The sequence below is a fragment of the Podarcis gaigeae genome (genome assembly GCF_964106915.1).
Source record: "Podarcis gaigeae genome assembly, chromosome: 5".
In the NCBI taxonomy this organism is placed as follows: domain Eukaryota; kingdom Metazoa; phylum Chordata; class Lepidosauria; order Squamata; family Lacertidae; genus Podarcis; species Podarcis gaigeae.
Window position 1 is genome coordinate 57,825,328 of NC_139681.1, and position 68,566 is coordinate 57,893,893.

Here is a 68,566-nt window from a genome sequence, read left to right on the forward strand (position 1 = left end):
CTAAATCTGGCCAGCAGATCATTTCATTAAAGTTTAATGTCCGTCAATTGCCCGACATAAAAAATATAGACTCGGATCCCATCTAAAATATTAATACTTTAATGCTTGCTGTTAAATAAGCCAGGCCCCCGAGCGCCCCAAATCAATTCGCCATAATGCACTCCTCATTTGGCCACCGGCTCGGAGACATTTTTCTTGCGCTGTTATTAACTTCTGTCAATTGCTCACCCAATTAGTGCTCGCGAGAGGAGGAGGAGGAGGAGAAGGCTTTGGAAAGAGAAAGCCTCTCTCGGTTCCTTTGAAAGCCAACACCGAAAGCGAGGAATGCTGTGAACTCTCCGGGCCGCAGGACTGGAACAGGCAAGGAGGCACTGGCAGCAATCTAAGGATGGATGGATGATGGATGGATAGGAGAGCCAGGAAAAGACTAGCTCCTGGATAGAGGTGCTGACTTTTGTTTTGTTCCAATCCCATGTCTTCATTAAAACACCCTTACAGTGCAATCCTGTCTGTTGAGTCCAAAGAGGTTTCCTCGCTTGGGAGCAGCTATAGGACTGGACCTTAAATCGTTATCTACAGCTGCTGCAGGATGAGAATGGTAGGGAGAGTCTAAGCGCAGGCGATTTGGGAACGGGGTGTGTGCTGTGATAAGCGAGCAAGCCAGCCCTCCTCCTACTGTTTTTCATTGAGGGGGTTGTTTAAGAAGTGTGACTCCCCGACCCCCCCCCCCATGCTAAAATGGCACAGTGCGTTTTGGCACAGCAGGGCTCTGCCATCTCCCCACCTCATTCTGCTAGATGTGTAGACCCGGAGTAAGCGAGGTGTAAAGAGAGCCGGTATCATCCTTGTCAAAAGCTTAGCCTGATCCTAAATACTGCTCTGAAGTAAATCACACTAAGTTCGACGTTGCTGTTTCCGAAGCCATTTCGCGCACTGGCCGGGTGAACAGATTCCACTATGTTCAGTAATTACCTTTAGAATGGCAGCCTCTAACTTCAGTCTGGATCCCTCCCCTCCTTTGCCGGGTCGACTCCTTGTGGGGCCTTGGACAAACCTTTACTTTTGTCGGGTTGCTGTAAATCCCTTGGCAAATTTGTAAGAGCTGCGGGAATGACACACTGCGGGAGCAGGAAATATTAGCGGAATATTTGCCCTTGAAAATGAATTGCGGAGAATTTAGGCTGGTCTGCGAGTTTATAGATCGGAAAGATGAACAACAAATCACTTTCGAGAAGCTCAGAGATAATTGCCACAAAGCTTTGTATCCAAAATTAAGAAACAAATACACAAACAAACAAACCCCTCTGACTTAAATAAAGATGGTGATGGATTGTGAGACACTGGACCAAAACAATAACAATAACAACAACAAAGTTGAAATATTCTGAAAATATTAACGAATTGGAAGCACGGTTGTGGAACGACAGGTGATGTGGTGGGTGACAAAAAAATGCTTTTTATATGCCAGTCGATTATGCGATGGGTTGCTGGGATCTCCGTCTGCCACTTACTCTCTCGTTCTTCATCCTGAGAATATAAACCTCTCTCTCTCTCTCTCACACACACACACACACACGCACGCACGCACGCACGCACAAAACCCATCTCACCAACTGCGATCAGATGCGCTCTGATTTCGTATCGTGGAGTTAAACCTTTCCTTTTTAGCTATTTTATCTTCCCAGGCATATATGCCTGTTGACACGCCAATTTAGCAGACGGAACAGTCCGTTTCATTCAGCTTAAAAACAATCATTTCAAACAGAAATACTTTAGCTCCTTGAAACTGCCACAGAGTCTGGTCAATTTCAAACAGCCAAACGGACTCTAGAAGAAGACGGAGTGGGGGTGGAGTGGAGCAAAGGAAACGCCACGTGTTGATTTACAGAGGTGAAGTTTCCGCCGATACCCCCCCCCCTGACACAACCTCCATAGTGAACACATATTTTAAATAAAGTGTAAGCAAATCTGAACAAATGGACAATTGACTCGAGTTCATCTTAAAGGGTTGCTTTCAAAGCCCATGAAAACTGCTTGGCTGTGTTTTATATTATACCGAAGTTTATCCAGGCTCTTAATTTCGAAAAAGAAAGAGCTGCTAACTTGCTTCATTGTTCCGAAATGGATAATAGCTGTACTTATCCAATAATGAGGGACACTTTCAAAGCACATTCTCAATAAAAAGTTTGCATTTTTGTCACCATGGTTTTGGTTTAAAATTATGCTGATTTATGCCTTTGACTTTCACGGCTTACATCTAATAAAATGATTGCACTGAGGTCTTTGTTAAATGGTTTGAGCAAAATAGGGAAAAAATGGTTGCATGTGTAAGGCTACAGCCCTTATGCACTTTCCTGAAAACAAACCCCTGTTTAAACACAATTGGATGTACGTCGGGTGACGAATACAGTTTGGTCCCAAATTAATTTCAGTTCAAGTATAACTGAATCAAATTGAGTAGTAAGGGAATCCCTTGAGTCCAGATAAAAACCTGCTCTCTCCGTCTGCTCTCATTGAAGAGATGGGAGGGGAAGCGAGGAAGTTCCACTTGAGAACTGGAGGCAAACCAGACAGAGTTGACCAAGTTAACAGCAGGACAAAGAACGGGATCTGCATTCTTTGAGAATGTTTTCAAACGGGTTGTGCTGCCTTGCGTAGTTGTAGCGATGTGGATGTGTGCGGAAATAATAATGGCAGTAGCAAATGTTGTAGTGGTGTCGTCGCATAAACATCACTGGGTGGCATTCCTTGAATAATAAGAAAGTGAGAATAGCCCTGCAGGATCAGACCAAAAACTGATCTAGTCCAGTATCCTGTTCTCACAGTGGCCAACCTGATCCTTATTCTGGGATGGCCCCGAGCAGGACCTGAGGACAACAGAACTCTCCTCTATGTGCCTTTCAAATATTTAGGTTTCAAATTGTGCCGACGTGACATTGACTTCCCTGAAACTTAAATCACCCTGAAACCAATAGAATAAATTTAATTCGAGATGATTTTAAGGTTAGTGTCTTTGTTCTCTGACTCTCAGTCAATGAGGTTTTGGTTCAAGTCCCACCCACCCCTTATTTTGTTTGTTTTAGATTGTAAGCCCCTCGGGGCAAGGGACCTGCCTAACCTGTTTTTCTAAAGCGCCATGTCCATAGATGGCGCTATATTAAGAATAACAACATTAGCCTGATCCTGCTTGGGAAGAACTGGCCCGTCCATCGGTAGCCGCAGCTATTAGTAAACATACTGGCATATAAATTTAGAAAATATGCAAACTATTTCCTCTGTGAAAGTAATTCTAAACTGATTTGAAAGGGGAGAGCTGCAATCTGAGGCAATAAGAAGGGAAGCAAGGGGGAACGGAGATGATTCTAGGTCCTGGGAAATGGGGCTCCCAATTTCACTCAGCTCTGAAGGGACCCAGCAAAGCACAGAAACAGGTGTAGTGGAATCATCTGGAATCAGAAAAAAACCCTCTAAGCAAGTTTCCCCCTTCGCCAGTGTAGGAAAATGTGGTATTTCTTACATGTATCCTATTCACCGTGCTGGTTTTGAAAATGTCTGGGAAACTCCCCTCCCTTCTAAAACAATATTTCCTGGACACAATTCCTCGAAAGGATGGTCAGTGTGGTTTTGTGGTTAGAGTGCTGGACGGAAGCTCAAATTCCCATGTAGCCAAGAGTAACCTTGGGCCCAGCACTACCTCTCAGCCTAACCTACCTTCTAGGGTTATTGTTGTGAGGACAAAAACAGAGAGAAAGAAGACCATGTGTGCCCACCTTGAGCTGCTTGGGGGAAAGGTGGAGTGTATACGTAATTAATGAATTAAGTCCTGCGCTTTCTGACCTGGCCTGGAAGCAAGCGCCCTTGCCCTCAGTGAGACAGCGCCTGAATCAATGTGGATAAAATTGGGGTTCACACGCAAGAGACTTTTCCTTAGTTCTGAAATCGTCAGTGCTGCTCAAAACAATCTTCCGTAGAAATATTGGGGGTTTGGGGGGGCTTTTTTATAGGAGCGTTCAAAAGTGCCAATCTCAACCCTTTCCTGTGGTTTTCGTTAGCAGCAGCAGAACTAGCAACAAGCTTTCCATCATAGCTGCGTAGGCGCGATCCTGAACTTTAACGAGTCTCCTTCTTTGCTAGGGGTTGCGATTGAATCTGTAAACGCGTTTTAAAAATGAAATGATAGCTCCAGTCCTCTACACACTTGAACTCAATGGGACTTAATTCTGCGTAGACGTACATAGGGCTGCTCCATAAACTTCTTAAAAGTTTGTGTCGTTGGCACATTACTTTTAGAGGACGCAAACTGCTTGGTGGAAGGGGGGAGTGAACTCCGGGGGGGGGGGACATCTAGAATCCAGAGGAATGATAATTGTCACGTCATTACCTTACCGGTTTTCAGAAGCTCAATACTAGAGCTACTTTTTGAGTCATTATTGTACAGTGGAGAACGCTGGAAGATTTGGGTTGGGGTTGAAGTCCTGTCTCTATATCCACCTTGCCCCTTGGAGGGAATGGGAAAGTGCAGCATATAACATAGTATTCAACTAAGTTTTACCCATTGAAATTAATGAGCACGACTCATTATTTCAGTGGGTCTATTTAATGGACTTGCCACCCCATGACTATAACCTCTGCGTTTTAGCGGATTCGACTTTCTTGTTCTGAGAGCTTCGTGGTCCAACCTGAGAAAACGCTACGGGGGTTACCCTGCCTTTCCTACCAAAGCTCCAGGGACCCCAACTCCTTGAGATCTAAATCACAAGCCTATCTTATTAAGAAGATTGTCGTATTAATAGACTGGGAGGCGGGGGGGGGGGATGCTTCGGTTTAGGCCCAGGTAGGACAACCTCGAGAACTAAAGTAGCTCTTGCAGAATTATGAGGGCACAATGGAAGGATGGGTGGTTGAGGGCATTCCTTGAAGCTGCGGTTCCACGAGGCTGGTAGAAGCTTTGTCTGGGAACCCTAAGACGGAGTTCAGCTGGCTCGGAATCCACTTGTTCGACACACGGACGGTCTGGACTCCTTAAATTTTCTGCGCCTGCCTGTCCACGTGGACAGACCAAACCTTGCACTGGAAACTGAGTCAGCAGCCAGAGCAGATCAGGCCACACTCTGAAATACATTATGCGGGTATAAGTCTTGTTGAAGCACCATACTTCTGAATTTTGAAAATCAGCTTCTAAAAAATTGCCCTGGGACTGTTGAGCTGAAGGGAAGGACATCCTGCCAGGTCGCTGGTGCTCACTCTTCACCAGCTTCATGAGAGTTAGAATCCAACAACACCTGGGGAGCCACATGCTCCCTATCCCTGGCTTAAAGTGGGTGGGGGTGTGTGTGTCACTTGTGCATATCAGATGATACTTCAGAGATTATATAATTTTAGAAGTTGGTACCTGAATTCCCCTCCCCTCCCCGTTGTCCATTGCATTTCGGTGTGAAGATCTGATGAACTCCAATATGTTCATTTTTCTTCTTCCATCTGATCCTACATATATATATATGTGTATGTATGTAAAAAGCAGTAGCTGGGCTCTCAGTTTTGTGGTTTTTAAGAGGTATGAAAGCGAAATTAAAATGAAAGACTCAGGCCTTTAAAAAACTAAACCCACACCCACTAAATCATAGTCAGAGTAGACCCTACTCTAAACGGTCTTAAGTTCATTTATTTTAATGGGTCTGCTGTGAGGACGACTAACAGTATCACGCACTGTGTGGAGAAGTATGAATGGCCGAACACCTCGCCTTCCCACCCAGTTTTGGAGGACATGTTCCGCTTAGGTGGGGTCGTATAGCATGAACCTGGGGATCGGGACCACGAAGTGGCCCATTGGAAAGCCGTCGCCGACCCATCAACTTGACCCTCCATGCTCCATCTTCATCTCGTCCTCCGTCTTGCCCGCTGACTACATTAGCCCAGGCAAGTCTATGGACTGTGCGCAACTTAGCAGACTGGGCGCCCAGCCTCTGCGTGCTGGGCCTGCAGTTGACGAGGATCTCAAGAAGAAGGAAAGGGCCTCTTCCTTTCCTTTCCCCTACGTGGCTTTTAACAAGGTTCTTCATTCCCTGCCCCGCCACCGGCTGGGTCTGGGACGCAAGCGGTGCTAAAAAATAACGGGGCGCAGAATTGCGGCCGCGCGGATAATGCGCTGACTCAGGCGAGAGGTTGCGCGGGCACTTCGCCGTCTCCCCAAGCGCCAGTGCTCTGACTCTGCTGCGCAGACGACTCGTCTTGCTAGGGTCCATGGGTGCCTGGCGGGGCTCCCCGCTTGGGTTTGGCTGGGAAAGAAACTCCTTTTCTTCTCCCTCCCTCCCTCCCTCCCTTCCTCCCTCCCTCCCTCTTTCTCCTCGGCTGTCATTCATCCAGCTTCTCCGTGCTCCAGCCAATGGCGGAGCAGGGCCTAGCAGCACCAGGCTTTTGGCTAACATGATTGATGCCCTCGCAGCTAAGCGAGAGAGGGAGCCCACGGGCGCGCACATCCCCCCACACCCTCCCCCTCCCCCTTCCCCCAGCTTTTCCTTCCTCCGCTTCCATCCTCCTTTTTTTTACCTCTTTGGGATCAAGTGAAGCGCGACCAGGAAAGCTGCGCGTATTTTGAAAAAACCTCTCGCCTGGAAGAAGAAGAAGGGAGGAGGAGGTGGAGGTGGTGGTGGAGGTGGTGGAGGGGGGAGGGTAAAAGTCGCCCTCTTTGGGGTGGCTGTGGGCCCAGCATGGATCACTTAGGGGCGCACCACCTCCACCAGAGCCACGCCGAGCCCATCAGCTTCGGCATCGACCAGATCCTCAACAACCCGGACCAAGGCAGCTGCATGATCTCCAACGCGCGCCTGCAGGACGTGGCGGACTACGGCCTGGGAGGATGCGTGGTGAGCAGCGCGTACAACCCCATGGCCGGCCACTACGGCTCGGCCACCGGCGCCGGCGGCGGCGGCGGAGGAGGAGCAGCAGGAGGAGGGTCGTCCTCCGCCGGAGGTTACAGCAACGGCGGGGCTTGCAGCATGGCTTCTCTGGCGGGGTCTTACAACATGAACCTGGGGGTCGGGACCATGAACGGAAATAACCTCAACGCGGCCGGGGGCGTGATCCGGGTGCCGGCGCACAGACCCCTGACCGGAGGCGTCCACCAGCCTCTCTCCACGGCCGTGCCCACCGTCCCGTCCGTGAACAATCTCACGGGGCTGACTTTCCCCTGGATGGAGAGCAACAGGCGCTACACCAAGGACAGGTTCACAGGTGAGTGGGTCTCTTTCCCTCCTGCTGCACACCTGCACTAGTCTCCCCCGTCGCTCGCTCACTCGCTCACTCGCTCTCCTCTCTCTTCTCTCGCACCCGAAAAACAAAAACAAGCTTACTGGCTCGGAGATGGAACGTCCCTTCTCTGCCCCTAAGCAACAAACCTACCGGGCAGGCCTTGGGCACGATTTGTAACTGGTTTAATGGCATCGATTGGCGTGATTTGTAAATAGCTTTGATGGATTGATCTTAGATTTATGGCCCACTAGAGCGCTCATATATATGCCTGGGATTTGGCGGTAAAAAAAAGAGAGGCCTCCGTAGTAGAGAACTTTAATCACATTGATTATCATTATTAAATTGGCTGTATTTGACAGCACTGTTATCCCGAGGTTCTAATGTTGTTGAAATTTTCAGTGAAGAAGTAGGCTTTCACCCTCTCGAGCTATTCAAGTATTTCTCCCAGAAATGGAATTGACATGCTAATAATCCGTAGTTTATCCAGACTTTGTTCAATGACATTCATAGAAGCTGAGGTCTCCTTTATTTTTATTTTTCAATTGGTGGGGTGATCCAGCCCCAGTACTCACGCGAATGAATTTATAAATGATGCATTCCTACTGTAGCTGAATTCCCCCTTCCCCTCACATGGCTATAGCTCTCTATAGCTCTTAAAACTGTGACAGATTTATTTATTTGAAAGGCTATAATAAATGCTACCACTAATAGCAATAATCACCACCACAACAGTAACTTACAATGTGGTCAGGCGAATAGTGTATGTGTGTAAAATATAACATTTTGGCCAAATAATTATGTTTATAAAAAGTAATAATTCTTCATCTACTGCCGAAAGAACAGCCTGTTTCAATGTTCAAGTAACATTTTAATAACCTTCACGACTGTTTTCAATAGAATATACAGCACACGTGCGCGTGCCTTTATAAAATAATTTCTATACAAATACACATACACATATACATGTTTCCCAGCCCTAGACAGACGGCATTACGTGATGCTGATCTGTAATATAAATAATGAAAAGGGACAGGATCCAGATGCGAATGGCAGGGGCGAGAGTGGCCGATCAATAGTCTGGTCTTGGGAACTACTACGTCTTCCTTTTGCGCCTCCTTTCGGATCCAGTCTTTTCTCGAATCTCTGGCCTGTAAATGGAGAGATCTGCGCTGCTGTTATACATGCACGAAACAGAATGTGGGAGCCGATCAAAATGTATATTAGTTCAGAGGCAGATCCGTTCGAAGGAGAACCGCCACATAAACCGGTGGCTTTCGGAACATCTCGGGGATTTCCTGCCCCGCTCCCCTCCCACTGCAAACAATAACGGCCATAATATTTCAGTTTTAATTTAAAGAGTGAAACCCGAGCTTCATCAATAAAATCCCCATTATCCTTCGCTTGGAGAAGGATAGGATTACCCCAAGGGCTGGCAACTTACCTATCTCCCGGGGGGTTGTAAAGTTCAAACCAATGACTGTTTGGAGAGACCCAAACAAGACAGATGGGCAGATAAACACCCGCGCAGTCGGGGTCTTTCCACCGAATAGAGCGCGCCCAACGCGCCGCGCGCGCCGAGGCCTGCGATCCGCGTTGGGTTTGAACCTCGAACCCTCCGCCCCGCTTCGGTTTCAGGAGGGTTTCCAGGATGTTGTTATTCCACAGCAGGGAAAACGCCCCAAGGTGGGGAGAAACCGGGGGTTTCGTTGGAGGAGCGAGGAGAATCCCAGGAGCAAGACCCGTAAGAACTAGTCTTTTATTACTGAAGACCCAATAAAATATAGAAATGTAGATGTTATCTTGCATTCCCTCCGCAGCCTTTATTTTATTTTATTTTATTACGTATTGCAGCCATGATTTCCAGGCCTCAATGAGACGGCTGCAGTCCGCGTAGCTCTGTGCCGCTTGCTTTTAGAGCACGATTTTTAAAAAGGTTTTTTAAAAAGTGCAGTCTGATTTATTCATTTATTTCAACGAGAGCGCCTTGGGCTCCCTGGTTTGTTCTTCCGACGAGGCTCCTGCAGCAAGTTAGAGGCCTACCTCGTCCTCTCTCCCCTTGCCTTCCGCTGAAAGCATTCGGGCAAAATAGGAAAATTGTTGGCGTTAAACTTGAGGGAAACACGTGTGTGTGGATTGGGAGCTGTGCGATAAAATATACGGAGCGTTTGGTGGAATTTATTTTCCTCGCTTTCCTGTGGAACGCTTCTTTAATATTCATAAGCAGCGCAATAGCATGCACGTTTACTCGGAAGTAAGGCCCGCTATGTACAGTTTCACTAACTGTTAGGTAAAAAGTGCATAGGATTGCAATCGAATCTAGCCATAAATAAAGATATTTTGAAAGTCTCTTAAAGTCTTCGGATTTGCCACTAAATTATAAATCAGCGTTCAGATATCCTAGGACGGGGGGGGGGGGTTACAAACACTAAAATAAACTCATTTCATATTTTTCACCTACCGCCTTCCCCTTACTTCCAACTTATTTCCAGTTCTCCCAATTCAAGCTTACAGTATGTATTTCGCTCCATGCTGCCCCTATAAATGCCTGGAGTATTTTTGTTTGTTTGTAAATTAAAGGAGAAAAAAGTACATTAGGCCTGAATAGAGAGGTGTTGGAGGATCGCGCTGTTAAGTGTCCTATCTAACAGATTAATTCCCAGTCAAACTTGGAACCAGAGGCAACACTCCAAAAGGTCCCCGTCCTCAACCCCCAAGTGACTCTTAAATCCTTTTGTTTTCCGCGTCGGAAAGTTTAATGTAAAAATCTTGCCACAGTGGTTTTTGGAAAACATCTTCCATAGGAAAGACTAATCACAAGGGAGAGGAAAAGTTGAGAAAGCAATCTAAATAGTATTTGGGGGGCTTGCTTGTTTTTGCTCTGTTTTGTTACTTACATAGCAGATTGTTGTTGCCATTTGAGAATGATTTCACGCCAGCATCGGAAAGGTCGGAAAACAGGCCACATTGCATCGATTTAAAATCAAAACGACAACGTATGAAAAATCAAAAGAATATCTTTGATTACGCGGCCCATTTCCCATTCCTTCCCCCTCAAACACACGCGCGACTCATGCCACCCGCTTTTTACCTAATAATCTTCGTCCGTATTCTTAATAGTTTTTACGAGCATTCCTTTAAAAGCAACCCGCAGGTTTCGTGTGCGTGTGAATTGTATTTTTAAAATTAAACAAGCAAGTGCTCTCAGTATTTCATGAAACGCTCTATCGATTATATTGAACTGCATCCGCTTTAAACACAGTAACACCCAAAGAGCAACGTAGTTTTTCGGGGGGGGGCGGGGGGAAGGGAGAAGTGTAGCCCAATTCTAACCACGTTCGTTCTACACTAAGTCCCACGATGGCTGCAGTTCTGTGCGCACTGATTCGAGAGTAAGCGCATTTGCATTGAGTGAGACTTAGTTCATTGGTAAGCCTTACAGCGCAATCCCGCGCGTCTTTCTTCGGAGGGTGTCCCATTGTATTCAATGGCTTTTTCTAGCTTAGGGCTGAGGTTTACAGCAGGGATGAGTAACCTCCAAATGTTGTTGGGTCACCACTGCCATCATCCCTGCGCATTGGCCCGGGCCTGATAGGGGCTCCAGGATCCCCAACCCTTACAACTTTACCACCGCTGCTCATAGCCTGACGCTCTGCACCCTTTTCTTCCGAGGTAATTCGACCCAATGTTTATGACCCAGTCCTACATTTTATTTCGAAATAAGCCCCATTGATTTCAGTGGGCCTTGATTCGTGTGTTGAGAATCACCCGTAGCAACGTTTTCGGGGGGAAATAAACCAAAGTGGTTGGTAGGGAAATTGCCTGAAAGTCAGAGCTGCTTCAGTCTTTGCAAAACTAAAGCCTTCGGGGGCAGGAGCGGGTGCGGTGAAACATTAATAGGATTTAATTGCTGCAGTGATTCGTGACTCCTGCGAGGCCCAAATGAGTTTTGTCCTCATTTCGCTCGCGGTGTTGCTCTGCGCTGGCCTCCGGGCTAGCGAGGCAGCAAAGCTCAGCCTTAGAGGGTAGGTTTAGCCAACGTTTTGCACGATTACATATGTATTTTGAAAAAAGTCGCGCCCGAGTCCCGAGTTACTGTCATGTTGCCCATTCCGGGGTTGTTGTTGTTTTATTGTTGCTTTGCGGGGGGGGGGGGCGGAATGCTGAACCCCCAGAAAGTGACTTCTAATGGACCAACCTGAGGTGTTTCATCCTCGGTCACCTCCCCAAAGTCAGCTAGGGACAAACCCTTCTCATCCTTGATTCCCTATCTGGGAAAATGGACGGAGATGTTTTGTGGATTGTTCCACTGGTCTCAAAGCCTTCGATAAATGTGCCCTGTGGACCATTCAGTCCAGTTTTGTCTTACGTCGAGGGGCGAGGGGGAAAGGGAAACCCCAGTTTCAGTCTTCAAGGGCCTGTCTGCTTGTATCGAGAATATCCCATCTTTGGAACTCCTTTCCAACTCGTCTCCCGGCCCACCAAGAGCCCCCAGATTAGATCTGAAGTCTTTTCAATATCCAGGGGACTAGTCTCGTGGCTAGTTTACTAACTTGATAGATGTCGTCGTAGTGCTCTACATGTGTACGTCTATACCCAGAGGCTCTTGGGGCGATAGAAATAAATAGGATGATGTAAATAAATAAATAAATAAAACTGGAGAAGCTCAGGCAAGTCGAGATCTTCGGAGAGAAATTTGGAGAGGTTTCCACTTTCCCCTTCGCAGGGCTAAATGAAGAGAGGGTGGGGATTTTGGGTCATAGCGTGTCTTGAGGGGAGTGGGGGTGTCTGCCTCTGTGGCTGGGATTTCCTCCTGTGCTCTCCTCGGCCCAGCCTCGCTCTCTGACTGTCTGTCTGTCTCTTTCTGTCTCTCCTCTGCCGACGCTTGTGGACCCCTCCTGATCATGTCGCCGCTTGCTTCTTTGCCCCCACCCCCCACCCCCGCCCGCCCTGTCTCCCCCTCCAGTGGCCCTCTCACCGTTCACTGTAACACGCCGTATAGGTCACCCCTACCAGAACCGGACGCCCCCCAAGAAGAAGAAGCCCCGCACCTCCTTCACCCGCCTGCAGATCTGCGAGCTGGAGAAGCGCTTCCATCGGCAGAAGTACCTGGCCTCGGCCGAGAGGGCGGCTCTGGCCAAGGCACTGAAAATGACCGACGCGCAAGTCAAGACCTGGTTCCAGAACAGGAGGACAAAGTGGAGGTGAGCGGCCGAGGCCAGGCCTCGTGGTGTGTGTGTGTGTGTGTGTGTGTGTGAGAGAGAGAGAGAGAGAGAGAGAGAGAGAGAGAGAGAGAGAGAGAGAGATTCTCCTCTTTGCAAGCGTGAAAGGGCCCTGGGATGCGCCTGGACCTGCCATCTGATCTAAATATGCCCTCCCCCCCCCAAAAAAGGGGGGAGCCCCATTAACTCTGTGGGCTTCACTTTCCAGCCAACTCCTACATTAGGATGCAGAGCCAAGTAATGGTACCTCCGCTCCTGCACTTTGCCTTCCTCTGGGTTTTTTCTTCCTTTTGTGGGGGGTGGGGGTGAGATGGGCCTTCGGGGTTGCCTGAACCTGCCTCTTTTCCCTGAGGTGTGAGCCAGTTGTGACTCAAGCCATTATTGGCGGATGGGATGTGTGTGTGCGCGCGCGGCCGCGCGACAGTGGCGCCATTCTATTGACTCGCAGTGTCTTCCGCGCGCGATGAATGGGAGGCTATTGTTCATGCTCTAAGTGGTTCTCCGCAGCCTTGTCTGCACGTGCAGCTTGCTTAATACATGACGACCCTGAAGTTTGAGTTGGTTGGGAGCAGCGGAATACTTTTACCCAGGAAGTCATATCTGCAAGCGGAATCAGTATTAAGGGACCTGTCTATGACACCTATTGAATTCATGTCTCCCTTATCTATACCAATGTATATGTGCGTTATTTAAACCCTCTGTTATCTCTGCCTGCCGCGTGTTCCTTTCGGTTTTTCGTCGAGCCAGTCGCTTCCACGTTTGACAGCCTCTTGCATTCTTTTCAGTCCCCGTTTCAGACCTCTTTATAAGTCTCGGATGTCCCGAATTTTGCACATCAGACAAAAACGCTTGTCCACAACCCCCCCCCCCCCCCGTGGATGTTTTATGATGAAGCAGATGCTGGCATCATCTATCTGCCTGCGCTCGCCCCCCTCCCCCAAGCCGTGAGCCTTCTAAATTGTCACGTGCATAGCCTGTCTCACAATTCGCCTTCCTTTCAGAGCTAGAGAATTTGATGGCCTGCCACTGGAAGGGTTAACGGCGTTCCAGCCTATCCATTGACCGCTTTCCGGGGGGAGGGAGGGGGCTTGGAGGTGTTCTTGCGCTTTGCCTTTTCAAACAAAAGGATCGGCGGGAAAGGGTCTCGGGCCCGTTGCTATAGTTGCAGAAACAAATCAAGAGGCATTGTATTGAGAGGGTCCAAGTGTACATCCGGCTGTCGGAAGTGAGCGAAGGTTCCTGGAGCCCTGGATAACTTTCTGAAGGAGGCGCTTCGCTAATCTTGGTCATGGCCAGGGCAGCGTGGAGCCGAGGTGAAGGAAGCCCCTGCCAGAGATACTCTGTAGGCGGCTGCATGTTCTTCCTCTGTCTTCAGGGACAGTGTAGAAAAGAGGCCTCATTTTGCACGTGCTCTGTTCTTCTCAACAGAGCATTTAATCGGATTCAAAGTCCTGCCCCACCCTAGGAAAGGAAAGGCGTCGCCCCTGGGTATTTTTGTTTTAATTTGCAGGAGATGGTTAATAGTATTATTAGCACTATTGCTATTGCTACTATTAATAGTGAGAGAGCCGCCTTGGTGTAGTATTGGACGCAGGGCCTGGGAGCCCAGGGTTCAAATCCCTGCTCAGCCACTAACCTCACTGGGGTGATATTGGGCGCACCGCAGCTGTTCAGCCTAACAGGGTTGTTGTGAGGATAAAATGGGGAGAAAGAGAACCACGAATGGCTCCTTGGAGGAACGGTGGAGTGTAAATGAAGCAATACATAAATAATGGGTATTTTGGGGAGAGGGAGGAGCGCGCGAGACCAGCCTGCCAATCAGAAGTATGATACTGAATTAGACTGCAGTCCAATCCGCTCACGCTTTTCTGGGAGTCCCATTTAACGGAACAGAATTCACTTCCGAATAAACGTGCATAGGATGTCACTGTTAGGTTGCAAATCTATCTGGGAGTAAGCACGACTGAACGCGGCAGGACCCATTTCAAAGGAAACCATGGCTAGGATTGCGCTGTTGCGGGTAAGAGAGCAGCAGGGCGAATTCGGAGTACAGTGGTACCTCGGGTTAAGTACTTAATTTGTTCCGGAGGTCTGTTCTTAACCTGAAACTGTTCTTAACCTGAAGCACCACTTTCGCTAATGGGACCTCCTGCTGCCGCTGCGCCGCCGGATCACGATTTCTGTTCTCATCCTGAAGCAAAGTTCTTAACCTGAAGCACTATTTCTGGGTTAGCGGAGTCTGTAACCTGAAGCGTATGTAACCTGAGGTACCACTCTAAATGGTTTGCCCAGGTGAGTTCAAGGGCCTCCAGGGAACCAGCGTTTTTCAGAGTCACTTCCTAGAGAGAGAAAAATAGAATCTTATAATAGAATAATAACCCTGAGAAAGTCTGGGTTTCCAGTTTTAATATAAGAAACTATACATGGGGCGGGGGAGTCTCCCAAAGACTTTTACAGTGGAGGTTACAAGCGCTAAGCGCATGATAAAACGCCAATGCCCTTTTTGAAAATGGGCGTTATGAAACCAGCAAGTTTAAACACGTGTTTGTAGAATGCGGAGTTAAAGCCTTTTTGAGGGGTTAGTAAAAAACAAACGGGTGGCGTGCGGGTCACGGCTGTGCCAATAGCCTCTCCACTGTCTTTCCACAGCTAAAGCTCAATGGTAGAACCTCTGCTTTGCATGCAGAAGGACCCAGGTTTGCTCCCCAGCATCTCCAGATAGGGCTGGGAGAGGGAACTCTACCAGAAATCCGGGAGAGCCGCTACCAGTCAGTGTAGACAATACTGAGCAAGGTGGACCAACGGTTCAAGGAAACTAGGGAAGCCGGGAGCCTTCAGGGGTACACGCTTGCTTCCAGATCACTCGTGGAAGCCTGTGCTGAACCTTGGTGCCTTCATACCTTCTGCCTTTAAGAATATAAGACGACCCCTGCTGGATCAGACCCAAGGCTCATCTAGTCCCAGGGGTGCCAACTTTAATAAAATATGGGGTGGGGGTGGGAGTAAGCCCCTTCCCACATAATCGATCACATGCCGTTGTGCAGGCACACCATTTGAATGGCAATGCCCATCAACGTGGTGGTGGGGGGGGGGAGAGGACGGCCCTCTCAACCTCGGCCGCTAGGCTCTTATGTCTAGTCCAGTGCTGTTAGTATAGTGCCCCCCTCCCGAGGCTCACAAGAAACCAGCAAGCAGAACCTGAGATCAACAGAGAATAGCCCCATGAGCTTACAGAACAAGCTTCTGAAGGCAGGGATGGAAAGAATTCTTTCTACAGGCTTCCTAGTGATCTACAACCTTCCGGATCGCGTGAAATCCTGTGCCCGCAAAGGTTCTCTGCCGCCCTTCCGACGTGCACCTGAGGAAGCCGAGGGGAACAGCTACCCAGCGCGACTCCGCCCCCCGCGCCCGCGTGTTCTCATGAACTAACAATCGGGTTTGAATCTTAGGAACCCGGCGTTTAAAGCTCAGAAAAGTGGTTAGCGGTTTCTTAGTCTTAAATTCGCCAGACTAGACAGCAAACTTTGCCCTCACTGCGAATGTAAAAGCAGAGTCGTAGCTATGGGGCGGCTAGCCAGCTGTTTTGTTTTGTTTTGTTCTGCCCCTGGAGCCTTCAGAGGGGCGCCATTGAGGCTCCCAGGCCCAGTCTCTGTGTGTGCATGCAAATGCGCATGGATATGTGCCAAACTGGCTCTTTGACCCGAGTGCAATAAAGCCTAGTTTCGCCCTTGGTAAAAACAAGGTCGTCCTTTCCCGAGCAAGTCCCCCTGCCCTGCCCGCTTCGTTTTGCGGTGCTGACATTTCACAGCACCCAAGAGATTTCGGCCCTAAAACCCACCGACAGAAGATGTATTTGAACGCTTTCAAATGGGAGCTCAATGCCTTTCACATGAAACATCACTGGGCATGATAAGCAGTTTAAACTTTTTTTTTTAAGTATTGGGAGCAAGGATAGATTTCATCAAAGTAGATTTGACGTTTTTGCTCAAAATGAGTATATTCTGCGCTAAGTGAGCGGGCGGGGGAGGTTACTGTCGGAATTTTGCAGTTCTGCCAAAGAAACAAAAGTCTTACGTCCTCAAAGTGAACCATTATTGTTAGCCATTAAATGGGATTGAACGAACTATGATGTAAAAGGACATATAAAAACAAGAATTTGCTTTAAGTTTACGCGATCCCTTCAGTGGATACTAATTCTCTAGAAATATGAATGTTAAGATAAACAACTTTGTTAAAATACAAATTCTTATTATTTGATTTATTTTTACAACTGAAGCAATTACAATGGGAGAACAACTCTCCGGTTTAGAATAGGGGCTTTGTCCCTATTATGCTCCCCGATGTTGCAAATGTCCCCTCCCGCTCCGCCAGATCAAAATCTGCTTGAAAACTGCACACCTATCACAGGACAAAGCAGAGAGCTTTTCCTTCCTGTAGACCAGAAATCCTCTTCATCCGTTTTCAACCTTTCCTTCAATTTATAGTTTTTAAAAGGCTGGGGGCATAATTTCGCTAAAGTAGAAAAGAGTAAGGCATTAGGGATTCCATTAATCCCCCAATAAACGTCATCTCATAGCTGAGTGCTTGTAAGATGAATGTTCCAAATGTTGTCTGTTAATATATTTTAAAATAGTTATCAGTATGTGTTGAGCTATGTATGTAAGGTATTTCAACTTTCTGGGTGACTTGGAGGCACACTTATTTCTCCCTGGGTATGATTGTGTCAGATTGCAGCCTCACAACCTTTTCAGAACAACAAAACTGATCCTTGCAGTGTAATTCCCTTTACATTGGCTTCAGTAGGGTGAAAAACACTTTTTTCATGGTTGATTCTCTCTCTCTCTCCAATTGTAAACTGCCTTGAGAATTGTTGTAGTTCAAATGCATCCATGAAATTTAATCACTTATTTAGAATTGGGTATAACTAGTGACACAAGAATGGAACTTGATATGTAGCTTTTATTTTATTTTAAAAGCTGAGTAGAATTTATTCACATTGCCTGGTCTTTAGGGCTGTGTTCATATTAAAATATGGGGTGGCTTTCATCTAAGTTTTACTCAGAATACAGCCACTGAAATTAATGCATCTAACTTGCTCATTGTCATTCATTTCAATGGTTCTACTCTGAGTAAAAGCTGCTTGCATACCACCCATGGTCTCATAGAAGACAACTCCTAGGGGCCGAGGGCATTTCAGCCCCCCAATAAAATAGTTGAGGAGCAGGGCCCCCAAAAGTTGATGCTCATTGCCAGTCAAATGGGGTGTGTGTGCCTTGTGAGTGATTATGCAGGATGGGGCTTACCTGCCCCCGCCCCATATTTTATTCAAGTTGGCACTCCTGCATGGTCTCATTAGGCACATCTGCAAACGTAATCCACTTTAGGGCAGACAGGGCAGTCTATATGGGGTTTGCTGTAGTTGTTATTTCACACTGAAGGCTCCAACTTTATGAATGTATTTCTATTTATTTAAAAATACGCATCCTGCTTGTCTCGAAGACATAAACGGAAGTAGCTGAAAACAAAGCACAAAATACAAAATCAGTTCAAGATTGGTGACATGCATTAAGCTGCGATTCAAGTTGCAAAATCGGGAAAGCGACAGCTCTAAAACCACACTACAAATGGAAAATTGGGGGGGGGGGGCTTGGTAGTTCCATCCGCTTGGAAGTCTGGAGGGTGGTGGGAAAGGGAACTCTCTGTGGCAGGAAGCCCCTAAGCTATGGCGCTCCCTCTCCACGAAGGTGCACATGGCCCCTTCATTCTACAGCTTCCCAAGAACGCTGAAGGTGCATATTGTTACCTTGGCCTTTGAGGCTTGAAATGCATATTTTTAAAGGACCCAGACAATACTTCTGATTGGGAATGATTTTAACAGGTTTTTATATTGTGCGCTTACGTTGTTGTAACCCACTCTGAAACCTTATGGTGAAGAGCGGGTGAGAAATCCTATCAACCCACAAATAAACAAACGGAGCCACAGGATCAGAGCCAGTCAACAGAAAGCGAGGAAGCATCAAATCAAAGAGCCTCCTTTTAACTTGCTGCCCGAAGGGCCGAAGTGCTGGAGCCGGATGGACCTCCCTGGGGAGGGCATTCCATAAAGGTAGTATCACAACTACCTTTGACTTGTGGCGCTGTAATATTTTACCGGGTCAGGCAATTGATTAAGCTATTAGAAGCTTGACAGCGGACTGGGCTATTAATGGATTGACTCCAAGCCAAGGTGCAACCTGATCTTCTGCATCGAAGGCAAGGCCCACTTGGGGTTTACTCGTAAGGAAGCCTGCATAAGCTTCCAGGACGAACCTAGGCAAGTTTATTCTGAAGTGGTAAATCCCACTGAACGGACTTACCCGCAAATAAAGTGTGTTTAGGTTTTACAGCGTTTAGCTTACTGACAGCGATGAAACTTAGTCGTGACTCCTTTAAACAGCCTTAGACTTCTCTGGGACTTAGCTGCCGTGAGTCATGTTCCCTAGATTGGGGTGGGTGGTGGTGGAAGACGGCCTTTGCTGCATTTTCACCGGTCCCAGCGCAGCCTGGGCGGGAATCCTTCCCTCGAGACACTTTATCTCGGTGCTAGGAAGGTTTGCTTCTATCTGCATATTTGCAATTAAGGCGCTGGACGTTCTGTGACAGAGCTGTAACTAAGCTGCTCGCTTTCCGTTTGCAATCTTGAAACAAATTGGGCTGGGACGCGTGGCTCTTGCTTCTTCTTCCATCTCTCCCTCACCCCCCCCCCGTCTTCCTTCCTTCCTTCCTTCCTTCCTTCCTTCCTTCCTTCCTTCCTTCCTTCCTTCCAGAAGCCTGGACAGCGCTTCTCTCTTTCTGACAAATTACTCCTTTTTGCCCGCGCCAAGTGATGCTAACTGAGAAAAATGCCCCGCGCTGAAATTAATAATCTGTTTTTCACTAATTATCAAAGTGAGGAAGCAGGGTTGCAATTCTCTCCGAAGTCAAAACAATATTAAATATGCATCAGGAGTGAATTTGTGGTGGAAAGAAAGCGAGTGCATTATTCATGCGGTTCTTTCCTGAAGCGGAGCGAGGCTGTAAAACTCTTTTAGACCTCTCTCCCAGGCGTGGGTGCGAAAGGTGCGCGCGCAGAGAGCCCGATCCTGACCCTTTTCAGCCCCCTTTCGTCATGCGTAAATGTGCCCACCGAAATCAGTGGGGAGTGCCAAGCGCCAAGATTTGCTTCTTTGGCTTTTATCTTAGTTGTGCGGGTCTAGAAAGTACGTTCCCTGACTTTAATTTTTGTTCTAACCGGTGTGTCTTCAAATGAGCTCAGAGCTCCTTCGCTGCTTTGCCTTCGCCAGATGGGCCAGGACAGCAGCACAGCTAAATTAAAAGCAAAACGGTAATTACAAGACAAGCACCCGTTTTTGTTTCGTTTTTTAATTGGGCAGGTCTTCCGCGAAGTAGGTCCCTGAATGTGTTATTAAAGAGGAGCCTGAGATGACTCATGGAAAATTATTCCTCCCTTGCCCGCGCGTTCCTTCAATGGCACGTTTTAAAATCTGATGTCAGGACGCGAGCAGGTGGCAATTAGACGGTGGATAAATAGTTATTTAGAGGCCGAAGTTAAGCAGCGTTCAGGGCCCAGTGCAGTCAGCGAGATGGAGTTGTGCAAGTGCCCTCTCTTCCCATCGAAAACAGACCCTCTTCCCATCGAAATCAGCAGCAGTTAAGCATGCACTCTGCTGTGGTTGGTTTGTGCGCGTTGCTATTTACGTTTAAGAGCGGTTCTTGAGCGACTCCAGCAAGTGCCTTGGAACTCAGTGGAACTTACTTTCTTTTTTTAAAAAAAAAATATTAACAGATTTTTATTGGGTAACAATAATCCATCTAAAGTCTCTGTTTTGAAGTCTTACAATCTTCCATACAGGTCATTCACTTTCAGAGTGAGACTTATACGGTTATAGGCAGTAAGTGGTCGGGAGAAGGGATATTTTAGGGTCAGGCTGTATTAAAAATGCTGTATACCTACTAATCATAAATCATGGCAACTTTCAACTCATCATCATAATCAACAACAACAACAATATACTGTGCCCAAAGGAGCCTGGGATGCAGGTTACCTCTTTGGGCTCCTCCAGCCTGGAGTATACATAATATGGATTTGAAGCTGCTTGTATCTCTCTGTCCTCATCTAACTGGCAGCTTGCACTCTCCCTATCCCATTAAATTTGGATTTTGTTCACCAATGGATAATTCAATAAAGGAAGAAAATACATTTCACCCAACTGAACTCACTGAAGCTTATTATGTGGGTGGGTTGTGGGTTGTTTTTTTACATGTGTGGTAGAGTTTCCCTCCATGGTGTCTATCACTAACCCACCCCCTTCCATTTTGTTTCCATCAGTCCAAAGAAAGGGATGTAGTTTGCCTTTTTGTACCTGTTGTTGCTGAAGGCATGTTCCTGGTGTTTTTGTTTCTGAAACAGTTCTTTTGTGCAGAACTGCTCTTGCAGAAAACATCTGTATTTTTTAAAAAAGGAGGCAGGGAAGGAAAAGGGGGGAAAGGAAGTGGGCCTTTCATGCAAGCAACTCCAAATCCTTGCTTGGCATGGAGCAACACACATATTGTTATTTAAAAAACACACACACCTTTTTTTTTTTATACAAATCTGGTGTATTAAAAACTTGTGTTCCAAAAATAATAATTTTTTTTATAAAAAAGAAAAGAAAAGAGGGAATATGCACAGGTAAACACAGGTTTTCAGATGAGAAGTGGTCGTTTTCTTGTGTTTCTGAGAAGCTAAAATACCTACTGTGATTTGTCACTTTCACTTCTCTGCTCTCTGTCTCTCTCACTCTTTTAGTAGTAGTAGCAGCTATCTATAAATATTCTAAGGCTGCTGGAATCATTGCAGTCAGTAAGTGTTTAATATTATTACCAAAACTGTAATGGACTTTGAACTTGAAGCACTGTAAGGAGAACAATACTAATAAAGATAATAAAAAGGAATCTTCTATAGTTTCAATATAAACAGAGTTTTGAAACAATTTATTACCAAGTGGAAGAGAAGAGGAGGGAGTTGATAGATAGTAGACTCAGTCAGGTAACCTCCTACAACTGATTAGATTGGCTTGATAAAAAGATGGGAGAGTCTCTTTGGGTCATGCAAGAGAGTGAATGAGCAATGGGTGTGAGCCTGGCATGTCCTCATTTGCCATCCTGCTGATCTAAAATGTAAAGGAATGTCCTCAAAATGTGTCACAGTGAGCCACAGTTTAGTGGGCCCACTTCTGGGGAAAGCTAAGCAAGTCTATGCCTCAGTTCCCCTCTCACCTTTTGCAAGCCTGGTTTCACAGTGTAGATATTGGGCAGAAACCTTTATGCATAAAAGAGGCCTGAGCATTTTTACTGGACCAATTTAACTTGGCAAGATCAGGAAGAGATACAGCAAAGCTGGGTCTGTCCTGAACTGTAGGCCTGGAAATTGATTTCAGTGAAGTCTAAGCACATAATATTTAATAGTTTTTAATTGGCTTATTAATCTGGCATCACAACTGATGATCTGGCATCACAACGGATATAATTTTAAAAAATCCAGAACCCACTTCTTAAAGCAAAATTTAGGCAAAGGATTTGCAATTGCTGTAAAAGGGAGAAGGAAATTGGAAATAATGCCACAGGGAAACATCTGACTCACTCTTTCACCAAAGAGAAGCTCTGTTGAAAGTCTTCAAGAACTTGTAGCTCAGTGGGAAAGTATCTGCTTTGCATGCAGAAGGTCCCAGGTTCAAATCCTGGCATCTCCAGGCAGGGCTTCCTGGGAGAGATCCCCTTCTGAAAACCTGGAGAACCACTATCAGGAGACAAGATTGAGTTAGTTGGACGAACCGGTGGTCTGGCTTGTTGAAAAGGAGCTTCCTATGTTCACCACACCAGGCCTTGTTTAGACTTTGTGAAAGAGATGGGAGGTGAGAGATTCTTTATAATCTGTCCAATCTGTTTGTTCTCTCTCTCTCTCTCTCTCTCTCTCTCTCTCTCTCTCTAACAAAACAAACAAACAAAAAACCCAAACCATTCTCCTTTAACGTTTCTTCCTCTTCTTCCTCCATCTTTTCTTCTTTGCCCCTCTCTCTCCTTCTTTGTGTCTTCATCATTCTTTTCCATTGTTGCCTACAATCATTAAGATCAGGCCCACTATCTGTTTGAATTCTCAGTAAGTTCTCATGACGCTCCGAACAGGGATTTGCTGTGCTACTCTTTAGACCCACAATAGATCTGTTGGACTGTGTTCACTAGGGACCTTAGAAGAACCCTCCTGCCTAGTCAACAGTAATAGCTCAGTACAGGCATATATTTCACTTTCATCATGTAAAATTATTTAAAGCAGGTGTATAAATACTTTGGGAAACTTTCCAAGTGTCATCCAGGATATTGCCCTAATGACCCGAGCTCATCTACATTCCGTCCAGTCATAAGTGACATCAGTCTCATTCTAACGCAATGCTCCTTCAGCTAATGTGTTCTATGCGATACCTCCATTTGCATAGGGCGCTTTCAGACAGAAGCATTATGGGAGCTTTACGTTGCAAATGTGTTATTTAGATTTTCTATGCACACACTTGGCACATGAGACAACAACTCACTGTTTTTTAGTTTTAGGTTTCTTTATAGGTATTCTGCTCTTTCCTATCCATATTATGGACTCTTAACTTGGAAGTCCTAATCAACTTTCTGGAACTTCTGATTAAATCCCATTGAATTCTTATTCTTATTCTTATTCTTAAGATCAGGATACTAATATGGATTCAGCTTTGTATCCTGCCCCCTCCCCATTACTTAAATGGGAGAGGAATATGTACTGGGTGTAAATACTTCATATTTATTCATAGATGCTAACAGGCTATGAGACCTTTTGCCAGATCTCCTCTAGTTCAGAGGATTCTGTCCTGAATCTTCCAACATTCAACTTCTTCGGATGTCCCTGAGTATAGAAAGGCTTATACTTTAATCCTTGTTGAATCCATAGGTTCAGGGAGATTAATTAAATTCTAACACTTACTGGGTCCAGGAATTTAGAAGTGTCTACCACCCACAAACTCATAACAATAGTTATCAGAACTTATTGTTGGCATTCTTACTTTTTTTTAAAGCAATGTGTTGCTCAGATTTCTTTTTGGCATCCTGTACTGTCCACTGGCACTTTTGGGGGGCGGGGTGTGTGTGTGCAAAGTTTGTGTTCCTTTCTGTTATCTTCACCTGGACAAGATTTCATTTTTTGTAAAGGAAGCCTTTATGTGAAGGAGATGCGTACCATCTCCACTGAAGACAGAAATCCTTTTCTGATATGACCAAGCTGACAAGAGTAGTTCCCCCAATGTTGATTTAGAGAAGCTTGGCAGTTTAAGAAAATGATTGTTGTGCTCATACATATTACTATGCTACCAGGAAGAAACATTTATCAAATGGTTGCATCAGGGTAGCCATTATTTCCTCCATGTGTACTTCACTGTGACTGCAGGTTCGAGGGCTGGGCTGCGAATGAGGGAGTGTCTTACTACAAAACCTGGGGGACTGATAATTCTCTTCAAGACCAACCAGGGCTTATTTTATTCCACAGAACTGTCACCCCAAATATGCTTTCATGGAGGCCAAAGCTGACATTGAAAAGACTTTTGGGGTTTGAGCGCTGGGGCCGGGGGAAATAACCCTGTTTGCTCTTGAAGAGGATCCTCACTCCCCAGGTACTGTAGTAAGCCACTCTCTCATTCCCAGCACAGCCCTCTAACCTGCAATTGAAGCATTACAGGGAAGTATGCTGTGGCATTGTTGAGTACGATTTTCTCAACCCAATCTGCAATGTGGAGATAAAATCAGTGGATAGCATTGCAAGGTTGTTGCACTCTCTCCTCTGGAGCTCATCTGAACAAGTGTGATGTGGCCTGAAGCAGAAGCAGAGAGAGCCAGTGTGGTGTAGTGGTTAGAGCAGAGGTAGGCAACAGGGTGCCCTCCAGTTGTTGTGGAACTACATCTCCCATCATCCCCAGCCAGGATGGCCATGTTAAGGCAATTATGGAGTTTATTTTATTTATTTAGGTCTTAAATTTTTATACTGCCCTTCATCTGGGGCAGGCAGTTTAAAAACACAAAAAATAGCATAACAACAAACAAAAACAACACTCCACTGCCCATTCAGAGTTTAAAAGGCAATCTAATAATAATAATAATAATAATAATTTATTACTTATACCCTGCCCACTCTGGGCGGCTCCCAATAGAATATTAAAACCACAATAAATACATCAAACATTAAAAACTTCCCTAAACAGGGCTGCCTTCAGATGTTTACTAAAAGCCATGTAGTTGTTTATTTCCTTGACATCTGATGGGCGGGAGTTTTGAATTAGCCAAAGGCTTGGGAATTGTAGTCCAACAACATCTGGAGGGCATCATATTGGTTTCCCCAGGATGTTAAGACTAAGGCCAGGAAGACCTGAGTTCAAATCCTCATTTGACCAGGAAGCTTGCTGGGCGTCGTTGGGCCAGGCACAGACTCTCATCCTGACTCTCACAGGGTTGTTCTGAGGATAAAGTGGGGGCAGGAAGAACCACACATGATCCCTTGAGCAACTTGGGGGGAAAGGCAGGGTGCAAGTCTTATAAATCAAGAGTACTGAAAAATGATACGGTCTGCATCTTTCTCCCAGGCGACAAACTGCAGAGGAGCGGGAAGCGGAGAGGCAGCAAGCCAATCGCATCCTCATGCAGCTCCAGCAAGAGGCCTTTCAGAAAACCATCAACCAGCCCCTCCAAGCAGACCCCATCTGTGTTCACAACTCCTCTCTCTTTGCCCTCCAGAACCTCCAGCCATGGTCAGATGACTCCTCGAAGATTACCAGCGTAACTTCTGTAGCCTCGGCCTGTGAGTGAAGCCTTGAGTTTGCCTGTGCATGGACTGTGGCGTCCCAAAATGGCTGCCCTTACCCAATGCCATTGGGAGAAGATCTATGACCCAGAAAAGGGAGTGGTGAAGCAGCAACCAGATCGTGCCCTATGCAAGCAAATACTCTCTTAGTGGGCAAAATGTTGGCAGTATTTCAATAAAGGGCATCGCTTTTGCTACTCCTTCTTTGAGATTGCAAGGCCCGATTATGAAAATTCATGAAGACTTTTCTGGGGAGAAAAGAACCTTACTGTTGTTCTTTTTTAAAAAAATATTTCCAAGAGAAACCACTCATATAATTCAGTTTTACTGGCAATGTAGGATTTGTTCTCCCATTTAAATATTTTAGACTGATCACTTGTAAGCAAAATAATGACACCAGTTTGAATTGGAAATGTTTTTGAACAGCCTCTGCATCTTCAGCTGGGGATTAGTTTTTGTTTTTTTGCCTCTAAGGACAGTAAGATCCTGCAGATGAACAAGAACCTCCCTCTTTTCTTTTTCTTTTTAATTTTCAGAGATGAATTATTTGGGCTTCTCTCCTTTCCCTTATTTTCTCCCTGCTGAAGGAATGAAACCGGAATTATTGTTGAATGTAAACATTACATTGCAAACCATTGTGTGAAGGTTGTGATCAGTTTTCCTGGCTACCACAGACTCTGCATTGATCAACTTATAGTTTAATAACTCTGAGGCATCTGTGGCATTTTTGCAGGGCTAATGCAGTTTCACTTGATGGATTATTTTGGTATCGTTTATGATGTTGTTCAATATTTTATTTACTTTTGGGTTGAGAAGTCTGCTTTGCCATGGGTGGAAAAGCCCTCTTTTCCCATTTCCTGACCAGCATTTCACAATTTTCTTTTCATCACGTTGAGGAAAAGCTTGTGATTAATTTAAGCACTTCTTATAGCAAACTCCAAGAATATAGAAAAGATATCTACAGCATATAGTTTTCACTTACTTTAACCTAACCATCACTGCCATTTTAAATCGGATGATACACAGAGCCAGGCAATTTATCAGAAAAGAATATTTTCAGTGAGGTTTTGAAATGCATTCATCAGTTCCCTTTTTTATTATTAAGTTATGCACTTATAAGATGGTTTCTTTTTTTGTGTACTCATTTTCTAAAGTGTTTGTGTAATTTATGTGGAAAAAAATGAATAAAAAGGAGGGAAAAAAATCAGTCCAGGTTAGTGGAAAGGGCAAAACAAAATGAAACCCGGACAAGCTGCTCTCTCTCTCTCTCTCTCTGGTTTTTGTGCTAATTCTTCTGGTGACAAATGAGCTCAGAGATTATACAGCAACTGCCTGTGCAAGCTCTGCTTGGAACAAACAGAAAGAGGACTACTGCATGTTCACCAGCATGCAGGGATTATGCATTAATTTTAAGCTCTGATTTTGCAGCCTCAGTGTATAGAAACATAGAATTGTAGAGTTGGACCCCCAAGCCCCCGCAATGCAGGAGTGTGCAGTTGTGTACCTCTTGACAACCTTAAGTTTGTGCTTAATTTCAAGCAATGCTGAGCATGAATGAATGAAAACAAACGTGTAGACTTTCAAATGGGATATAATGAAAGTAAAGCAGATAGGGCAATATGTGGAACTCCAAGGTGGTTGGTTTTTTTAAAAAACACACACCAGATGACTCTTTGAAATGAGAGTCAATCAGGTTTGCAATGCAAATGTAATAATACACAATACTGATCAGAACGCTCTTCCCATTACAAATGTTTTGCCTTCACTTTCCCAACACACGAAATGAGAAGACACCTGCTTAAACAACTTGAGAAGCTCAAGAGGCAACTCAAGTCTCACATGTGAGGACAAAGGGTTGCATCCAGCGGAGGCTTTTTGTCTTGAGGAAACTTTGGTCTTCTAGCTGCTGCAGAACTACAACTCCCATCAGCCCTACCAAACATGGTTAGTGGGCAGGGATGCAACTGTAGTTCAGCAACATCTGGAGGGCCAAAGGTTCCCCAAGCCTGCCTTAGCAGCAGTGGTGGACTTTGGGCTCTCACATTTCAGTGGTATCTTGTGTGACACTAAAATTTGGCACCCCCCCTCGTCCTCTGCTCTAAAGCAGGGGTGGTGAACTGCGGTCTACTCACAGAGTTAAAAACATCTACCCCCTTTTTTAGGGTTCAGGCCAAAGTTGTTGAGCTTTTTTTAGGAACGAGGAAGGCCGTTTGAGCCACTGATCTTCTACCATGGATGTCCAGTGATCTACCAGTTCACGATCCACCTGTTGGACGTGCCTGCTCTACACCATTGTTGTGGCACCTATAGAGTGGTACCCAGTGCAGCTGAACCGATCACACTACCCTAAAACCACTTCTGTTAGCAGGAAGAAGCATTTCTGGTCACACATTTGGGGCCCTAGATTTTCTTGACCTTCTCACTGTGCTATTGCCTGTTCTATTCCAGTCTGCCAAACCTGCAGAGCAACTATTGGGAAGGAGACAATGTGAAGTTTAAGTGAGAAGGAGAATTAGCGAAAATTGTGTATCCTGGCCGGTGACGGAGCTTCATGCTCTGGCACCAGGGGGCGGAGACCAGGTGGGGGCGTGGCTGGCATGTGTCCCAGGGGGCATGGCACGCATCCCAGGGGCGTGGCACCCAGCATGGATAGGGGCAGCTGCGATGGCGCCCCACCGGGATAGCGCTGCCAGGGGCAGTGCGCTCCCCCCGCACCCCTCTTTCTCTGCCAGTGATCCTGGCCTGCCTAAGCAAAGGCAACACTGGATACAATCCATTGTCATTGTATACATTACCCACTGAAGTTGCATGGCTTGGCCAGTACTTGTTAGCATGGGAGAAAACGTTTGCTGACTTACATGCACATCATAGCTGCATTGAAACTTGAGGCACCATATTTATATAATCATTTCCAGCAGGCCAACCAATGGACCAGCAAAGGTAGGATCATTAGTATTTAAGAATCAGGGCAAAGTCTGGTTGTATGGAAGGTGGATAGCAACACATCACTAACTGACAACTGAGGCATTGTATCAACTCCAGATGGACCAGGATCTTAAAAAAACCCAGTAAGATCCATGTAGAATTGTCATGACATTCCCAAATACATTTTGGATTTTTAAAAATGCTTTCATGCTTTTTTCTTGATGACAAATCACTAGAACTAGGAAAAGGAAGTGTGCACTTTAAAATAGGCAACTGTAGTTTTCATAACTATATAATTTAAAAAAACAAACAAACAGGCTGGGCCGCAGGAATTTCTTTAGGTATCTGAAGAATCTACCTTGTGTATCACCAGATATTAAAGGACTTCAGTTTGGGAAGACATTCAAATGGAATCAGTTTAAAACTTAATCATCACCAACTCAGCAAGATTTGAAGAGTCTCCAGGCTATTGGTCAATATGCCTGAAAACATACTGAAAGGGAAATGGATGGGGATATTTTGCCTGGTTTCAAACAACTGCACAGTTCAGCAACACACAATTCAACCAAAATTAAGAAGATCATGTTCAAAGAAGTGTTGTTGATCATTCCTCCCCTCCTGCCCACCCCACATCAATTCTGTATTTACACCGAGATGTAATTTTGATGTGATGCCGGATGATGAAAGGCTGAATTTGTATTTCAGTGTGTTGTCATTTTAGTATTTGCTCTTTTGTGACCATACTGTGGAACGCTTGAATTTTGAGTTCTGGCAAAACGAAATTCTTGAGAGACCATCACTGATTTCACGAGGCTTTGAATTAGTTACTTGCTTTCTTCTGTGAGAAAAGAACTGTGTATCTTTCAGCTTTCCACAGCAGAAGTCTGGTGGGTATATACTTTCATGGCCCAGTGTGTTTGTTTTGTTCATAAGCTTCCTATTTGCAATCCCCTTCTTGATTTTTATTCCTTTTGCTGGCTTCATTTATTTGTGTTTATGCACAGGACTGATGCTGATGCTGCTTTTTTAAGAATCATGGCTAATACAAAAAACATCATTACCAGTGATCTCTACCATTGAACTAAACCACTGGTTCATATCACTGGGCTGTAGCCCAATGGCCAACCACATCTTTACATACAGAAGTTCCTAGGTTTGGTTCCTGGATCTCCATGTTCAGCTTGGAAAAGCTTCTGTCTGAAATTCTGGAGAGCTGGGCTGTGTAGACAGTACTGAGCCAGATGTACCAGTGACCTGAGACTTTGTATAAGTGTGGTGTAGCGGTTAGAGCATCAGACTAGAACCTGGGAGACCATGGTTCAAGTCCCCACTCAGCCATGAAACTCACTGGGTGACCTTGGACCAGTCACTTTTTCTTAGCCTAACCTACCTCACAGGGTTGCTGTGAGGATAAAACAGATAAAACCCATTACCAATTGAATTATGGGATAAAACCCATTACCAATTGAATTGAAGAAGGATGGTAAATAATATAGATTTAGTTTGTTGTTGTTTCTTACTATTAGAATTGTACTATTAAAATGTTAATTCTAAGAATAAGAAACAGTAACAAACTAAAAGAATGGTTGGATTTGTTTTGTACTTTTGTAGAGCCTTGGAAAATCAGTACGACCATGTGTGAAGAATATTGCTGATTTTGTTGTAAAATACTCTTACGGGAAATTTGAAATTCTACTGTGAAATGTGTGTGGACTGGAGAAGTATCTGGAATGGAGAAGAACAGAGATCTACCGGAATTTGAATCAACATTTTTTGTTTCTTAAAGCACAGGAGTTTGTAAGAGGAGTCTTCATTTCCAATAGTTGAAAATACATCAAAGGTGGTTTAGGCGTTTAAACTCAGCCTGTTTTGGCTCTCTGTAAACATGATGCCGGATAACGGCTGAGCTGGAGCTGGTTGGTTTATTTATAAGATTTCTTAACTGCCCTTCACCATAAATTCTCAGTGTGGGTTACAAGATAACATACAATCATCAAAACTATAAAACCTACATTGGCTCCCAGTACGTTTCCGAGCACAATTCAAAGTCTTGGTGCTGACCTTTAAAGCCCTAAACGGCTTCGGTCCAGTATATCGAAAGGAGCATCTCCACCCCCATCATTCTACCTGAACACTGAGGTCCAGCGCCGAGAGCCTTCTGGCGGTTCGCTCACTGCGAGAAGCCAAGTTACAGGGAACCAGGCCTTCTCAGTAGTGGCATCCGGCCTGTGGTACACCCTCCCACCAGATGTCAAAGAGAACAACAACTACCAGACTTTTAGAAGACACCTGAAGGCAGCCCTGTTTAGGGAACCTTTTATGTTTGATGTATTACGGTATTTTAATATTTTGTTGGAGGCCGCCCAGAGTGGCTGGGGAAGCCCAGCCAGATGGGCGGGGTAATAATAATAATAATAATAATAATAATAATAATAATAATAATAATTAACCATAACAATTTTTAAACACATCAACCTGTTCCAAATGGAACAGAACAGTATGAATGCAGAGGACAGAGATCCCATGAAACAAAATACCTTAACTGTCAAAGCCAGGTAAAGAGGTATGTATTCAGCATACAGTGAAAGCTGTGCAATGGAGATGCTAGGTACACCTCTATGGGGAGGGAGTTAGACAACTTAGGGGCTGTAGCCACAGAGAAAGCCATCTCCCAGGCTGCCATTCCTCACACCTCTGAGGGTGGCAGAACTACCAAGAGCTTCCTCTGCAGATCGCAATGCCTGAGAACATCAGTAGGGATGGAGATGGTCTTTCAGATATCCAAGGCCCAAGTTCTTTAGGCGTTTGAACAAGATTAGCACAGTCCAGGAGCACCAATGCTAGCGGGCAGAGGTGTCATCAGCCCCCTTAATATTCCTTAGTTCAGCTCCTCCCCCCCCAATATTGAGGGGGGCAGAGGAAACCAAACTGACAAGTCGAGTGCGGCACAGCATCAAAGACAGACTCCTCCTGAGCTCAAGAGAGCCATGACCACTGAAGCTACATGGCACTGGGCAAGGCCTCTTCCCGATGATGTGGTGGCACTGACCCATTTTTCTACAAATGTCAACTTCCTGTTTCGATAGGTTTTCCTTCTTCTCCTCAATTATTGGCCAGAGTGCTCCCACTTAAATTTTTTTTGGAGTAACAATTATCTTCTCCGGTTCTGAGGATGTGACTGAGCGTGAGTCTCATCACGCCTTTTTGAGAAATGATCAGGAACGCTCAGGAAGCGACAGCGGAGCTCCTTTCCCCCTTGCCGCCTTCAGAGGGCTTCAGCTTCTGCGCTGGTGACAGTGAAGGCTTGAGACAACTTGCTCTAACTGGCCTTCCCAAGAATGTGTCAATCCCTTGTCACTTGAGCACGGCCTGCCGTTCCCTGCCTGTCTCTCAGAGGTTGCTCTCCAGATGAAAAATAATAAGATGAAATACTTCTAGGATGGGGGTGAGTAGGAAGGAGGGAGGGCATGAGTAGGAACCGAGATGTCAAAAGACAGCTTGCTGAGACCCTGTCAAAAAGAGGCATTCATCAAAATATGGAGAAGCCTTGCAATATCCTCAGGATAAACAATTTTGATAACTTAAGAGAAGCGTTTCTTTTTATGAATATCTAACTTACTGGGGGTTTTTAAAATAAAAAATACCTTTAGATTTACCTTCCTTTTTCACATTCTCAAAGGACAGGACTTTGATGAAAGCTTTCAGGAAGCAGATCACGCTTGTCACTTAAAGTGACTGTGCTTAAGAGTCCAATAGAGCTTGGTGGTGAGGAGTCAAACCCTTCAAAGCACTGTGCTCAATTTTGATCCTGCAAATAACTTAAGCACACACATGCCTCCATTAAACTCACCAAGGCTTAGCATTGATTGGTTATTTATATGCTGGAACTTTTGCATAGGGCTTTCCACCTTTCTCAGATCTGATCTGGCTCCAATGCCCTTGACGGCAGTCTAGAGTTCCATTGTGTAGCTGATTAAGGTTTCCCCGAATTGCAGGGGCTATATGATTCTATGATTCTACTTTTCTCAATGCTAGGAAAAGCTGCCTTCACCTGCTACATGTCTGCATTTCAGGCTGCTGTTAAAACCAAGAGTAAGTGTGAAAAAATGTGTTTCTCACAAACAAACAAACCCAGTTTTGCAAGAGGTGATTATCCTTCCTTCAAAAAGGTTACAGTGAAACTCAGAAAATTAGAATATCATGGGAAAGTTCATTTATTTCAGTAATTCAACTTAAAAGGTGAAACTAATATATGAGATTCACTCATAACATGCAAAGCGAGATATGTCAAGCCTTTATTTGTTATAATTGTGGTGATCATGGCGTACAGCTGATGAAAACCCCAAATTAACAATCTCAGAAAATTAGAATATTAAATGAAATCAGCAAAACAAGGATTGCAAATAGAGCAATATTGGAACCATGCATATGTACTCAGTACTTGGTTTGGGCCCCTTTTGCATCAATTACTGCCTCAATGTGGCGTGGCATGGATGCTATCAGCCTGTGGCACTGCTGAGGTGTTATGGAAGACCAGGAAGCTTCAATAGCAGCCTTCAGCTCTTCTGCATTGCTCGGTCTCATGTCTCTCATCTGTCTCTTGGCAATGCCCCATAGATTCTCTATGGGGTTCAGGTCAGGTGAGTTTGCTGGCCAATCAAGCACAGTAATCCAATGGGCATTGAACCAGGTTTTGGTACTTTTGGCAGTGTGGGCAGGAAAATGAAGTCAGCATCACCTTAAAGCTCGTCTGTGGAAAGTAGCATGAAGTGCTCCAAAATCTCCTGGTAGACGGCTGTGTTGATCCTGGACTTAATGAAGCACAGTGGACCAACACCAGCTGATGACATGGCTCACCAGAGTGGTACACACCCTGGTTACCTCCCGCTTGGACTACTGCAATGCGGTCTATGTGGGGCTACCTTTGGAGGTCACTTGGAAACTACAACAAATTCAGAATGCGTCAAATAGACAGGTTACTGGGAGTGGCCGCCGATACCATATAACACCGGTCTTGAAAGATCTACATTGGCTCCCAGGGCATTTCTGAGCACAAGTCAAAGTGTTGGTGCTGACCTTTAAAGCCCCAAACGGCCCTGGCCCAGAATACCTGAAGGAGCATCTCCATCCACATTGCTCAGCCTGGACACTGAGGTCCAGTTCCAAGGGTCTTCTGACGGTTCCCTCACTGTGAGAAGCAAAGTTACAGGGAACCAGGCAGAGGGTCTTCTAGGTAGTGGCACTCTTCCTATGGAACACCCTCCCTTCAGATGTCAAGGAAATAAATAACTATCTGACTTTTAGGAGACATTTGAGGGCAGTTTTTAAGTATTGATGTTTTTATTATATTTTTAGATATGTTGTAAATAAATAAAGGTATAAAACAACAACAACAAATTTTCTGATATTTCCCACTAGTCTACATGAAAACTTTTGAATTGTAATACCCAGAAGCAATACTTATATTTCAGCCTTTGTTAAAACATACATTCACATGTTGGAAAGCACACATGCGCGCGCGCTCTCTCTCTCTCTCTCTCTCTCTCTCTCTCCCCCCCCCCCCCCGCTTGCCAGGCTATTGCAAGTGTGAGCTTCACTTGCCAAGCCATCTGAATTGTATTTTAACTGCCCTTGGGGAAGTTTCATTCATTCTAAGACATGCTAGAACAATATTTGACAACACATTATATGTATCGCAAGTGGTTGTGAGAAGACATTGGTGTATTAAAAATACAGCCACTCAAGACAGCACTTTCTTTAATGTCCCCTATTCTTCAACTTGGGTTTATTTACACAAGGCTGAAGGGGACCTATTCCTTTTTATATCTTCTACTGAAACTGGCAATTTCCTCTAGGCACAGAAGGAATTCTGTGCATGATTTCCAGCTCCCAAATGGAACCTGCAATGAACATGTAGGCTTATTGCTCCCTCTTGTGGCCACGGAGGAAATTATATGTAGGATCCTGCTAAAATTGAAATGTTCAAGTACAGTACATACCAGTTTCATATTTTGTTTGCAGCCCTACGACAATAATGCTGAAGGACTTGGCATCAGTCATTCCAACTAACAAATAAAATAACATGATGGAGCATCACCAGGTAACTGCAACCAACCTCAGGGCAGAAGATCCTGCCAGAACAGCAGGTGCAAAATGTGCTGATATTTGTCAACCAGAGTTAAAAAACAAATAATACCCATTTATTTATAACAGCAAGTATTGTACTGTTTAATGCATGACAAACCTAGTTCACAAGGAGGAGGCAAACCTGTATCCCAGCAGTACCATTTCATACTGCAGGTATGTGTGAGACATGATGAAATACTCTTCTTAGCTAAATTGGGTCAAATTGCAGGGGCAGGGCAAGGGGAGAGATTATTATATAGTTTTTTCATATATATCATATATCATACCATATATCACGTATCGTATCGTATCATCTCATCTCATATCTGGGAGAAAATTTGTTTATTTATGTTTCTATGCTGCCGTATGTGGTTCTTCCCTGCCCCTATTTTATAATTACAACAACACTGTGAGGTGGGTTCGGCTGTGATGTTATTTATTTATTTATGTATATATTCCTGGCATGTACACCCCTTTTGTAAGGACATCTTACAAACCCCAGCACTACGACGGTCCCGGCCCACACACTCACAATCTAAAAAGACATGGCACGTGAAAGAAAACGGAATGGGAGGGAGAAGGGGAGAACAAGTTTAAGCACATGCTTGTCAAGTTACAGTTCTTATAACCCAACTATATAATTCTAGAGGTGAAGATTCTGACCGACTAGAAGAACAGCAATTCTTTGCTAATGTCAGCAGTGGTTCTGACTGTCCTGCAAGTGATAATAGGCAGTCTCTCCCTGGAAGCGCTCTTGGCCTCCACCAAATATCTTCCAGGAGCAGAACAGGTAAGACCACCCAGAACAGGTAAAGATGAGGGTAAAGGACCCCTGGATGGTTAAGTCCAGTCAAAGCAGACTATGAGGTTGTTCATCTCGCTTTCAGGCTGAGGGAGCTGGTGTTTGTCCACAGAGAGCTTTCCAGGTCATGTGGCCAGCATGACTAAACCGCTTCTGGTGCAATGAGACACCGTGACGAGTGCCAGAGTGCATGGAAACACTGTTTACCTTCCTGCCACAGTGGTAGCTATTTATCTACTTGCACTGACGTGCTTTTGAGCTGCTAGGTTGGCAGGAGCTGGGACAGAGCAACAGGAGCTCACTCCATCATGGGGATTTGAACCGCCAATCTTCCAATCAGCAAGTCCAAGAGGCTCAGTGGTTTAGACCACAGTGCAAGTCGTGTCCAGGAGGACAGGACAGCTCCTGCCAGAGAGTGTGAATCTTGACAGCAGTTACCACTGGTGGCTGGTGCCCATTGGGACAGGTGGGGCAGAAGGCAGGGTCCCCAACAGTAGGTGGTGCCAGAGCCAATGATAGGCAGAGCCAGCTAGTTCTAGTTTTGTCCCCATCTTCCTCCACCCTGCTGAGTTTGCAAGGCAGGGAGGCTAAGGAGGAGGAAGTGACAGGTTCGCAAGAAGGCAGGCAGGTGAGGATTGGCTGAGGGCAGGCTTAGGTTGGTGGGCAGTGCCTCATATGCTCTAAGGGACCAGACTCCACGGGGAGTTAGAATCTTTACAGGAGGAGGTTTGACGGAGTTACGCCCTTCACAAAACATGCACTAGGAACCTCAGCACTCCAGGGGAGGATAAAGTATATCCCAGTGATGGACAAGGGAGGTGGCCACTTTCAGCCGATTGAGCAACCCAGACAGCCATAGCCGATACCTAAGCAACAGCTATTTTCCTCCATCCCATCCACTGAGGAATCCCAGAACAGACCTGGGTGTGTAGGGCATTGGAAGACCAGTGGTGGGAAACGTATTCCTCCCAGGAGAATAGAGAAGAGATGGGGGATACACGAACAGCAGTTAAGAACTCTGCCTCACTTATCACTATTATTATTTATTAAATTTATTCGTCACTTTTTTGCCATGGGCAGCTCAGAGCAACTTACAATAGTTTTCAGAAAAAAACAAACATACATATACATTAAAACCAGCATTTAAAAAAAATCTAAAAGATTATTCTATTATTATTATTATTATTATTATTATTATTATTATTATTTACATTAAAACATCCCACCCATGCAAAAAGGTCATTGATAGTTAAAAGCCAAAGGTGAGATGAATGAGAAATGTTTTTTTCCTGGTGGCTAAAGATATGCAACGATGGTATCAGGTGAACCTCTCTGGCGTGAGCATTTCATAAATGGGGAGCCACCCCTTGTTCTCATGTTGCAGTAGGCAGTAGTGGGAACTTCTACAAGATGGCACATGACATGATAAATATGTCCTGTGTCACTGAGGCCAACCTGCCCTCAGATCAGGGATTGGTGCCCTTATCCAGGTTCACTGACCCCGCAGTCTCTGCCTGATAGGGGCTACTCCTAGGAGCAATCAGTGGTGAGCAGAAATTACCGTACACTTCTGCAAAATGTAGAGGTTAGCTGGAGACCTAGGGACGTTTCTCATGCAAGAGCCTTACGGCTATGGAGCAGACACTAGAAATGTTTGTTTCTGTGTCTTTATGGTTCAGACTTAGCCACAAAGATGATGTAGGTGGTACTCTTGGCTGATCTCAAAGGGTCATGATGGAACACAGAAGGAAAGGTAGACTCTAAAGCAGAAGGTGTCCAAGCTTTAGAAGTCAACCCTGGAACCTTGAGTTTGGCCCAGAAGATACTTGGGATCAGACTGTCCTAGAAAGCATAAAGAGTCCCAAGACTGGTCCATATAGCTGTGAAATGAATTTCAGTAACAAGGACTCCTAGACTGAGAGTCAATTCTGTCTTGTTTTGGCTAGTGGGAATCAACATGCACATGACATTGGACAACAATATCATACTTCAGCAAAGTTCAGTGGAATACTTATTAAAATAAACCCTAAACTAGAAGAATACTTTAAAATGCAAGTCATATGTGTGTGACCTCAGATCCAGCATGATTTCTCTACTGATGATCATGAGCCAATATTATTTGTCAGGAGCCTCTCCCAGTCCTTGAAGCCACCAAAAATAGATTCTGGGGGAAAGCATCACTTTTGACCTCTCAAGGGAAGAAAAGTTGCTAGATTCTGAACCGGGGATTGGCAGATCAGATTTTGCGGGGTAATGTGAGTCAAGAAATCAATCCACCAGCCATCAAAACTTTCTACTCTGCTATAGCTTTCCAATGGAGAACGCAGTGGGAAAAATTCATTGCAATTCAATGATTTCTCAGTGCATAGATCTAAACCTTGAGTTTCACTTGAGGGGTATGGGGTCTGCTAGGCAGGTCAATTCCTTCTGCTGCTGAGAGCTTTCTCAATTTGTGCAGTAACTCATCTGATGAATTGCTTAGGAATATGCCTGGGGAGAGATCTGCAGCTCAGTGAAAAAGCACATACTAGCATGCAGGAGGTCCCATGTTCAGTCTCTTGCATCTCCATGTAGGAATGAGGAAAGGTTCCTGTCTGAAATCCTGGAAAGCCCCTTTCAGTCAGGGCCAGGAATACTAGGTCAGATGGATTAATGGTCTGATTCCATATAAGGCAGAGTCTCACCCTCCCAACACAAAGTCAGGCCATTGCTCTATCAAGCTCAGTATTGTCTATAAGGGTGATCCATCCTGTTTCACTGCCCCCCATGACCACCCATCACCACTGCCTTGTCTACTGAGGTTGCACCACACCACAGCTTCTGGCAAGATCTCATGAGAGGTCTGTGAGATCTTTTGATCCTCACTGCTGCCACTCCTCACTTATCTGGTAGTGGCAGCAGGGTCGGATGGGGTGCCCACAGGGATTCTGCCACCTGAGGCAGCTGCTTTAGTCTGCCTCATGGGTGGACCAGCCCTGGCTACAGCAGCAGAGGCCACTGGGGTGGGATGGAGCTGCAGAGGTGCCCTCTTAACACCAACATCATTGCAGCTAACCTGGATGCTGGTGGAGTTGGATATCAACAAGGTCAAGGCTGTGTGGGTCCAGCAGTGGAGCCAATCCAGCACTCCTCATGTGTACATCCATGCATCCAGACCCTGGTCACCATCCTGTCCCACCTCTGCATTGTCTAGGCAAGCTGCAACAATGCAGATGTCAGGAGAGTGGTTCCATGGCTCCACCACACCACATCAGCCATTTTACTGACTGGCAGAGGCCCTGCACCTCACTGTGATTGCAGATGATGCAGTTGGCATCATGTGTAGATAAGACCCGAGCGTGCTGGAAGTTGAGGGCGGTGTGTTTGCAAGATACATGCTGATGGCTAAGAGCATGAGACTTAGCTGATGGAGCTCCAAAGAAGGTTGAGATGTGGTCCCTTGGGGAAGAGGCTATTGCCTGTTTCTCTGCAAGACTGCAACCCAAACCATTGCATTGCTTGAGGTCGCCACCAGCCTTAGATGGGGCCTCTGCTGCTGGCTGGATTATTCTTCTGTTTTATCTCCTCCTTGACAGCACAATACAGCTCAAAGCAAAAAATTATTTGCAGACAAGTGCGCAGGCAAGAGGATATATCACCAAGAAAGGTGTAGGGCTGTCGTTGTATATAACAGGCTGGGAACGGTATTTATAGAGCTACACAGGGTACAAATCATAGCTGCAAATCCTTCCTGAAGCAGAGAACTAGGTATAAACTCTAGAACTATTGGAAGCAATCTTTTAGAAGGGGCTGCCCAGTGGCTCCTTGGGCAGTAAATTACACTGTAATGCCATCCACACCTGGACAAGCTGGTGGAGTGGTTCAAGTGTCAGCAGTAAGCTCCTATTTCATTACTCCTAGCCTGTGATTCAAAGCTGCTGAGGCCGATTCAGAGCCAGGCAGCTCAGATTTGATTGACTAGCTCCTGCTGGGAAATGCCTTATTACTCATCCCCTTGATGTAACTAGGTCCAAAAGGATTGAACACATTCAAGAGCACCTATAATCTGCAATGTCTTGAGTAGATTCCCCACAATAATCAAAATATTCACATATATCGGCACAATGGGGCAAAAGATTTCTTTTTAAAGCAGATGTCTGTAAAAGCGAGACAGTTTGCTCCATTATATCAAACAGGATTGTGCCATAGACAAAGGAGATGTTGTGATTAAAACAATGTCAGGAGATAACACAACATTCCTAATGTGCATGTAATTCGGCATGTAGTTAAACTGTGGAACTCACTGCCATGTAATGTGGTGGTGGTCACCAACTTAGATGGCTTCAAAGAGTATTATTAATGGAGGATAAGGCTATCAAGGGCTATTGGTCATGGTGGCCATATCATTTTCATAAGGCTTCTTGAAACATCAAAAACTTAAGCTGATGCTTAAAACAGACGATACCTGCTTGATTTCATTAGGTAGAGAGTTCCATAACCCCACAAATTTCCCAGTCACACAATTTCTAATTTTTCATGCTTCAGACGTGAGGAGTGCCAAAATTTCTCTCTGATTCTTTGCTATGGTCTTATTGTTGATAACTCAATGGCTATGCAAAAGGAGAAGTGCTAGCGTTTGGGTAATTGTAGAATTGGGTAATTGTAGGGAGGGAATAAAGGGTGATTGCAAACTTTTGCCTTGTTTGAGAGTGTTATGACAGAGCCCAGGTATCATGGAAAGGACACAATGAGTGTGATTACATGGAAGAGATCCCGGGAAACTGAGGGTCAAGACAGAAATACTTGAGAGCAGTTGCATAGATGAACCTCTGCTGTTGTCAGTGCTATTTTATATTTTCCTGGAAGCTGCCCAGAGTGGCTGGGGAAACCCAGCCAAATGGGTGGGGTATAAATTATAAAATTATTATTAAGGCCAGCATAATGTTGCTGCTGCAAGTAAATAGGATTGCAACTAAATAGAAAGTTCAAGGATAGCTGTAGAAACAAGAGAGAAGTTAGCCATGACAACAGACACTTTCACAGCATCCCTGGCTACTCCAGCACCATCTACCAATTGCATAATGCCCCATCATTACCCATGCCCAGGAGGCACCAATCGATGCACTGTGGTGGCAGAATGACTCCCATTTCAGCCATCCCAGTTCACACAGCACCAAAAAGAGACCACAATCCCCTGCCACTGTGGTCATGTGGGTAGGAAGACTGAATAACAGAGAAGAACCTCATGACAGTGGCTTAGAGTCCTGATGTAGGAGCCCTGCTTCCAAGCAAAACCAATCCCACTTCATTGGGTATGAGTCATTTGCATAGCTGTTTGTGTGGGGAACTTTTGCATCGTGCAAGGAAGAGGACTGCTGGCAGGAGGAAGAACAGAAGCTAGAATAGCAAGCACCTCCAGCTCAGCCAGAAACAGCAACACAGCAAGAAAGAGATGTGGGTTCAAGTCGTGGGGCGATACTCATGTGGCGAAGCATGTCATGCAGGGTGGTGTTGGAGGACCAACAATAGCTTCAGGTCAGGCATAGGCATAGGCAAACTCGGCCCTCCAGATGTTTTGGGACTACAATTCCCATCATACCTGACTACTGGTCCTGTTAACTAGGGATCATGGTAGTCCCAAAACATCTGGAGGGCCGAGTTTGTCTATGCCTGCTTCAGATAGAGGGGGAAAGTGACACATGGCTTGATCATGATAGCAGACCGAATGCCAGAGATGGGGGACCTGTAGCCCTCCAGATGTAAGTGGACTCATGACTTCATCAGCCCCCAGGCATTTTGGCCAATAGTCAGGTTGATGGGAGCTGTAGTCTAGCACCATCTGGAGGCCACAGGTTCACCATCCCTGCTGAAAGTGAAGTTCCAGATGCCTGCCAAACTACAACCCCCCCACACACACATGTGCCATGATGTCACATGGATTATAACATTTCACTTGCTTTCTCTGTGGGATCATTGTTGATGGTGACAATTAAGGGGGTAAGCTCATGAAATCAGGAATTCCCTTCCAGATGGAGAACTGACATTTCTTCATGAGAAACCTAAAGTGGGAACAAGACTGCAGAAGTAATCATAGCCCTTGGCCCCTACAGCTCAAGATATTAGAGGAGATTGCTGTCAATTTCAACAAATGCCTATTCTTGCTAATTAGTAAGTTTAGGGGCAAATGACTACAGAGCTGTAAATTTCTAAATTGGCTTACCCAGACCAGAGCACCATAGGTGGAGAGAGTGTGTGATGTCATTTTCCCTGTTTCCAGTGATGGGAGATATAAACCATTCTCTTCTTCGACCGACAATGGTAGCAGACATGCCCAAGCAGAAATTCAAAGTCTAAGCATGAGAAAACTGTCCCAGGCTCTCCTTGCTACCTGTCCACATCTCCTGATGTCTCCCCATCCTATGCTGAACACAAGAGATAATCCTCCACCACCGCAACCATCATTATTATTTATTAGATTTATATGCCGCCCTTCATCAGAAGATCTCACAAGCAAAAAATTACAGGATAAAAGCACAAAATAAACAGTTAAAGCAAAAACAAAACAATGGATGTCAGCACTGGGCACCTGGGAGAGGAAGAAACAGAAGGAGAGGAGTGGGTGGGAACTGTGGTTTGTTAAGGGTGTTGAGAGTTGTTAGGCGATCCCTGTTCCTCTCACAGAGCTACACTTCCTAGAGTTCCTTGGGAAGTGAAGTTGATTGTTAAACCACTCTAAGAATTGTAGCTCTATGAGGGGAATAGGGATATCCTAACAACTCTCAACACCATTGATAAACTAGAGTTCTCCAGATTTTTGGGAGGAAGCCATGGCTGTTTAAAGTGGTATGAAACTGCTTTAAATGTCTGGTGCAGATATGACCTTGTCCTGACAGCTGTTCTAGTTTAAGTCCACAAGATGACTTCATTACATTACATATATTTTTATTATTATTTCCAAATGGTCTTTATGGCTCTGTTTGGTTTGCAGTGCTAAAGCGCTCTTAAATGGAGTGTGTGAATCTGAATTTATTTCTGTGGTTGATCTCTATAGACCATGGGGGGCCGGTTCCAGCCCAATCGCCTTCTAAATCCGGCCCATGGAGTTTTTTTACATGAGTAGAATGTGTCCTTTTATTTAAAATGCATCTCTGGGTTGTTTGTGGGGCATAGTTCATTCCCCCCCAAAAAAATATAGTCTGGCCCCCACACAAGGTCTGAGGGACAGTGGACCGGCCCACTGCTGAAAAAGTTTGCTGACCCCTGCTATAGACCATGGCGTGAGGAAGAAAATTGACATAACTCTAATGTGACCTGAGATATCCTATTGTAAACTCTGATTCCAGCTTTGCCTCCTGAAAGACATTAAAGCATATCCTGAGTCCATCACACCTTCTAAAGGCTAAACATGCAAATTTAGCTGCAAAGTACAGGATCCATACCAGTGACCAGAGGAGAAAAGCCACCGGGAGGAGCGTAGAGAGATGAAATGCCATGGTGCATCTGCAGCAGCAAAACCGGACGCCTTCACCTTCCCCAGCTGCAACAAAACATGTCTCTCCTGTATCAGTCTTCACAGCCACAGCAGGTGCTGCAACCTTCCAACAGTTTGAGATTGGAGGTTTCCTTGGATGGGGCTCCTATGTCCCCAAACCTGCCCCACTATGCTATGTGAAGACAGGCAGATTAGTGGTCTTTGTCAAATAAACAGTATATAAAATTAATAAACACAGAGATGAGGACAAGATATACCGTATTTTTTGCCCTACAGGACGCACCTAATTTTTTTTGGGGGGGGAATAAAGGGGGGAAAATTATTTTTTTTCCCCAGGCACGGGGCTGGGACGGGGGAAGCCCGAGCTTCCCCCGACCCCAGCTCCCAGAACATGCAGCTCTCCGCAAGCTGTGGGAGCCCAGCGCCGGGCTCCCACGGCTGAAGCTAAGCCTGGGCGCGTTCTGCCTCCCCGCTGTCCCCCCAGCTTGTGGGGCTGGCGGTGGGGCTCTCCTGAAGCCTGCATTCACCCCATAGGATGCACACACATTTCCCCTTCATTACCTAGGCTGAGTACTTGGTGCTTCCATTTGTAGTGGCTTTTAGTCAAACACAATGAATGAATGATGAATGAATGAATGAATGACTTGGTGCTTCCCTGGATGTACAATTGAGTCCCAAGTAACATCTCCAGCCCGTCTAACTCATAAAAAGCCAGCTGCCGGAGAACCAGACAAGGGCCCTATTAAAAACCCCACAGTCGGCCAGTGTGGTGTAGTGGTTAAGAGCAGTGGACTCGTAATCTGGTGAACTGGGTTCGCATCTCCGCTCTTCCACATGCAGCTGCTGGGTCACCTTGGGCTAGTCACACTTCTTTGAAGTCTCTCAGCCCCACTCACCTCACAGAGTGTTTGTTGTGGGGGAGGAAGGGAAAGGAGATTGTTAACCGCTTTGAGACTCCTTAGGATAGTGATAAAGCGGGATATCAAATCCAAACTCTTCTTCTCTTCTTCCAAGGAGACAGTGTCAAGTAGGGGCAGCAGCTCCAGGGGGCCAAGCTCTTTTGGCCCCCCTATATTTTGGGTGTTGGGATAGCCACCCCCCAATGTTACAAATGTGTGGAGGTGAAGGACAGAGCCAACCATCATGTGGCTCCAGTGGGTGGCTTCTCCTCCTCTTCCTGCTGTGGAGGGGAAGGAGGGTCAAAGCAGCCTCCTACTGGTGGCAGCATCAAGAGAAGGCGGAGGAGGAGCCACTGGCCATTGAAGCCACACAGCTGCCATGTTCGGCTCCACCCCCAGCTCCTCTCAATGTCCTGACGTCACACGCGTGGTGTTGCCCCTCCCAATTGCCCTTGTAAGCTGGTGCCTCTGGTGTCAACTGAAGTACAGGCATGGCCAACTTAAAGCTTCTTAAAACAACATCCAAAAACACTTTATTAATGTGCTGGAAATGCTGAAGTGATGTACAGGAGTGGCTCCTCTCATGCCCAGGCCTTCTTTTGGGAGATCTAGGAGCCTTTAATTAGCCAAGCAGATTTCTTATCTCATGTTCAGACACCTGCTGATAAGGCGGCTAATTTCTTATCTATCACTTGGTTACAGGCAGCTCTTAGCTGGGCTTTAAGGTCACTGGCATCTTCTCACATAGTCTTGCTTGGGTGAAGCAAGGGAGATGAAATGGAGGAGAATGGAAGGGGAGGGAAAGTATTCCTTGATTCTCCCACTGCTTTCCTCCCTGGCATTTTCCTTCCCCATTTCATCCCCCTTGTTTCACCATAGCATTTCTCCTCCCCATAATCTCACAGCTCCTTCTTTTTTGTGACATGTGAAACACAAGAGCAGTCAAGTACAACATTCCTAGAGTGAACATGTTTACACATGGGGAGGAATGTTTGTCCAGCCAGCAGGTAAACTTCCTGTTTCCTTCTGGGCTAGGACAGACTTCCTCTGCATGTGACTAGAGGTGGGCGTGGCCTCATCTGTGCAGGTAACAACAAAAGCACAGGGCAGGGCAGCCATCTCCCTCTCTGTGACTACTTTCATCGAAGAAGCAACATCTGCTTAGCCAAAGAGGACAAAGGAACTGTTTCTTTATGGGATAGTTTCCAGGTGTATGTTACTTTCCAAGTCTGCCTTCTGGGATCCCATTGTGAACAGAATGTGAGTAAACTCTTTTTATACTTTTATAGAAGACTGTGTCGTGTCTTATATTTTATGAGGGAATAGGGGGGAAATACCAGAACAGTTATTATAGAGGCTTTAGCAAGCCTGAGCAAATGCATCCACTGTGAGTTTAAAAAGGGGAATGTTACTCTGATAAACTGTGAACTTGTTTACACAAGTTGGAAAGGCTATAATCCAACAATATATCCTCTCCTGCATCCCTGAACATTCCCACATTTTTCGTACCTCTGTCAAACCGCGAACCCACAGAGTCCCATTCAAGTTCTGTACTGCATGTGCAGCTGCCTCCTGATGGACAGGACCCCAGTTTTGCAAGAGAGCAGCTTCTGTCTCCAGCCAATAAGCCATGATGCAAAGGCGAGAGAGAGCTCAATAGGCGGAATGCAAAGAGGAGGTGTGGGTTTGGTAAGGGGTAGGAAGTGAGGGCAAGGAAGTGGAGGGTGAGGTGAGCACTCTCCCACTGCCGTAGGACCTTCTCTCCATCCAAAGACAAATTTCTGTCAGTAGAAACACTCAAGGAGGGAGGAAAACAGAACTGGAGAAGGGGCCCCAATGGAGAGGCCTGGAGGGCTTTGTTTGCTCCCTGAGCCTGATATTCCCTATCCATGCTCTAACCAAACACCCTTAAAAAGGTACAATTCCCAGGGGGACGTCATTTTCTGGTTCACCTCAGGCAGCAAAATATCTTGGGCTGGCCCTGCCCAGTGGCGTAGCTAGCCGCTCGGGTGTCTGAGGCAGCGTGCACGCCCTGCAGCTGGGGGCGGAGCAAGCTGCCCATGGAGGCGGGGCAAGCCAAGGCAGGGTGCACTGCATGGAGCCTCTCTGCAGCCTCCCCCTCAGCTGTAGGGCTCAGCGCAGAGCTTGCAGGCAGTCCGCCCACCGCCTCCCCCTCAGGAGAGACCCGTGGCTCAGGCACACTGCAGGCCCCCCGGTGTGATGCCCAGTGCCCCCCCCCTGCCTCACCTAGCTACGCCTTTGGATAAGGCAGATCACTTCTGTGGGCCAAGTGGTTTCTTTTGTGTACTTAATTGTGCATCTGTGGATTGCCATTACTTTAGATCCAAAAATTGTTTACATGTATGTATGTTTACATGTATATATCTGAACATGGATTAAGTTTGGTTTTTCTTTTGCTGTGCCGTATGGGTCACTTTGAGAATGATATTTGGTATCTGTGGATTGCCAACACCTGTAACTCAATCAATTTTGTGCTTGTCCATATAACTCTGCTTTGTAACAGTTGCTACTCACCGCAGCTACTACTATGCCATAAGATCCACTGTCCTGTAATATCACATATGGTATGTATAGTTATTTATGGTTTTATATTATTTTTGCTGTAAAATATGTGAAATCGTGATATTGTATTTATTTGCATTTCAAGTACTGATGAAGCCCAGGATGGTGAAACAAGGCCAATATTCCGGAAATCCTTGTCTAGACTTTGTGTAAGGATTTCATGGAACTGTAACAACCTTTCCTGTGAATTTTTGGGCCTTACGAACAGACAGATGGAATAGACACCAATACAGGGATGGACCTTATGCATGAACTGACAAAAGAATGATCCTATCCACTGGGTCTTCTGCTTTGTTCGTTTGTTGAACTTTATGAGTTACTTCCGTTGAAATTTATAATTTGAAACTATGAATAGTATACCTTATTTATCTAAAACACAGCCGGTTACGTCTCGTTTGCAGAGCTGGAGGCAGCAAGGTTTCTGGTTTCTGGAAATCACTTGAGGAGAGAGCGCTCCTGCAGTGGCATAGGAAGGGGCATGTGGTGGGTGTGGGAGTTATTTTTTCAAAAACACATATTTTTGCCATTTTTTCACACACACCCCCTCAGTGATGACACCTGGGGCAGCCTGCACGCACCACACCCCCCTTCCTACACCACTGCCCCTGGCTGGCACTTTGCAAATCTGAAGCAAGCCCTCCGGGTTTGACAGGGCCCTGCCTCCTCCTCTCTTCTTTCACTTCAGAGAAGCACTAACCAACCCTAGATGCACCAACCAAATTCTCCCTTTAGCATTAAGTAAAAACTTCCACCGGGTTGGGTCTGGGATTTGCAGCTTGAGGCAACAGCTCAGCAGGAGTGCGCCTGTTAATGCCATTTTGCGGCAAGCGAGGGAATGAAACTCTTTAGAAGACCATGATCAGGAGACGTCCTTAAAATAACAATTGAATTAGGCTTAATTCATTCCACTTAATTCCCTAATAATGCCTTTAGCAAAATTAGACTATCAGTACTCCCAAGAAGGGGGCTGGGAAACTGCAGTAGCTAACCAGCCGCACTAGCAGAGTCCTGGTGGAAATGGAGCTCATGTGAGAATGGAGCACGGAATCTAAGCAGGAACTCTCAAGTGTCTGGCTGCATTTGAGCCCCACTCTTATCAGCCATAATTCATTAAATATATACAGTATATATATAACTCCATTCACCCAATTGGAATTTGGGTGTGATTCTTAAGCCCAAATATATGAACATGTCATTTTGTAAACAGAAAAGAATGCAGCCTTGCAGTTAGTTGCTTGCTCATCCACCCAAGAAAATTGGTGAGGCTGTGGCCTCAGGATGTCGTCCCCCCCATGCCCCATGACACTAGAAAGTCCATGCATGTATGTTTTTAAAAATAATAATGAGGTCAAGTTGCTATGGAGGAATATAATGCCTAGAGATAGTCCTCTATTTGTCATACTTCTTTTTTTAAAAAATGACCATTAGATTATTAAGCCTGTTGAAATATCCATTTGGCATCTAGGATGCAATCCTAATAAGGGAGCAAGCCCAATGGAACACCTTAAGAGCAAAAGATCTCATGTCCAGCTCTTGCACCTCCCCCTAGAAGGATTGTAGCTGTCAGGAAATGGTTGGGAGTGAGCCTGGAGAACCTCTGCCAGTCAGAGAGAAAGCCAGGGCCAGTGCAAATGTTTTGTACTGCAGCTCTTACCTTCCCTGGTCATTGGCCATGGTGGCTGCGGGCAATGGGAGCTGTAGTCCACAACATCTGGAGGACACCATGCTGCCTGGGTGGATAGACAATACTGGGCTAGACTGACCAAGGGGCTCATTCAGTATCATGTGTGCAATAGATGCTCAGAAGAGTGAGAGGGAGTAGAGATCAGGCTGTTGTGCTCATGGCCAGCCTTTCTCCTTGTTGGGAGAAGTGTCTGCCTTTAGTGACCCACCAGAACAGGCACAAGACATTCCAATGAGAGTCTGCTCTGTAGTCAGTGGAGTTCCCCCGCACACCAAGCTAACATGAAGAGGGTTCAGATGACCACCCATTTTGCATGCTGAGTGACAAGGCTGTGGGCGGACACCACCCCCTAACTGCAGCAGGGAGAGGGAGGGATGAGAGAGTGCTTGAGAGTTGGTAGGGTGGGAGAAGAGCCAGTCCCAACAACAACTGGAGGGCCAAAAATTTTCCCATTCCTGAGCTAAGCCAATCACAATTTGTTTTTTAAAATGTTTCTCTGCTTTTCCTATTTCTGCTTGTTTTCAACTTGTATTTGCATTATTAATTATCATCTTCGCAACTATGGATGTTTGCTACATGGATCTCCCAAGAGATGTGAATAACAGCAAGATCAAGACATGGCTTTAAGATTAGAATCAAGAAGTGGACCTCTTGACGTAGCCTTAACGTTGCTCCCAAGTTGCTGTGTGAAGTAGAAGGCAAGTGATCAAATACAAGCAGGTATTTCACAGCTTTGGCTGCAGCAACTTCTGTTCTTTCTGTTGTAATGGAGTTGAGAAGATAAGGAGATCAGAGAATCGAAACAATTACCATTAAATTAAGAACAGGTGCACAATGACATGGGGAAAGGAAAACGCTATCAAGGTAAGAAGTTATTGGAACATAAAACCCAGTGAAAGATGTAAGGAAAAATGGGACTGTCAGCTGTTTACAACATTTATGACTTTTCCTGTCTTTATGGATCTGCCTTACGGGAGCCTGATATGGCTATTCTGCTTTGCCACCCTGCTTCTATAGAAGGTGACAGACAAGGATCAAGCAAATAAATATTTTTAAGTGCTCCTCTTTAGTCACAGAAATAGAATCTCTTCAAATAAATACCGAAGCTTATTTCTGTCTTAAACTTTGAAGAGAATATCTAAGTATACATAGCAAATAAATGCATAAAAATACTGCTCTAAACATGATCATTAAGTGGCATTGGTGAGCCAATTCAATGGCAACTAGCATTATTGCATTCTCTTGTTTTCAGCTGGGTCTTCTGAACTGGCTATCAGGGCAATTCTTTAACTTGAAAGGCAGAGAGCAGATTAGGATTATGTGCTTTACAGAGTCTGCTGGTTAATGTGTTGCTAAAGGATATAGCCTTTCCCCACTCTATTTGCAGCATGTCTACACTGTGGCTAGCACATAAGTCACAAGTCATTGTCACAGGTATTATTTATCCCAAAGCATATCATTTCCATCAGTGCAGTCTTCCCCTTCCAGAAAGAGGATGTATGCAGTGGTTTATGAGCCCATAGATTATACCCTATTTATTTCCAGTATTTCCTCCTCCTGGCAGGTTACAACTGTAATGGAAAGGGAGGTTGGGAGAGCCTGCTTTTGCCCTTCCTTGCACAACTGTCTTGCAAGTACAGTAGACCACTTGTGTGCTTAAACTCTCCGGCAATTGCTGCCGCCACCACAGCTCTCAAAACCCTAGCAGGGCTGACCTGGGATGTTTTGCCACTAGAGGAAGATTCCCCCTCCCCCTGCTGAGTCCCTGGCACCAGCCCCCCCCCCATTGCTATCGGGGTGGGGGAGGAGGCTGAAGGTGAGTTAGTGTGCAGCAGCAGGTAAGAGAGCAGGGCTTTTCTCCACAACATCCTTTTCTGCTCACAAAGCCGTTCTGGGGCCCTAAATAAGGCTGCATCAGGCTGTCAATTTCTGACCTTAAAACATGACATACCTCACAGCCAATTGAAGTTATGAAGGGTAAGGATGGCTGAAGGTCCAACACCCTAATTCAGTGTAAAAAGCCAAAAACCCAAACACAGGTGTAAGCAAGTGTGACAGAGTGGTTAGAAGGTGAGCCAAGGATTAGGATTAGGTTTAAGCCCACACCAAGTCATGATGCTGACTTGGTGAATTTAGGCTAATCTCTCCCTTCCTCCCTCCCCCTCTCTCTCTGTCTCTGCCAACCTACCTCACAGGGATGTTGTGAGGGGAGAATATTGGAGGAAAGAGGATATATAAATGTGATACAAAATGCTGTCGGGCATTTACAGTTGTTTAATTTAGTTATGTAATTGAATTCTGAGAAGGCACCTGGTTACAAGGCCCTCTACTGTGGCTATAGCCCCGTTTCACAGCAACAATGTCCACCCTAGGCTGCTGGCACATATATGTATTAATGAGAGAAAAATGCATCATTCTGCAATTCATGAAATACCTTTAAAAATTCTCTTTCCTTTAGTTTTCTAAATCTCTACCTCCCAAATGGGTGTGGGATAGTTAAAAAGCCCTGGGAGGGAAGAGGGAAATGATTGAATAGGGTGCATTTCACTGCTTAAGTTGTATGCAGCAATGCCACAATTTATTTTTTATTTTTTAAAAAAAACACTCCTGAAATTTCTATTTTAAAAACTGCTGAATGTGAAACGCAGCCATTTCCCCTCTCCCCCACCCCCATCCCTTATTTGTAATACCATCTTCTGACCAGGAGAGTGCACTTTTGGAAAGCAAATGGGCTGTAACATCATTTCGAACAGTTTATTCACTTGAGTAAATGCATTATTCACAGTCCACTAGTACTCTGTATTTCACTTCTCCTGAAAACGGGGAGTGGGGGGGGGGATGCCTAGAAAGGCCTTTAGCTTGAAGCTTGAGCTTTAAACAAATTGCTGCTGGAGTGGTTTTATTCGGGCTAATTTTGGCCTCCTTGAAAAATGTCCAGGGTCCAGCTTTGAACTCCATCTGTAAGGTCACATACCAAGAGGTGTGAGAGCAGAAATTTTTGTCATAGTGCCTATTTGCTACATTTGGGGCACCATGATCCATGATTGTTAGGTGTGTGGCATTGAAACCAGACCTGAGGAGCCATCGCTCAGCGGCAGAGCATCTGCTTTGCATGCAGAAGGTCACAGGTTCAATCCCCAGCATCTTCAGGAAGGCAGGGAAGGAGGCCCTCGGAAGCCACTGCCACTCAGTGCAGAGAATACTGAGCTCCATAGGTGGACCAATGGTTTCAGCTGTTTCAGTAGTTGGGTTTTGGGTTGTTACCCTCTGGGAATTTGGCACACTTAGGTGAACACAGAATCTTAAAAAAGACTGAGAGGTACTTGAAAAGAAAAGTTTGTTGCCCGTTTGCTGTCTCTGATGTCTTTGTTTACAAGCTTTTTTTAGACAAATGCTTCTATTGTAACTCAGGGAAGATTTCTTGGGGTCTGTACCCTTGGGTCAGATTACTTATCCTCATAGTTCAGCTATCCCTATTTACCAGAGACCATCCCGTTTTCTAGTACCGGTAACTGTCCCTGGTGAATATAGGACTAGGTCAATTCATGGAAGATTAACAATGGCATGATGGCTCTATGACTTATAGTATCAAAGGCAGTATTATTATTATTATTATTATTATTATTATTATTAGAATTTATATACCGCCCTATACCCAGAGGTCTCAGGGAAGTTCACATAAAAAGATCACAGTATATACAATAAAAATAAAAGCAATAACCCAATAATACACCCCCCCAAAAAAGAGTCCCATTTTAAAAGGATATGGATGTTGATCAGGTCAACCAAAGGCCTGGTTAAAAAGTAATGTTTTTGCCTGGCGCCTAAAGGTGTATAATGAAGGCGCCAGGCGAACTTCCCTGGGGAGAGCATTCCACAGACGGGGAGCCACTGCAGAGAAGGCCTGTTTTGTGCTGTGTTCCGGACCTCTGAAGGAGGCGGCACATGAAGGAGAGCCTCAGAAGATGATCTCAGGCTCCGGGTAGGTTCATATGGAAAGAGGTGGTCCTTGACTGCCAGTTCCTGGGTTTAGTGAGTAGGTGAGTGGCATTTCCCCCATGTTCTGCTGCTGGTGGGCCACTGTAGGAACAGACTGCTGCACTATGTAGGCATTTGCTCTGATCCAGCAGGGCTATTCTTAAACCCTTCCAGATGACCATCCAGCCTTCAATATCTTCCTGTGAAGAAGAGCCTACCACCTCCCAAGGCAGACCTGTCAAGCAGTACTTTAAGGAAATTTTGCCCAAAGTTTAGCTGGTCTGCTTTCCTGCTATTTTTCTTCACTGCTTTCTTCTGATTTCCCAGAAGACTCGAGCCTTAGCAAACTACAACTTCTCCTTACAAATTCAGTGCTGTCCTTCTCTTTAAGGTATGAAGTCCTAATTTTTATTATAGTGTTCTGTTCCACACCTGCCCAAGGAGCAGTGTTATTGTGATGCCACTATGCTAAAAATGGGGACATGCATTTCTTAAGCTTCAAGCTAGCACCAGCAGATGGCCTCCTTGTATAAGATTTCAAGACTGAAAAGACGCTGACTCTAACAGAAATGTTGTAAGGATTGAGTGTGCACAACAGAACCAAACTATGAATGTTATTTACATTCAAATTCGTGTGATTGTGATAATTTATTTGGGTTAAATTTAGACAAGCTCTTGTTATGTCTCTGAACTCTTGAGAGATAATGGGGATCCACAATACACCCTAAACCAGCCTTACCCAACCTGATGCCTTCCGGTCATTTTAGACTGCAGCTCCCATAATTCCTGACTATTGGCCCTGCTGGCTGGGGCTGATGGAAGTGGAGCCCAACAACACCTGGAGGGCCACGAGTTTCCTATTCCTGGATTAGACATCTGGGTAATAAATAGCTCATTTTAAAATAAGTTGCATTCATTCATGTGGATAAAACCCTACGTTCTGGCAATAGAACTGCAGTCCTGCTAGGACTGAATTAAGCATTTTCAGTGACTCACAGTTCTTTAATATCATGAAGATCTCATAAATGCACTTTGTAGTAATAATAATAATAATAATAATAATAATAATAATAATAATGGCAGAGGGTAAGCTTTTTGAAGCTCTTATTGTGTGGAAATTACCTTCTGTGGTTTGCTTCAGTTTACCCACATGACCATTCTCATCACTTGGATTTTTGTTCTGTAATCTGAAGATCTGAGACGATGAAACCTGAAAGAAGTCACCAAGAACCCCAATATTTTGCTCAAGTTGGTGCCTGCACCTCCAAGTGAGCTCTATATAGTTGTGAACGAATGGGCTGGGTACCGCTGTCAAGGTTGCCAAAGCCAATAGCTTCCACCAGCAATTAGATTCACCATCCCTGAACTAAAAATAGATCCGTTGTCCTGGAGAAGACTGTGACCTTGACTGTTATGAGAGAAAGTGCTTTGCTCTGAGGGCTTGTTTGCATGATGATTTGTTCAAGGCTAACGACAGTGTAGCATCAGATTAATTTACATTATATAGAGATGTATGCGAGGCTGAAACCAATGAAAGGGGAGGGAAAGATGCCAAAGATAACGAAGGCATGTTGCTTGTTCGTTTCACCTGGGGAAAACTATCGGTGCTGGTTAAAAGGTCACGGGGCTGTGTGGAACTGCATTCTGGGGGCCCTTATGTCTGGTATCTGCATCCCATGATACTTGTGTCGGCACACAGCAATGCTAGTCATGCACAGCTAAGATTCGTCACAGTAAGCATAAGATCAGAAGGAAATCCTGAGTCTCATCTCAGCTGACTCCCAGTACTTAAATTTGCCTACAGCTCAGAGTATAGTCAACAGTCCTGTTATCATATGACAAGAAAAGAGCCACCATGTTTTGCAGGATGTACAATTAAAAGGAGAAAGAAAACTCCAATGTGATGGCCCTGACCACAGTGACTTTGAACGTTATCGGAATTGGTTCCAACTGATGATCATCTGTAGAGAACTCAGGTAAAGGAGATGCTCAAGTTTCAAGTAGATGCACAGCTTGCACACCTCTTTCTCCTGCCCCACACTCCACACAGCAAAGAATAAGAATATAAAAAAGAATAAATTATTTATATCCTGCCCATCTGGCTGGGCCTCCCCAGCCACTCTGGGCAGCTCCCAAACAGAATATATAAAAAAGCAACAAAAATCAAACATTTAAAACTTTCCTAAACAGGGCTTCCTTCAGATGGTGGCAGGCGCCACCACTGAGAAGGCCCTCTGCCTGGTTCCCTGTAACCTCACATCTCACAGTGAGGGAACCACCAGAGGGCACTCGGAGCTGGACCTCAGTGTCCAGGCAGAACAATGTGGGTGGAGACGCTCCTTCAGGTATACTGGACCAAGGCCGTTTAGGGCTTTAAAGGTCAGCACCCACACTTTGAATTGTGCCCGGAAATGTACTGGGAGCCAATGTAGGTCTTTCAGGACCTTTGTCATTGCACAAGCAACCCAAGCAGTTGTTTGGGGTGGCCATGCAATCAGTGGCACCAACAAAGCAGCATGTGATCAGAGAGCATTGTCTGAAACATTGCACCTGGCACAGGATGGTGGCAACATTCCTGAGCTAGCCAGATGTGCTGCATTGTTGGATAAATAAATGTTTCTCTCCATTTTTCTTCATCCTAGAGAGGGTACCCATAATCCTTGGGATCACAACAAAATTGATTGGCAGGGCAGACTAGATGCAGGTCAGAGACAAGAAAGCACAGCTTCACGGGTGGGGGAACTTTTTCATCCTGAGGGCCATATTCCATGCTTGACAACCTTTTGAAGGACCACATAATAGTGAAGGGTGGAGTCAGAAGAGCAAACATGGCTGGCACAACGGATGTAAATTTCTCATTTGTACAATAGCCTAGTTTGTACAAACCCTTCTCTATCCTTCACCCAGAGAAGCAAGAGGCAGTATCAAAGTTCAAGAACACCTTCCAAGCAAGCAAAGTTACACATACAAAGGCAGGGGAAGTGAGGGGCAGAGTTTGCAGAGAGTTCCCAGGGCCAGACAGAGACTCAGAGGGCTACCTTTAGTTCTCTGCCCCTGTGCAATATATTTGTGGTGTAAGCTATCAGAAGATCTGGTGGTGGCCACTAACTAAGATGCATGTGAAAGAGGCTTAGGACAAATTCATGGAGGGCAGGTCTGTCAATGGGTGTTAGATATGGCCCATACAGTTCAATGCAACCTCTGAATTCAGATGGCAGCTTTTCTCTGAATACCAGTTGCCAGTAGGAAAACACTGAGAAGCATGGGATTCTCAAAAGTATCTCATTTGTCACTGTTAAGCAGCAGGCTGCTGGACTTAGCAGGTTCTTATTCAGAGGGGCTCTTATTATGGTCTTATTTGGCTTCCTTTCATGGAAGCAATCATTGTACACACAGATAATTCGCAGACATGAACAAACAAATCCAGCTTCTAAAATACAAGAACCAAAAGGATAAATTGAGAGAGGTGACAAAGGGGGGGATTAACTGTGTTTTAGCTAGGAATGTAGCCCACATTACTAATCTAGTGCAAGCAACTCTTTATTCTCCTTTGTATCTCTTCTGTGACGCTATCCTTTTTCTCCTTCCAGTCGTAATGACATTACTATGCTATTGGATTCAGTAGGTGGCGCTCGGTCCTTATTTGAGTTGCCCATGATGAGTTGCAGGGTCTCTCTGGATGTGTCATATCACAGCAAAGCCTGATTCTCAGAACGGGATAGACTTCAAGATTTCATTTCTGCAAATGGGGGTGCAATTTTAAGGCATACGCACTGGTTCAACTTAGGGGTTGAACATGATAAGGAGTTAGAGTGAGCTATAGAGCCTTGAACACTTTAATCTCCCAGGAAACCCTCTACATATTATGGTTATTCATGAACCTGAGTCTTTCTGTGCTTGCGAGGATGGCCCTATCATTCGGCAGAGTGGAGCAGCTGCCTTAGGAAGCAGGCGCTGCCTTAGGAGCAGCAGTGAGGTGCTGGAGGAGAGAGCTGTGTCCTCCTATCCTCAAGTACAGTGGAGGACATGGAGGTTCAGTTGCCAGCCCAGTTGCCTGGAATGGGGGACATCTTTTTCTTTCCTTTGGGCAACAAAATGTGGGCAACAAAATGTGATGGGCCAACCCTGCAGGTTAGCCAAATAAGTACCACTCATGGGTAAGAGAGAGGTATCAACAAACCCAGAGGTTTTTAGTTGCTCAAAAATAAAAATAAATAAATAAAAACAACTTGGGAGGGAGATAAGAAGCCGTAACAGGGCAAAAAATAATCAGGACTGGCCCAGTCATTAGGTGGGCTGAGGCTGCTGCTTCAGGCAATGGAAGCTCCTGAGGTGGCATCCCTGCGGGCACCCTATCTACCCTGCCGCTTCAGCCACTGGTGGATAAGGGGCACCAGCACTGATGCCAATTTTGGGGAGATCTTGCAAGAAATCAGTGGTGATGCAGTCATTGCTTCTCTGCTGGTGGCAGAGGTGGTGGAGTAGGCAGGGCAGGCAGCAATGGCAGTGTCAGGGCCGGGTGGCACTTCCCACATCACCTCAAGTGCAGAAAGAGGGCATGCCGCCCCTGAAAAGAATAATTCCAAACAGCTCCATAATACTTCAGTGGCACAGAATGTTGAGTAAGTAAAGGAGGGGGGAGGAACTGGCAAATGAGTGGAAATGGACAATTGACTGGAGTGGCTGGACAGAGCAAATGACCAGAAAATGGCCATATCACTGACTGGATAGGTCACTTCCCAATTTCCACTGAGGAGGTAGTTTTCTACATGTATGGGGTCTAACCTTCCTGTGGGGCAGTGCTATTTTGCTAGAAAAAGAGGTTCCGGAACTCACCACGAATGCCTCCCTTGTTCTCTTATAATGGCAATGATGCCCACCTGGGAGGTGCTGGAACTGAGTTCCGGTGAGTTCCGGCTGAAAAAAAAGTCCTGCTGTGGGGCATAGTAGGAAAAAGCTTTCCAAATAAACTTCCTTTATTGATATTTAGTATTTGGCCATATTTGATAGCCGACATCTGGTTTATATACCTGGTTTATATTTGTCAAAATCAAATCAAGAAATGCCAACAAGCCTTAAGCACAATGATTTAGGATTCTGAGGCGAAAATATAATGTGAAAAATTTCAAATGAGCATATCGCCCCTGAAATTTTGTATTTTGGAATTCAAACAGTGAACATCTTAACTGTAACAGATATTAAATATTTGTGAATGTTTGTTTTTGTTCAACTCTGTGTGAGATTGCAGTAATGATGTCCTACCTTAGAAGATGATCCTGTGTGGATTATCAGGAGGTTTTTTCCTTCCTTCCAGGCACTATGATTCTGTAAAATGGGAGTTTTCTTACAGACCTTCACTCAAAAATGCAGGTAGTGCTTTGCTATATTACAGAGATGCTGAGTTTTAAATGCAAGTTTCTTGACAGCCGATTATTACACAGGCTTTTGCTCCCTCAGACTGGGGGAAGAGAGAGGAAAGCCCAACCCATCAGCAATAACAAAGAAATGTGGTCTCTGTCTCTAAATTGCTATTTGGATGCAGAGCAGGCTGGGAGAACAGTTGTTTCTGAATTTTCATTGCTACTTGATGGCTTTTTAATCTGGTAGCTTAGCTAGCAGGGTAGCTTGCAATCCTTCCCAGCCTCCCTTCAGAAGGTGCCTGCCCAAATCCAGGCAGGCAAGCACACAAGCCAAAGCCCCTTCCTCACATTTGGCTGTAAATCAGACCTCGATGGGCCTGCAGTGTGTGTACCTGGTAAATTGTGGAGAGAAGCCGTCACTCACAAATCCATCCTCCCGGACACAGCGCCCCATGAATCACAGCGGCCATAAGAAGGAAGTTATTTGTGAGTTATAAATTAGAGCTCATGCAAGCCGCAGACAGCTGATGCTGTATTACTACGGTCCAGGGAAAGGGTTGTTTTTGATTTCCCATCCCCGTTACTCAGCCAAAGAATAATAATAATAGTAATAATAAAAAGCCCATCAGGTATTCACTCTCTTTATGTCCCTCCATCCTCTTCCTTAGCATGTGTCCCAGGCTAATATATTTCTTTAGGGGCTGTGATTTCTATAAGGGAAAGGGGTTTCTTCCATGAAAAGAACATTATGATTTCCTTTTCGAGCATGATTCACAGTTGCTTGCCCTGAGCTGATCTGCGTCAGTGCTTAAGTTCTCTGAAGAAAAGGTACTAGGACTCAAGCAGAGCCACCCCTGCTATTAGGCGAGGTGAGGCAGCTGCCATCTCAGATGGCAGATTGTAGGTGACAGTAAAGGTCAGCAAATTGTAAACTATTCAATTATATTTTTACTGCCAGAGAAGGAAAGAGCTCTTCACCCTGGGCACCAAAATATAATGGGCTGCCATACCTGTTTGCAAGCCATGCTTCTTAATCCTAAATGTGCAATTTCAGTAGATGGGGGAAGGCACTCTGCACATGCTAAGTGAGGCATTGCTCATCATTACTGATTAATTGTTTTCATGGCCTGTTTTTGAAAACAGATCCAGGGGTACAGGTTTGGTACAAATAAATTCTCTGTGTAAAAGTGCTGGGTAACAGAACAGAATTGTCAAATTATTAATGTGTTGTCCTGGGGCCAGATTCATGTTCGCATTGGCCCTCCTTTATTTATTATTTTGCTATTCTATCATTCAATCCAATACTGCTTTGCCGTTTCATGCTGATATGAAAGGAGGAAGCTAAGCCTGCAGTCCTATGCACTTACCTGGGAGTAAGTCCCATTGAATTTAATAGGGCTTCCTTCTGAGTAGACTTGTATAGAATGGAGCTATAAATGGAGTGAAGCCAATGTACATAATATGGAATGGTCTCCCCTGAGGTATAAAAATAAGCCCGCTGCAAGGGAGCATACATTTCACCCCCTATTTACTAAGCCATTCCTTGAATTTGGCAAGCATCTCTGGCATGGAGCTTCTTGTTTGCTCCTGCTCTCTGCTTGTGGCACACTATAAGCTGGAAGAGTGCTAATACATATTGAATCCTGGCTCAGCGCAGAAGATCAGAGGAACAGATCTTTGGGTCCTTTCCAAACGGAGGATTATAGGATGGCAAATGACACTGTGGACAGATCCATGATTGCAGGGATTTACACAAGCAGAAAATTGAAAGCCTGGGCGGATAGACATCCTGTGTGGCTCAATCCTAACTGCTGTTCCTGCTCTTTACCCTCACCCTCTCTTTCCTCTTTGGGAGGGGTAATACTGAAAAGTCACCATTAAGATCAAGCCTCCAAACACAGGCAGGAGAAACCTCTTCAGCTGACATTTCATTTGGTCCACAAAAGACCTATGTTCTAAACCTGTTTTGGTCTGAGAGCCACATTCCTCTGCAGGAAATCTTCCAGGGGCCACATGCCAGTAGTGGGTGGGGCCAGAGGCAAAAGTGAGTAGATCAACAGGTGGGGCCATGCAGAAGTTAGAGGCTGCCTTCATCCTCCATCAAAGTGCTGGACTGGGGAGACCAGGATTCAAATCCCCCACATGGCTATAAAGCTCACTGGGTGACATTGGACCAGTCACTCACTCTTAGCCTAGCCTATCTCATAGTGCAGTTGTTGTGAAGATAAAAATGGTGGAACAGGATGTGGAGAATGCAGATGACTGGGACATAGCTGTGGGCAGCTTGAGAACATACCATCTACCTTGGACCTGCCCATAAAAAGCAAGTGTCTAGAGTGAGAGACTAGAGTGATGTCCGCTGTTTTCAGGAACTCTTCTCATTGTGAGACTTTTGTGAGTGAGCTGAGAGTTTGCTTGCACCCTGAGTGAGATCCTGTAGGCAGAACGGGAGGGTGTGTCAGGAGGAAAATGAATTGATCTTGATTTATGTACATTATAATATTAGCAACTTTGTATTATTGTAACCCTTTTAGATGTAGCAGCGTATTTTTGCAATGTTTTTGTTCTGAGTTGTCTGTTGCTGCTTCAGTTTTCCGTACACCGCTTCGGGATATTTTTAATACATTGTGAGGTATAGAAATTAAATAATCAGAATCAAAATTTAAGAAATCAAAAGGCACCATCACAGTTCAAAGACAAATTCCAGCCAGGCAAAGGTATACAAGGCAGGGTCAGTGAGAGGAGTGGCTTTGGGAGATGAGATGTAGCCTGAGGAGAGTCCCAAAGGTTGTCCAGGTTGATGACTCTCGAAGGAGTGTTTAAGCTGCCCACAGGCCAGAGGTTCCCTACTCCTGTTCAAGATGCACTCAATCAAGAGTTAAGCCTCATTGCATTCAGTGCCCATCACATCCATTCATCAAAAGTAGCTACTTGAAGTGGATTCATTCAGAGAGCACTCTTCTCCAAAGATCATCATTTCTGATTTTGTAGGTGGGTAACTGTGATGCCCTGTTAGTACAGAACTTTAGAGCTTCTTTTGCCCCCACCCTTCCCTAAAACATTAATAGGCCAGGAGCTCATCCCCAGTTCTGCAGAGCCAAGGTTCTGTCCTACATATGTGATACATTTCCTCAGCCAGCTATGTTGCACAAGGAGCACATGGAAAGAAACAATGATGGAACTGTTGTCTATACCACACTTGCTGAACGTACCTTAACAAATTCTGGTTTGGGAGGAGCCTGGTTTGGCCAGCCAGCCAGCCAGTGGAATTTGACTAATAGTGCAATCCCTATGCATATCAACTCAAACAGTATGTATATTGAGTTCAATGGGACTTTCTGTCATATAAGTGTTTACAGAATTGCAGCCAAAGAGATGGAGCCAAGGGGTTTGATTGGAGCAAGCCATTAGACATGGGATGGGGAAGCACCATTCCCAGGGAGTATAGTGGTAAAGGTCAAAAGGAGCCTGCCTGTGCCATGGAGTGGCTGTGGTCATGGTGCTGGACCTACAGCAGAACAAGTGGAAATGTTCTCCCTGTAGTTTGAGAAGTGACAGGGGTCATGGCCTGGATTAGGGTGGTGGAAGACCATGTGGCAATAATCCAGGTGAATGCATTTTGCCAACCCATTGCTTTCAGATTAGCCTGTCCTAAGCATCCATGTCCTCATTTCTTCCCAGAAGAGCCAAGTAAATGTTGCAAAGGGTTATTTCCGTGCCAGCTTGCCTTATTTGGCTCGTTCCATTATTGGATGGTGAAATCTCCCCCTTCCCCATAAACATGTAAAAGAGAATACAAACAAAAATAAACTGCATAATAGCCTCTGCCTTCCATCCCAGCTTCTTGATGTGATCCCAGCACTGTGAAATGACTGTTTGTGTCTCTGTCACACCAATCTATCGCTTCATTCATCACTTCCAAACACTTTGCGGGAGATCTTCATGTTCAGATTTGAGGCAAAGTGACTGCATGAAAAAGTTTATCTTTAGAGACAGAATTTCTCCTATTGGGAGTATATTTTGCATACATTTGATTTATGGGAATCAGTGCTTCATGAAATGTTTTGTGATTAGTGTGAGTAACTGGCACAATTTTCATGTCACAAATGAATAAGATTATTATTTTTTAACCTTATGGAGTCAGGTCAATGGTTCCATTTAGTGCAGCAGCATCTCTCTTGCAATAGCTGGCTTCTGATTCTGAAAGGATGCATTTAATAGCAGGATGCACCAGTAGAGTTGCCCAGTCACCATCACTGGGTCTCTGTTTCTGAAAGTTGACTCAAAATTATATATGTCTTAACTTTAGTTAGTGACAAATAAAATAATCCACAATGAGATAGTCCTACATTTATGTTGTTTATGTAGGATGCACTTTCAAAACAGTATCCAGTGTTAGTCCTACTCAGAGTAGATCCACTGAAATTCATGGATCTAGTTGTGCCCATTAACTTCAGTGGGTCGATTCTGAATAGGACTAACACTGAGTATATCCCATTTTCTTTAGATTGCTCTCCATGAAGTCATCAGAACTACTCATGTGGCTTATAACTTTCTGAGAAGTCCCATTTATTACAGGAAGATAGTTTAAAAGCAATTGTTTTGGGACTGCTAACAGACAATATGCAGCTGCCTGGCAAGACAGTGATAAATTTGTGCTCTAATATTCCAGTGACATAACCCATGTTTGAGCTAGATGTATTCTTGTTTGTTTGTTTGTTTGGTGCCCAAATATTTGTGGTAGATATACATGCATCTTAAGGCATTTACCAGGAATGGGGAGTCTGTGACCCTCCAGATCTTGTTGGACTTCAACACCATCATCCTTGACCCAGTGGCCATGCAGGCTGGAGTCTGATGGGAGTTGTAGTTCTACAACTTCTGGGGCACCACAAATTCCCTGGCCTTGGCATTTTCATTTCTAACGTTCCCACCTGCAACAGAGAAAATCATAGCTAGAGGTCAACAGAGAGTACAGTATAGGCACATGCACAACATTACAGGAAACAAGGCGGGCAAATGGTTCCGATTCCGCTCAGTTGGAAAAGCCAATGTATCCCTTCTGATGTGTCCAATAAGACATATGATGTATTAATGGTTGTGTTGTGGGTTCGTTACATTTTACGTAAGAGATACATAGAAGCTATGTATAGTACAAGGAGTCTGACTTAGCTGTTTCGTTTTGCAGCCTTGAATGACCCATGAGCTTTTCCATTCTTGAGAGTCCTCATATTTTTGGATTTTTGGATTGCTGAGATGACTTCCAGTGCTATCACCATTAAGCACAAGATCTCTTATTTGTGTAGTAGATCCTTGGCTTTATCACCAAAAAAAGACATGTCGAAGAGTAGGGTGCATGGATATATCATTCATTCATTAATTTAAAAAAAACCTCACCGATATATGAACAGACGTCCTTTTAATTTTGTTATTATATGGGGGGGGAGGTATTTGTGAACCAGTATGTGGGGGGGGGGGCTAGGTAATGAGAAATGTTGTGTGTAGTAAAGCTTTTACTCCCCACACCATACATAATTTTATACAGCTCTGTCATGTGACCCACCTTCTCAACTTGTCTCTAAACCTGGGATTGTGACCAGAAGAAAATTTCAAACCTGAAATCTCACAAAATGAAGAGGGTGGGGAAAGTTGGCCTTTGTTTGTTATTCAGCCGCAGTCATAGAGGACCTTCAGGTATTGAACAGGCTTCCCTCCAAATTCTGGCAATAGCCTTCTTTACAGAGGCACTTACTTTGCACTTAGAGAACCATTGCTTTAAACTAATTAATTAATTGAGAGTTTAAATGCTACAGTCCATTATAACAGGTTATAATTAGAAACTATTTAGCATAGCAATTTATCTTGATCAAATAACAAGAAAAAAATCATTTGTCATCTGGAGCAGCATGTTCAGTGCATTCTGAATCTAGAGATACACATAGTTTTTTACAACAATGGAAGCAGTGCTGAACTCATTCTCAGAAGCCCCAGTCAGCTATCATAATTAACATCAGATTTTAAAACCCAACATTTTAACATTGAATTTAATAAACTAAGGTGCAATCCATAGTGTGCTAAAATAAATACTTGAACTCCCATTGATTTTAATGGTTCCAGATAGCAGGTAATGCATTCTCTCCCCCCACCTCTCTCAAAAACAGTTATTAGATTATTGCTTTGAGCTATAGAAGAGATGGTGGGATATATCTGCTAATATAGCTATACAGCTAATCAAGAGTTGTTTATCCCTGCATATTTCTCATTATTTTGTGTGTTAAATATTTACACCTAGCTTTGATTTCCCCCCCCATAAAGATCACATGTCTATATCTGAAGGTGTCTTTTCCTCTTGCAGGAAGAGAAAATAATTCTTGCAGCTTGCTTTCACTGAGCACTGGTCTGTTTTGAATCCCTCTTTATAAACCTCCCCAGAACCAACCTTCAGTTTTAAGGAATTCCTCCCAGTTTCTCTTGGCCATCACCTTAAATTTTAAAGAATCCTGTTTAACCTTGTGCTGAAAGGTGTGTGTGTGTTTGTGTGTATGGTATAGAACTTGCCAGTGGGGATCAATACTATGTGAAAAGTAATTATTGAGGCATAAATTTATCATAAGGGTGATCACCAATAAAACATTCTCTTGGCGACATTTTAATTTAAAATCAAATTCAAAAGCTGCAAAAGGGAGAGGGAAAAAATCCTTAACAAGCAGAAAAATAACTGCAGCCTCTGGAACACTTTATATGTTCAAAGAGAGTTCCATCATATTTGTAGGGCTCCCCTCTCTGCTGGGCCCAATGCCTCTGATTTATGGAAATGACTTGCAGATCCATAGATGTGCTTGGCTGTGACAGCCTTGCATATCACTGGTTAATTCCTTTAAAGTATGCAAAGAAAAATGATTCATGTCTGGCTGGAGCTGGAGGACCCTGCCTTTTTCAAGGGTCGCTACTCTGAGTCTGTTTGGGTATATTGGTTTCCATAGTGATATTTTTATTAGTATTAATGATGTTTTGCGCCAAGATGTATGGCAGGGGGAGCTACTGCCTGCTGTACCTGTCACTGTGAGCTGCTTTATAAACAGTGCATTAGGAGTTAAACCCTCAGAGGAAACTCACCTTGGTTCAGTAATTGGAGGTTTTTATTTGGAGAAGGAGGGGGATGAACATACTGGTATATAACACAGTTCTGCCACCTAGTGATGGAGCTGGGAGAGATGTCAGAAGAGGCTAGAGGCATGTCCAAGGGCCCTCACAGCTCTTGACCGTTGTCTAGAAGAGTAGGCAGACAACTGACACCTTACAAAAAGGTTGTGCGGACGGTAAGGATCCTTGGCCTGTGTGCATAGTTACGATGTTCAGCATAAATGTGGAATTCAGCGAAGGACAACTAGAAGGCCATGAACATAACTTTCATTGTGTTCCAATATTTCTTTTGAATGGTCTGCATCTATCATAGCAAATTACCCATCTGCTTGGCCCAAATATGACACCTCTTGATCATCCATGGCCAACATGAGGGCTGCCATTTCACACAGCTTTTTCCTCATTTCAGTCACCACACTTACTTGCACACAGAGAGAATGTCCAGTGTGAACCTGTTATGTGGCAAAGACCACCATGTGCTGAGTCATGTTGAAGAAAGTTTATCTTCCAAAGGAGATCCCCGAAGAAAAGGAGGGCGGACAGGACTACCTAAGTCCTAAAAGATACTAGTGATAAAAGCTCTTTAGATAGTTGCCTTCTACCAAAACCTTCTGGGTCATTCACGTGTCTACCCTGTGCTCTTTGCTACAGCTTTGGAAACTTTGCATGCTGTTCTCAGCAGATACTGAAATGTCTCTTTGGAAACAGTATATCTTTAACTATCCCAATGTCTATAAGGGCTTGCCTATATTAATGATGCATGGCCAAATCTTATTTCCAGTTCCAAGGAAAATAGAAGACCTTTTGAACAAGACAATGACATTGCCTCCTAATCCTATTTAATTAAACTTCCAGTCAACAGCTATCTGCCTGCACTGGATTATAGAAAATACCATCCAGATTTTAGGATTTAACAGCTAAATACTGTATATTTTTGCTGTTACTGATCAATTGCTCTACTTTTCATTAAGATTATGCCCACCACTCACTAAGAATGACTATTTTGGTGAAACCCTGTTGAAACTGAGGAGATTCAAAATCCAAGTACTTTGGTTTAACTGGGACTGGGCCATAATGGGAGATGGAGCTGGTATATAGAAGTGGCCAGGGTTACTTACAGCTGACTGAAACATTCTTTTGACTTACAGTGTAAATATTTCTTTTTTAAAAAAAAACCCAAATGTCCTTTATAATAATAATTAATAATAATAATAATAATAATAATAATAATAATAATAATAATAATAATTTATTATTTGTACCCCGCCCATCTGGTTGGGTTTCCCCAGTCACTCTGGGCGGCTTCCAACAAAGATGAAAGATACTTTAGTTATCAAGAGGCAAATAAACTGTTGACAGCAATGTCATCGATAGGACTGGACAAATATTCTGCTATTGGCAGTTGTGCAAGTTCTGAATAAGCTTCTGTTAGAAGCAGGAAGCGAGTCAGTGTGCTTCAATGATTAGTGCTGGATTAAGACCTGGGAGCCCAGGGTTCAGATCCCCACTTGGCTATGAAGCTCCCTGGGTGACCTTTGGCCAGCCACTGCCTCTCAGCCTATCTTACCTCACAAGGTTGCTGCAAGGATTAAATGAGGAAGGGGAAGAAGAAGAAGAAGAAGAAGAAGAAGAAGAAGAAGAAGAAGAAGAAGAAGAAGAAGAAGAAGAGTTTGGATTTGATATCCCGCCTTTCACTCCCCTTCAGGAGTCTCAAAGCGGCTAACATTCTCCTTTCCCTTCCTCCCCCACAACAAACACTCTGTGAGGTGAGTGGGGCTGAGAGACTTCAAAGAAATGTGACCAGCCCAAAGTCACCCAGCAGCTGCATGTGGAGGAGCGGGGAAGTGAACCCGGTTCACCAGATTACGAGTCTGCCGCTCTTAACCACTACACCACACTGGCTCTCAAAAACCATGTGTGCCACCTTAAGCTCCTTGGTAGACTATAAGTGCAACAAATAAATAAATAAGTGGGTGTTTTGAAGGCTCAGAAACAAGAGCCAATCAACTGGGGGCTAGGAGCATCTTCACTGCCCTGTTTCCCTGTGGCTCCAAGTCATGGTCACTCAGGTTCTTCACCTGCTTTTTAACCACCAAATCTTTCCCCATTATTCCCATTAAACATGTAAAGCTCTCTGAAAAAACTATGCCCCAAAGGCTGGGTATGTCGAACAGGCATTATGTATTTTGCTCACAGTTCTTCATCTTTTCTCACTCCTTGAGGTGTGTGTGTGTGTGTGTGTGTGTGTATACATATACATATCTCCTCCAGGTTCCTCTCGTTCCAGGTTTTGGTTTCCCAGAGCATCTTCGGACAAGGCCTTCTCCTTGCAGTCCTCTCGCGTGGGGAGCTGCAGTCCTGACTGAAGTCCACATTTTAACCGGCGACCAATTAATTGTCTCCATCCACTCCCGCCTGGCTCCTTCCAGCCCTATCCGACGTCAGTCTGTCCAGGGCCAAACCGAACCCTCCTCCAAGTCCAGTCCTTGTCTGTTCCCATCCGAATGCCCCACCTCTCACCTCCTGCGAGCTCACCCACTCCCGATTTAGCTGAGTTTCTATCGCTTCTTTGTATCTTTGGCTCTTAAAATTAATGGGTCTTGGCTCGCCTTGCAAGGAGGCGAGCGATCTCCCAGGTGCGCGCCGAGGTGCTTCCCACCAACACAAACCCAACGTCGCTGGCGCCTTTGCAGGCTCCCATCCTGTCACCAGAAGCCCCTTCCCCTCTCCGCTCCTCGGTGAGCCTCCCCCCTCCCCTCCCCTCCCTTCCTCGAGTATTTAGTTTAATTCTTTTAACAACAGCCACATAATTAGAATTTGGATTTCCATTAATTTTCCTTGGGCCTGCCTGCAACCATTTGAAAATCACATTGGTAATTAACGTGATACATCACTAATTTTGCCAAGCGCTCGCGACGTGCATGCGCGTTTGCTAGACGCCGTGCCTATTAGAACTGAGGAAAGGCGTGTGGGGGGGGGGGGTGAGAGGCAGAGAGTTAGGAACCTAGGAGGCTGCCTGATACTGAGTCGGGCCATTGGTCCATGGAGCTCAGCATTGCCTACACTGACTGGCAGCAGCGACTCTCCAGGGTCTCAGGCAGGAGAGTCTCTGCCAACCCTACCTGGAGATGCCGCGCATTGAACATGGAACCCTCTGCATGCAAGAGAAAGTGGGACAAGGGGTCCTTTTTCCTGTCGCTTTGAGAGCCTGCTCGGAAGTAAGCCCCGCCTCCTTCCATGGGACTTACTCCCAAGTAAGTGCGCAAATCATCTTAGCCCTAGTCGAGCAGCCCCGATCCTCTCTCTCCGCCTTCCTCCAAAGTCAGCCTGGCGGTCTTCAGTGGGGCTTTCTCCCCACAAGTCAGCGTGCTGGGCTGGGCTCAGCACCGCAGCCCGAAGTGTCTCGCCCAGTTCCCTTCCGAGTCCGCCTCTTCCCTCTCTTCTCCTCCACCCCCCCCACCGCACCTCGCTTTGTCACGTCACGTGGCCCTGCCAAGGCAAATAAAACTTTCTTTCCAGTAAATTTAACAATTAAAAATATTTATCGGTAACAGATTTACGTTTGTTGTGTCTCCAGTCTTGGGGCATATTGGTAGACTATTAAGACTAATTAGCATCCTTTTCTGCATGCAGATTTACTAAGTTGATTGCAATATAACTCATCCCTAAAAGCCCCGCTTCCCTCCCCTCTCCCGGTTTGGCGCTGCATTGCTGGAAGGCGAAGCCCCCTCGTCTATTCCGCAGCTTGCCAAAGCAGCTCACGTTAGCCGGGCCTTTTGCTAAGTAAACTTTAAAAATGGGAAGCAATAACCATTTGAGTTAGAAGCTTGCAATGTACTAAAAAGGAAATATTACCTCGGGATCTTCCAATAAGGGGGTGGGAAGGAGAGAGAGAACGGGTGGGGGGCTGGGAAGCCCGGATCTTCTTGGCTTGTGTGGAACAAACCCGCCGAGAGACGCAGGCTGTATATTTCTGATCATTAAAGCGAAAGCTGTTATTTTCTGGAGTGGAAGATTTCAGCAGGAACACAAAGGCGGCCTCCTTTGCCCGGGAAAAGGGAAGAGGCTGAGCTCGGGCAAAAGAAAAAAGAAAGAAAAAGAAAGAAAGGAGCCCGTGACTCTGAAGCTTGGAAACTTTGCTTGGTCTCCAGTCTCCTGCTCTTTGCGTCATTTTGAAGGCTGGCTCCTGTTCGAAGGGCCTACGATGATGTTGGTGGTGCTTTTGTACACAATCGAGTTTTC

General features: G+C 45.1%; 1 protein-coding gene across 3 annotated transcripts; it reads left to right on the plus strand.

Moving 5' to 3' along the window:
- Positions 1-6,707: 6,707 nt before the first annotated feature.
- Positions 6,708-26,510, plus strand: TLX1 (T cell leukemia homeobox 1; the record flags this gene model as incomplete). 3 transcript variants are annotated; one of them, XM_083740195.1, is made up of 3 exons in its annotated part: positions 6,708-7,230; positions 12,212-12,449; positions 25,136-26,510. In XM_083740195.1, 3 exons carry the CDS (start codon positions 6,708-6,710, stop codon positions 25,356-25,358), a joined length of 984 nt encoding a protein of 327 aa, XP_083596321.1. In that variant the 3' UTR covers positions 25,359-26,510. The 3 variants fall into 3 exon arrangements, with proteins under 3 accessions (XP_083596321.1, XP_083596323.1, XP_083596322.1); XM_083740197.1 differs by having other exon boundaries at positions 25,287-26,510; XM_083740196.1 differs by having other exon boundaries at positions 12,248-12,449.
- Between the last annotated feature and the right edge of the window lie 42,056 nt (positions 26,511-68,566).